Source organism: Chiloscyllium punctatum, chromosome 1 (assembly GCF_047496795.1).
Source record: "Chiloscyllium punctatum isolate Juve2018m chromosome 1, sChiPun1.3, whole genome shotgun sequence".
In the NCBI taxonomy this organism is placed as follows: domain Eukaryota; kingdom Metazoa; phylum Chordata; class Chondrichthyes; order Orectolobiformes; family Hemiscylliidae; genus Chiloscyllium; species Chiloscyllium punctatum.
In genome coordinates this window covers 87214599-87286687 of record NC_092739.1, presented here as the reverse complement: position 1 = coordinate 87286687, position 72089 = coordinate 87214599, and positions in this window count along the sequence as shown.

Sequence of the window (72089 nt, the reverse complement as noted above, 5' to 3'; positions counted from 1 at the left end):
CAGGTGCTCTTTGAAAACCATTGTCACAACCTGGCTTTAAAAGCTCACGCACCACAATGGAAGGTGCCATGAATAAAGCTGTCAGTTATTTTTTTCACAAATCAGTCACTGCTATCATATTGTTGCTCTATTGACACATTTCAGAAGTTCACCTTAACTCTGAGACAGGAAATAATTGCTGTTTTGTTTTTACCCAGTTACACATCTAACATTTGGAGCTCATGGTCCCTTTAATAAATTAGACTTCTCTTTAGATCTATTCAGGTTGATCTTGCTGATATATTTTAATTCTGTTTCAAAATGCATTGCTCACATGCATATCTTCATAATATATTTTCTACTCACAGCCTAGTCTGTTATATACATCATTCAATTTTACACCACCTCATCAGGGCTGTTTTCCCAAGTGTGATTCTCTTGCAATTGTCATATTTAAATCAGTCCTTAAATTGTTCACACTTCCCAAAATTTATGATGGGGTTCTGTTTATGCTTAATCTCATATAAGAAACATCCAGAATGGATGAAGACCGTAAAGAAATTTACACCTACTTTGGGCACAGGAGTATGGGATTGTGATTTCAGCAGGAAAGGTACCTCCTCAGTTTGATGCTCAGTTTGGACTCTATCAGAGCCACTCAGCTCCTAACTTCATCATTACCTTGGTCCAAACTAGACAGAAGAGCTGAGTTCCATGGGTGAGGTATGAGTGACATCAAGATAACATTTGACTGAGTATGACATCAAGGAATTCTAGTAAAACTAGATTCATTGAAAATCAGGGGAAAGCTCTCCACTCATTGGAGGCATACCTGGCGCAAAGAAAGATGGCTGTGGTCATTGGAGGTCAATCACCTCAGGCCCAGAATATCACTTCAGGGATTCTTCAGAGTAATGACTTAGACCGAACAATTTTCAGCTACTTCATCATCTTCCATAAGGCCAGAAGTAACAATGTTTGCTGATGATTGTATAATACTCAGTATTATTTATTTATCCATATAATATTGCAACTGCCATACATTTGCCTACTCACCCAGACTGTCCAAACCACAGTGCAGCATCTCTGAATCCTTCTCAAAGCTCATCTTTCTACCAGCTTTGTGTCATCTGCAAATCTTGGGATATTATATATAATTCTATCATCGAAATCATTAACATATTTGATGAATAGCTGGGGTTCTAGTATCCATGTCAAAAAGTATGGTGCTGGAAAAACACAGCCAGTCAGGCAGTGTCCGAGAAGCAGGAGAGTCGATGTTTTGAGCATGAGTTCTTCATCAGCTCATGTTCAAAGCATCAAGTCTCCTGATCCTCGGATGCTGCTGACTGGCTGTACTTTTCCAGCACCACAGTTTTTGATTCTGATGTCCAGCATCTGCAGTCCTCATTTTGTCCTAGTACCCATCCCTAGTACCCCACTAATCACTTCTTGCCATTCAGAAAAACACCCTTTCCTTCCTACTCTTTGGTTCCTACCTGCTAACCAATTTTCTATCCATTTCAATATACTACCCTACGCCCCATGCACTTTAATTTTACACATTAACCTCTTATGTGGAACTTTGTCGAACCCCTTCCAAATTTGATTTGATTTGATTTGATTTATTGTAGTCACAGGTACCTAAGTACAGTGAAAAGCATTGTTTTGTGAGCAACACAGGCAGATCATAGCAAACAATGACATACAGATCAGAGCATACTTAAACTGAAGGAGGGAGGGATAAAGGTTACAGTGCACGGGAGGTGAGCAAATCAAGATCAACATTATTTGAGGCTCGAGAGTCCATTCATCAGTCTGATTACGGCAGGGAAGAAGCTGTTCTTGAATGCATTAATGCATGTGTTCAAGCCTGAATATCTTCTCCCTGATGGAAGAGGTTGTATGAGAGCATTACTGGGGTGGGAGGAGTCTTTGATGATGTTGGTAGCCTTTCTGTGGCAACAAGAAATCCAAATCCGCATCAACTGACATTCCCTCATTGACTCTAAAAGTTACATCCTTGATGAATTTCACTCAATTTCTCAAGCATGATTTTCTTTTGGTAAATCCATACTGACTCTGTCTGATTCTACTCTGTTTTTCTCAGTGTACTGCCATAAAATACTTGATAATGAACTCTAGTGTCTTCCCAACTACAGACTCACTCATCCATAATTCCTTGTTTTTTCTCAACCTCACTTTATAAATAATGAGGTTACATTAGCGACCCTCAAATCAGTAAAAACCGTTCCAGAGTCTAAAGAATCTTTGAATTATGGCTCCTGCCAATGCATTATTTCTAGGGTCACTTCCTTAAGTACTCTGGGATGTATATTCTCAGGGCCTGGGGATTTATTAGCTCTCAATCCTATCAATTGCTCCAACAGTGTTTCTCTGCTAATGCTTTAGTTCTTGCCTCTCATTAAACCCTGTGTTCCCCATCACTTCTGGTAAGTTATTCATGTCTACCTTTTGGATAATTATGAGGTATTGCAATCTGATAAAACAAATAAGGGCAGGATTTACACAGTAAATGGCTCTGGAAAATATTGCAGAACAGAGAAACATAGGGGTTCAGGTACATTGAAAGTTGTGCCACAGGTAGTCAGAGTGCTAATGAAAGCATTTGATTTTCCTCATACCATTGTGTTTAGGAGCCAGGACATCATGTTGTGGTTGTACAGGACATTGGTGAGGCCACTTTTGGAGTACTGTGTATAGTTCTGGTCACCCTGCTATAGAAAGGATATTAATAAATTGAAGAGGGTGCATTAAAGATTTGCAAGAAGATTTCCAGGATTGGAGGGCTACAGCTATAAGGAGAGGCTAGATTAGCTGGTACTTTTAGCACTGGAGCACAGGAGGTTGAGGAGTGACCTTTCAGAGGGTTATAAAGTATGAGAGACATACATATAGTGAATAGCAATGGTCTTTTCTCAAGGTTGGGGAGTTCAAAACTAGAGGGCATATGTTTAAGGTGAGATGAAAAAGGTTTAAAAAGAACCTGAGGGACAATTACTTCTCACAGAGGGTGATTTGTATGTGGAATGGACTGCTAGAGGAAGTGATAGATGCAAGTGCAGTTACATCAATAAAAGACTTTTGGCAGGCTCCATGAATAGGAAAGGGTTACAAAGATATGTGTCAAATGCAGATGGGGTTAATTTTGGCTTGGGAAACTCAGTCAGTGTGGACATGTTGGACCAAAGGGACTGTTTCCATGCTATATGACTCTATGACTCGACATGTGGACAGGTACATGGATAGGAAAGGTACAGAGGAATATGGGCCAAACACAGGCAAATGGGACTAGTTCAGTTTAGGAAACCAGGCCAATATGGTCGACATTTCCCAAGCCATCATAGCCAATTCATGCCTCATATCATTGTCATGTCTCTTATTAAGATTCAAGACCCTAGTCTCAGAATCAGCCAACTCACTCTCCATCTTGATGAAGAATTCTGACATATTATGGTCACCCATCCCCAAGGAGTCACTCACAACTATGTTACCAATTATTCCTTTCTCACTGCAGAACTTGCAGTCTAAGACGGCCTGTTCTATAATTGGTTCATCAGTGTATTGGTCCAGAAAACCATTCCATATACACGCTAGGAATTCCTCTTCTATGAAGAATTTGTTTTATTTCATTTGCCCAATTTATATGCAGAGCAACCGCAGGAAGTATTCGCTACATTCAATGACCTGACCAAAACATTTGGGTGAGTAAATCATTTGGTGTCTGTCTATTGTGTCCCAGAGATTTAGACATACAAGAGACTTTATCATCGTAGTCTTACAACTGTTTCATGATGGAAGATCTGAAAAAGGTGTGTCCTCTCAATCCGGGTGTCAAGAATGTTCCATAAGATTCCTATGCTGCTTAAAATCTGCCAAACAGTGGCATAACACCTCATCAAAGATCCACTGTCCTCTGGTGTGAATATTAACTACTGGATGGATGGAAAAGTAACTAACCTCAGTTCCATTTATGCCCATCATAGACATCAATAATCTACAATATGGTAATTGGCTGCAGTGACATTGCTCTCTCCACATCTGATTTGCAAGACATTTTTTAATCTCTTCATTTCTGCACACAAGCGACTTAGCCTGAATTTGAACTTTGCCAAAACAAAACTCATACCTCAACCCAGAATTAATCAATCAAAAGACACCTTGGAGTGCAGGTTCATAGCTCTTTAAAAGTGGAGTCGCAGGTAGATAGGAGAGTGAAGAAGGTGTTTGGTGTGCTTTCCTTTATTGGTCAGAGTATTGAGTACAGGAGTTGGGAGGTCATGTTGCAGCTGTACAGGACATTGGTTAGGCCACTGTTGGAATATTGCATGCAATTCTGATCTCTTTCCTATCGGAAAGATGTTGTGAAACTTGAAAGGGTTCAGAAAAGATTTACAAGGATGTTGCCAGGGTTGGAGGATTTGAGCTATAGGGAGAGACTGAATAGACTGGGGCTGTTTTCGCTGGACCGTTGGAGGCTGAGGGGTGACCTTATAGAGGTTTACAAAATTATGAGGGGCATGGATAGGGTAAACAGGCAAAGTCTTTTCCCTGGGTCTGGGGAGTCCAGAACGAGAAGGCATAGCTTTAGGGTGAGGGGGAAAGATATAAAAGAGCCCTAAGGGGCAACTTTTTCATGCAGAGGGTAATACATGTATGGAATGAGGTGTCAGAGGAAGTGGTGGAGGCTGGTACAATTGCAACATTTAAGAGACATCTGGATGGGTATATGAATAGGAAGGGTTTGGAAGGATATGGGTGCTGACAGTTGGGATGAGATTGGGTTGAGATATCTGGTCAGCATGGACGGGTTGGACCGAAGGGTCTGTTTCCATGCTGTACATCTCTATAATTCTAAATATTCTACTTCATATTTATGTTGAAGGGGAGAGACTCTGGAATATGTTGAGCACTTCCCATACCTTTGCAGCCACCTTTTCAAAAAGACCACCGTTGATGAGGAGATCCGGCACCAGCTCAGCCTTCTACATACTATGGCAACATCGCACGGTGGCTCAGTGGTTAGCACTGCTGCTCACAGCTCCGGTGTCCTAGGTTCGATTCCAGCCTTGGGTGACTGTGTGGAGTTTGCACATTCTCCCCGTGTGTGCATGGGTTTCCTCCGGGTGCTCCAGTTTCCTCCCACAGTCCAAGATGTGCAGGTCAGGTGATTTGGCCATGCTAAATTGCCCATAGTGTTCGGTGCGGCAGTGGGAGGGAAATGGGTCTGGGTGGGTTACTCTTCGGAGGGTTAGTGTGGACTTGTTGGACTGAAGAGCCTGTTTCCACACTGTAGGGAGTCTAATCAGTTTGACAACAAAGACCTCCAGAAGTCAATTACAAAGTAGTTGGTGTCACCATACTCTTATGTTGCAGTGAGACCTGAAATGTATCAGTGACATATAAGAAATTCCACTTGAAATTCCTGCACCACATTCTCCTGATTCAATAGAAGGACTACTGAACAAATGTCAATATCCTCTTGAAGCTACCTCTACAAGCATTTAGATAAAACTCCTGCAAACTCAATTATTGTGACCTGAGCATGATGTTTGTGATCTTTATTGCTTTCCATGAATGTGGTGATGAGCATAACATTGTTTGCCCTGCACTGTTGCCCTACATTATACTCTGTGAGGCAGCCTTACAGCATTCCAATGTACAGCAGTGCAAGTGTATAAAAATTTCATCCCATTGTTCTGCATCTGCTCAAACACCCCACCACTTCACACCATCTCTTCTAATGATGATTGACTGATGCCCTTCCTTCAGGAGTTAATGAATAACAGAGACATTGTTGGGAGGTGGCATTTTGAAGCTTTCAGACTTTTTGACCTTAGCTTTGCAATGAGATTTCCCCTTATATGCAAAGTTATTAACTAAATACTCATGTAGTAAGTTTTTCCACTTGATGTTTCAAACTTCAGTTGGATTAGGGCTATGCAGTAATATGGGTGAACATATCTGTGGTCACCATCTGTGATTCATTTTGGAAATACAGTTGCAAATGATCGGTGGTGCAAACTTTTCTTTTTAGGGTTTCACACTCTATTCTATCCCATTACAAATATTATTCCCCATCCCATAACTTTTAATGTTCAATCTCCCCCTTTAACAATTGATCCTTTCACAATCTCCCTGGATATTCACACAATTATTCCCTCCCATTCCATTTCCATTGAAACCACATGCGCAGCCCCCAGTCACACCCACTGTTTTTTTCACCCACCCCAGTACAACTTACACCATTGTATTCACCATCCTTGGTATTCAACTCAACCTTCATTGTTCCATGGCCACCTTGTTAAGACCATACAGGATTGTACACAATGCAATCGAGCCACTGCTCATTTTCCAATTTGGATAATGCACAGTGAGAAAGGAATAATTGGTAATGTGATTGTGTGTGATCCTTTGGGGATGATTGACTGATATGATGGAATTTTTCATCAAGATGGAGAGTCAGGTAGTCGTTCTGAGACTAGGGTCCTGAATCTTAATAAGGGAAGTGACAATGGTATGAAGCATAAGTTATCCAGGTTTACCTCATGAGACAACCCAATTATTCCAGGTATCAATCGAGAAACCTGAACTGTCTCTAAAACATTTACATCTATCTTTAAATAAGGAGTCTAAAACCACCCACCTCATTCAAGATGTGACCTCACCAATACATTGTATAACAGGCAAAGCATCCTTATTTTTATGTTAATTTCACAAAAGATAATATCCCACTTGCAATCTTAATAATATACTGTATCTGCATACTAACCTTCTGTCACTCATGAACTAATGCTTTAAAATTCTGCCTTGGATGGGGAAATTGAGTGTATATATGAATTGGAATGAAGTGAAAAATGACTGCTCACAAAAATCTGTGATCCGACCTCAACTATTCACTATAATTGCTAATGAATTATATAATACAATAGAAAGTTTGTCCAAGACACAAAGACTAATGGCACAGTAAGAAGAGTATAAAGAAGCATAAAATTACAAGCAGGCATTGATAGATTAAGTGAATGGGTAACACTGTAGTTGAAGGATTTTTAAGCATATAAGTGTGGGGTCATCCATTTTATGCCATAAAAAAGATTAGTCTGAATATTTTAAAATGATGGTAAATGAGGAACAATGAGGTAAATGAGAAATCCTAAAAAGAAAAGTTTACACCACCGATCATTTGCAACTATATTTCCAAAATGAATCACAGAGGATGCATGGTGACCACAGACATGTTCACCCATGTTAGTGCATAGCCCTAATCCAACTGAGGTTTGAAACATCAATCCTTGTTGCACCTAAATCCAGCTCCTCAAAAATGGCATCAGGGAACTGGAGCTGGAGCTGAATGAACTTTGGATCATTTGGCAGGTGGAGGAGGTTATTGAAAGGAGTTACAGGGAGGTAGTCACACCTCAGGTACAAAAAGAAGGTAGATAAGTTACCGTCAGGGAACAGAAAGGGAACTGACAAGCAGTGCAGGGATCCCCTGTGGCCGTTCCCCTCAACAAGATGTAAACCGTTTCGGATACAGTTCAGCGGGGGGGGCGGGAGGGGGGCAACTTACCAGAGACAAGCCAGGGGGTACAGGTCACTGACACAGAGCCTGTTAGAGAGGGGAAGAGGAGCAGAGCAGTAGCCACTGGAGACTCTGTAGTTAGGGGGACAGACAGGAGGTCATGGAGGAACGAGAGAGACTCGCGGTTGGTGTGTTGCCTCCTAGGTGTCAGGATTCGTGATGTCTCTGATCATATTTTCAGGATCCTTGAGGGGGAGGGGGAACAGCCGCAAGTCATGTTCCACATCGGCACCAATGACATAGGTAGGAAGAGAGATGGGGATTTACAGGAGAAATTCAGGGAGCCAGGGTGGAAGCTTAGTGCTAGAACAATCAGAGTTGTTATCTTTGGTTTGTTGCCCATGCCATGTGTTCGTGAAGTGAGGAATAGAGAGATAGAGGAGTTGAACACATGGCTACAGGGATGGTGCAGAAGGGAGGGTTTTTGATTGCTGGATAATTGGGGCTCTTTCTGGGGAAGATGGGACCTCTACAAACAGGATGGTCTACACCTAAAACAGAGGAGTACCGATATCCTTGGGGGGGGGGATATTGCTAATGCACTTCAGGAGGGTTTAAGCTAATTCAGCAGGGGATGGGAACCTAAATTGTAGTTTGATTATGTGGGAGGATGAGAGTTGTGAAGTCAGAACTAAGATTTCAAGATCACAAGAAGGCACCAACAGGCAAGAAGTTGGTTTGAAGTGTGTCTACTTCAACACCAGGAGCATCTGGAATAAGGTGGGTGAGCTTGCAGCATGGATTGGTACCTGGGATTTCGATGTTGTGGCTATTTCAGAGGCATGGGTAGAACAGGGACAGGAATAGTTGTTGCAGCTTCCAGGATTTAGATGTTTCAGTAAGAACAGAGAAGATAGTAAAGGGGGTGGGGGGGGGGGGGGGTGGCACTGTTAGTCAATGACAGTATTATGGTAGCGGAAAGGACATTTGAGGACTCCTCTACTGAGGTCGTATCGGTTGAGAATAGAAACAAGAGAGGAGAGGTCACCCTGTCTGGAGTTTTCTATTGACCTCCAAATAGTTCCAGAGATGTAGAGGATAGCATTGCAAAGATGATCTGCAGTAGGAATGAGAGTGACAGAGTAGTTGTTATGGGAGACTTTAACTTTCCAAATATTGACTGGGAACACTATAGTTCAAATACCTCAGATGGATCAGTTTTTGTCCAATGTGTGCAGGAGGGTTTCCTGACATAGTATGTAGACAGGCCAACAAGGGGTGAGGCCACATTAGATTTGGCAGAGTAATGAACCTGGCCGGGTATTAGATTTGGAGATAGATGAGCACTTTGGTAATTGTGACCGCAATTCATAGAACATAGAACATAGAACATAGAACAATACAGCACAGAACAGGCCCTTCGGCCCACGATGTTGTGCCGAACTTCTAACCTAGATTAAGCACCCATCCATGTACCTATCCAAATGCCGCTTAAAGGTCGCCAATGATTCTGACTCTACCACTCCCACGGGCAGCGCATTCCATGCCCCCACTACTCTCTGGGTAAAGAACCCACCCCTGACATCTCCCCTATACCTTCCACCCTTCACCTTAAATTTATGTCCCCTTGTAACACTCTGTTGTACCCGGGGAAAAAGTTTCTGACTGTCTACTCTATCTATTCCTCTGATCATCTTATAAACCTCTATCAAGTCACCCCTCATCCTTCGCCGTTCCAACGAGAAAAGGCCAAGAACTCTCAACCTATCCTCGTACGACCTACTCTCCATTCCAGGCAACATCCTGGTAAATCTTCTCTGCACCCTCTCCAAAGCTTCCACATCTTTCCTAAAGTGAGGCGACCAGAACCGCACACAGTACTCCAACTGTGGCCTAACCAAAGTCCTGTACAGCTGCAACATCACTTCACGACTCTTGAATTCAATCCCTCTGCTAATGAACGATAATACTCCATAGGCCTTCTTACAAACTCTATCCACCTGAGTGGCAACCTTCAAAGATCTATGTACATAGACCCCAAGATCCCTCTGTTCCTCCACCTGACTAAGAACCCTACCATTAACCCTGTATTCCGCATTCTTATTTGTTCTTCCAAAATGGACAACCTCACACTTATGTTTACTTTAATGATAGAAAGGAATAGGTGTATAACTGGGGGGAAGGCAATTATGATGTGATTAGCAAGGTTTAGGATGCACAGGATGGGGAAGGAAACTGTAGGGGATGGACACAATTGAAATGTGGAGCTTATTCAAGGACCAACCAGTGTGGGTCCTTGATTACTATGTACCAGTCAGGCAGGGAGGAGGTTGTCGAGTGCGGAAGCTGTGGTTTACTAAGAAAATTGAATCTCTATTCAAGAGGAAGAAAAAGGCTTATGTTAGGATGAGATGTGATGGCTCAGTAAGTTACAGGTTAGCCAGGAAAGATCTAAAGAAAGAGCCAAGAAGAACCAGGAGGGAACATGAGAAGTCATTGGTGGATAGGTTCAAAGAAAACCCTAAGGTTTTCTATAGCTATATCAGTAATAAAAGAATGACTTGAGTAAGAGTAGGGCCAATCAAGCATAGTAGTGGGAAGTTGTGCATGGAGTCAGAGGAGATAGGGGAAGTGCTAAATGAATGCCTTTCGTCAGTATTCACACTGGAAAAAGACAATATTGTCAAGGGGAATGCTGAGATACAGACTACTAAACTAAATGGGATTGAAGTGCATAAGGAGAAAGTGTTAGCAATTCTGGATAGTGTAAAAATAGATATGTCCCCTGAGCCGAATGTGATTTATCCTAGGATTCTCTGGGAAGCCAAGGAGGAGATTGCTAAGCCTTTGGCTTTGATCTTTATGCTGTCATTGTCAACAGGAATAGTGCCAGAAGAGTAGAGTATAGCAAATGTTGTCCCCTTGTTCAAGAAGGGGAATAGAGACAATCCTGGAAATTAGACACCTGTGAACCTCCTCTCTCTACATACCTCGAAGAAGTTTCCCTCCTCTCTCTCCATTTATTCCTGATGAAGGGCTTTTGCCCAAAACGTCGATTTCGAAGCTACTTGGATGCTGCCTGAACTGCTGTGCTCTTCCAGCACCACTAATCCAGAAAGTGTGAACATTAGTTCAGTTGTGAGTAAAGAGTTGGAAAGGGTGAAACGAGATAGGATTTATAATAATTTAGGATTGATAGAGAAGAATACGTTGATTAGGGATAGTCAACATAGTTTTGTGAAGGGTGAGTCGTGCCTCAAAAACCTTATTAAGTTCTTTGCGAAGGTGAACAAACGGGTGGATGAAGGCAAACTGGTTGATGTGGTGTATATGGATTTCAGTAAGGCATTTGATAAAGTACCCCATGGTAGGTCATTGCACAAAATATGGAGGCATGGGATTGAGGGTGATTATGTGATTTGGATCAGAAATTGGCGAACTGAAAGAAGACAGAGGGTGGTGGTTGATAGGAAATATTCATCCCGGAGTTCAGTTACTAGTGGACTACTGCAAGGATCTGTTTTGGGTCCACTGTTGTTTGTCATTTTTATAAATGACCTGGATGAGGGCATAGAAAGATGGATTAGTAAATTTGCGGATGAAACTAAGGTCAGTAGAATTGTGAATAATGACGAAGGAAGTTGTAGGTTACAGAGGGATATAGATCAGCTGCAGAGCTGGGCTGAGAGGTGGCAAATGGAGTTTAATGCAGAAAAGTGTGAGGTGATTCACTTTGGAATAAGTAACAGGAATGCATAGTACTGTTAGTGTAATGGTAGGATTCTTGTTAGTGTAGATGTACAGAGAGATCTCAGTGTCCATGTACATAGACCCCTGAAAGATGCCACCCAGGATGCGAAGGCTGTTAAGAAGATTTACGGTATGTTAGCTTTTATTGGTAGAGGGACTGAGTTTGGAACCATGAGATCATGCTACAGCTGTACAAAACTCTGGTGCGGCCACATTTGGAGTATTGCGTATAGTTCTGGTCACCACATATAGGAAAAATGTGGAAGCTTTGGAAAGGGTTCAGAGGAGATTTACTAGGATGTTGCCTGGTATGGAGGGAAAGTCTTACGAGAAAAGGCTGAGGGACTTGAGGCTGTTTTTGTTGGAGAGAAGAAGGTTGAGAGGCGACTTAAATGAGACATATAAGATAATCCTGTATCCCTGATGAAGGGCTTTTGCCCGAAACGTCGATTTTACTGCTCCTCGGATGCTGCCTGAACTGCTGTGCTTTTCCAGCACCACTCTAATCTAGACTCTGGTTTCCAGCATCTGCAGTCATTGTTTTTAACCATATAAGATAATCAGAGGGTTAGAGAGGGTGGACAGTGAGAGCCTTTTTCCTCAGATGGCAATGGTTAGCATGAGAGGACATAGCTTTAAATTAAGGGGTGTTAGATATAGGACAGATGCCAGATGTAGTTTCTTTACTCAGAGAGTAGTAGGGGTGTGGAATACACTGCCTGCAACAGTACTAGAGTTGCCAACTTTAAGGGCATTTAAATGCTCATTGGATAATATATGGACGAGAATGGATTAGTGTAGAATAGATGGGCTTCAGATTGGTTCCACAGGTTGGTGCAACATCGAGGGCCAAAGGGCCTGTACTGCACTGTAATGTTCTATTTTCTATGTTCCATGTTCCAAATCCATAAAGATTTGGAACCCTCTGTGGGCAGATCACTGAAGCACAGCAGTCAGGTACAAAATATATTCAATATAACTAATGGATTGTTCGCACAAAACACTACAGTGTTGAAAGAGAAAGGAAAGCAAGTTTTCCTACATATATACCGAGTGAGTTTAGAGCAATCTGGAGGATTGTGTGCAGCTTTAAACATTGCACTATATGAAGGATATATCGGTCTTAGAATAAGGACAGCAGAGAGTTATATTTTTATATTTTCTTGTGGAATACTGCCAGAATTCTAGAAATTAAAACATCAGGAAAGTTGACATGCGTTAGGCTTGAAATGATTTGAAGGGTTTTTTAGGATTTTGAAAATAATGGATCATGCAGGAAGAATGAAAACATGTGTTTTGCTGTTGAGGGGATCCAGGAAAAGGTGATATAAATTAAATAGAGCCAGGTCATTCAGCCAAGTGAGAAGTTCAGAAATATCCCTTCATGCAAAGGTTTGTATACGTGTGGAACTCTCGATCATGAAAAAGCGCAAATGTTAACTCACGTTAATAATTTTAAATGTGAGACAAATAAATGCTTTCCATTTAAAGATATTAAGAGATGCACATGGTTAATTAGAATTGGGATACAGATCAGACATGATCTCACTGAATGGTGGTACATAGTCAAATGGTCCTATGCCCATGTTCACATGAGGTCTATATGAAACTTGAAGGAACTAATGGCATGACCTAAATCTCATGGTATTATTATTTGCCAGTGATAATGCCAGATCTATGTTTTATGTTGATCATGGGATCGTAGCTGATAGGTTTATTGAATTACTTGTGACCTGTTTAATATAATTACAAAGGTGGGAGCGCAACTTGCTTTCAACCTTTGCCAGGTGCTGTGCTAACTCTTGCCTTGATCAGGGTTATGTATGAATACAGGCATTTCAGCTGAGCTGCCTCCTGATCTCCTTGACATGACATATTCCCCTTGTAACACTTCAATCGTGGAAAAATGCAACTGTGCTGTTTTCAAAGCAATCCCTTCATCATTTCCTTTAGCTTGGCTGGCCAACCAGCACAAGAATCTGTAGCAGGCATCATATAGCTCGTGACTCCCTGACCTGAAATGTATACTTCAATTTAGCAGCTTTTTCATATCTGCTGCAAAGTCATTCAGTCCTACTGAAGTCATGGAAATGTATCTATTGCAATTAACATTAGTTGGGGGAACGTGTGGTGGCGTGTGGGAACATCTCTATGCTAGTAAGCCAGAGACCAGGCTAATGTTCTGGTGAAATGTGTCCAAATCCCACATTGGCAAATGGCAGAATTTGAATTCAATAAAATTACAAGTCCAATGATGACCATATGGCAATTGTCAATCATTACAAATGAGTGGCACGGTGGCACAGTGGTTAGCATTGCTGCCTCACAGCGCCAGAGACCTGGGTTCAATTCCTGCCTCAAGCGACTGACTGTGTGGAGTTTGCACATTCTCCTTGTGTCTGCGTGGGTTTCCTCCAGGTGCTCCGGTTTCCTCCCACAATCCAAAAGTATGCAGGTTAGGTGAATTGGCCGTAATTGCCCGTAGAGGTAAATGTAGGGGAATGCGTCAGGGTGGGTTGTGCTTCGGTGGCTCGGTGTGAACTTGGTGGGCTGAAGGGCCTTGTTTCTACACTGTAAGTAATCTAATCTAAGTTTAAAAATGTGCCATCCTTACCTGCTCTGGCCTAAATGTGACTAAAGGCCCCCAATAATGTGGGTGACTTTTAACTGTCCTCTGAGATAGCCTTGTGAGCCAGGGCATCAGTTAAAGGGCAACTAGAGATGAGGTACAACTATCAGACTTGCCAGCAACATCCCTATACCATATAAAAGTAAAGAACAAACATTTGCTTTCCAATAATTTCACAAACTTGGATTTGATTTAAATAGGAATATCTTGATCATGTTCTGATGACAACAATCCAAACTGAAAAACAACTCAAAAGAGGAAAATAGCACAGGGAGACAAGTTTTTTTTTAGAAAAGCAGTGAAAGGTCATTAATAAAAAAACTGTTCCCTTTTATAGACAATAGACAATAGGTGCAGGAGTAGGCCATTCTACCCTTCGAGCCTGCACACCATTCAATAGGATCATGGCTGATCATCCTCAATCAGTATCCTGTTCCTGCCTTATCTCCATAACCCTTGATTCCACTATCCTTGAGAGCTCTATCCAACTCTTTCTTAAACGAATCCAGAGACTGGGCCTCCACTGCCTTCTGGGGCAGAGCATTCCACACACCCACCACTCTCTGGGTGAAGATGTTTCTCCTCATCTCTGTCCTAAATGGCCTACCCCTTATTTTTAAGCTGTGTCCTCTGGTTCGGGACTCCCCCATCAGCGGAAACATGTTTCCTGCCTTCAGAGTGCCCAATCCTTTAATAATCTTATACGTTTCAATCAGATCCCCTCTCAGTCTTTTAAACTCAAGGGTATACAAGTCCAGTCACTCCAATCTTTCAACAAAAGATAGTCCCGCCATTCAAGGAACTGACTTAGTGAACCTACGCTGCACTCCCTCAATAGCCAGAATGTCTTTCCTCAAATTTGGAGACCCTGGGATGTAGACCATCAGGCCCCGGGGACTTGTATATTGGGTGTGGGCGTTTGCACTCCCTTTTTGATTTTCTTAATAACCTCCACCTCTGCTTTTGTGGGCAGCACGGTGGCACAGTGGTTAGCACTGCTGCCTCAATTCCCGCCTCAGGCAACTGACTGTGTGGAGTTTGCACATTCTCCCCGTGTCTGCGTGGGTTTCCTCCGGGTGCTCCGGTTTCCTCCCACAGTCCAAAGATGTGCAGGTCAGGTGAATTGGCCATGCTAAATTGCCCGTAGTGTTAGGTAAGGGGTAGATGTAGGGGTATGGGTGGGTTGCGCTTCGGTGGGGCGGTGTGGACTTGTTGGGCCGAAGGGCCTGTTTCCACACTGTAAGTGATCTAATCTAATCTAATCTAATAAATTCCCTTTAGTTCAGGTCCTTCAGCCACTGTTACCTCAGGGAGATTGCTTGTGTCTTCCCCAGTGAACACAGATCTGAAGTACCAATTCAATCCTTCTGCCATTTCTTTGTTCCCCGTAATATGTTCCCCTGTTTCTGTCTTCAAAGACCCAATTTTAGTCTTAACCATTTTTTTGCCTTTCACATACCTAAAAAAGCTTTTACTATTGTCCTTTATATTTTTGGCCAGTTTACCTTCGTACCTCATTTTTTCTCTGCGTATTTCCTTCTTAGTAATCCTCTGTTGTTCTTCAAAAGCTTCTCAGTCCTCCGTTTTCCCACTTATCTTTGCTATGCTATACCTTTTCTCTTTTGACTTTATATGTTTCTTAACTTCCCTCGTCAGCCACGGTCACCCCTGCCTCCTCATAGGACCTTTCTTCCTTTTTAGAATGAACTGATCCTGTATCTTCTGCATTGTACACAGAAATATCTGCCATTGTTCCTCCACTGTCATCCCTGCTAAGGTATTGCACCATTGAACTTTGGCCAGCTCCTCCCTCATAGCTCCATAGTTCCCTTTATTCAACTGAAATATTGTCACTACCGATTGTACCCGCTCCCTCTCAAATTGCAGATTGAAGCTTATTGTATTTTGGTCACTACTTCCCAATGGCTCCTTCACTTCGAGGTCCCTGATCAATTCTGGTTCGTTGCACAATACCAGATCCAGAATTGCCTTCTCCCTGGTCGGCTCCAGCACCAGCTGTTCTAAGAATCCATTTTGGAGGCACTCCACAAAGCCTCTTTCTTGAGGTCCAATACCATCCTGATTCTCCCAGACTACCTGCATGCTGAAATCCCCCATAACAACTGTAGTAACATCTTTGCGACAGGCCAATTTCAGCTCCTTATTCAACTGACACCCTACATCCATACTACTGTTTGGGGGCCTGTAGATAACTCCCAAGAGGGTCTTTCTACTCTTAGAATTTCTCAGCTTTATCCATACTGACTCTACGTCCCCTGATTCTAGGTCCCCCACACAAGGGACTGAATATCATCCCTTACCAACAGGACCACCCCACCCCCTCTGCCCTTCAGGATTTAGGATCTCCTGAAGGCATAACATGGTGCAGGTCATAGATACTGTCAGCCACTTTGTGTATGTCATGGATATCACCCAATGCTGGGCAAGCCACTAATGCTCACTAGATAGGGACATCCAACTGGGCGGGTGTGAATTGGGGAAACGTTGTCGGCACAACTCCACAAAATGTCTATGTTAATCATTCTCAGCTGAACATGAGCTCAGCGCCACAATGCTCCACCCTGGGTCCACAAGTGCAATTGAAAGAAATAGGTGTCCAACCTACAGGTGAGCAATAGAGAGGTTTGCAGACTTGCTGTGACTTATCTTTGGAGACTGGCTGGTGACCTTGTGTATCCCTCCAATGAAGACAGAGAGTGCTGTTAGCATTACGCACTAAAGGCGTATGTGTGTGCCCAGCTCTGTGGCCAATTGGGTGTTAGAGGGACAGGTAAGAAGGTGGGACAGTGGCAGTTGTGGGATGGGTTGGCTTGGGGATGGCCTTCCTGTCCCATTACAATTGAGGTCATTGGATATGCAATTTACAGAATGATTGAATTCTTATGACACAAAAGGAGGTCTTTCAATCCATTGTGCCTATGCTAGTACCTAGTGCCTATTGCCTATCTCCTGCCTTTTCCCCACATCTGTGCACATTATTTCTATCCAAATAATCATCAATTACCCTCTTAAATGCCTCAAATGCCTCCACCACATTTCCCAGCAGTGCATTCCAACTCCATGGAATGTGTGAGTAAAGGTTTTTTCTCCCATCAACCTTTGCTTCTTTTGCACATCAATGTGAATCTATGCCCACTTGTTCTATTTCTAATTATGGGTGGGAACAGCATCCCCCACCTACTCTCTCCAGCCCACTCATGATTTTAAAAACCTCTATCAGACCTCCTTTCAATCTACCTCTTCCCAACTTCTTCAATCTATCTTCATCACTGAAGCTTCTAATTCCTGGAACCATTTTTATAAAATCTCATCTGTATGCTCTCCAATGCATCTTTCCGATAATGTGGCACGCACAACTGTAAGCAGTACTCCAGCTGACGACTAACAGTGTCTTTTACAAGTTCAACATCACCTCCTTGCTCAGATAATCTATGCCCCTGTTCATAAAGCCGAGAACTCTGCGTGTTTTATTATCTTCTCTCTCCACCTATCTTGCCACCTTCTATGATCTGTGTACATATACAGCCAGGACCCTCTGCTGCTGCACCCCCTTTAGAATTGTACCCCCTGTTTTATATTGTATTTCAGTAATCTTCCAATTAAAGTGCATCACCTCACATTCTAAATTAATGCTCACTTGGGAGCCCCATCAGCCAATGTTGGTATTCACTTAGTGTGTGTGTGTTTCGGGGGGTGGGGGGTGTGTGGTTCACCATACAGGAGGCTCAACACCCAAACTCCTTCAAGGTCACTTGTTAGTTTCTGGCAGGGAGTATGTTAATAACCTCTTTCAAGACACGCAATGCCCGATCAAGGGACCCAGCATTTGGAAAGTACCTCACTCAGAACCACCCCCCAGCCCTTGCTGCTGAACTCCACTTTGCACCCGCTCCTCTACAGCACTCACCCCATTATCCCCTTCACCCCAACCCCCGATATCACATGTGTGGCCCAGGTCCCTGAACGATCCAGCAGTACTTGTTGTTTCCCAATGGTATTGCTCTGACTGATCGGCAGCTTTTTTGCTCTTTCCACTCCCAGGCTCCCTCCTCCTGGGGAAGACCCACCTTTGCCTAATTAATTGTATGATTTATGTTTAACAGGAAAGGCCTTCCTGAAATGAAGCAATGCAGGATGGTAAGCTGTTCTCCAGACAGCAGGTGAGACCGCCATTGCTTACATCAAGCTCCCCTCTGAGATGCAGGAAGAGTGACAGCAGTTGTTGCAGTGCCTCTGGATCTGCGATAAAACCAAGAGAGAAAGAGCATGTGCATGTTCATCTGTGTTCTCTTATGTGCTTCTCCTTCAAAGTCCTCACTCATTTGAAATCTCACCCTCCGGTTTAAATCTGGTATGACTACAACCCCGCCATGCCCAGGCACTCAACATGAGTAGCTCCCAGCTCTAAACTTGCCTAGAAAGGTTGTGAAATTCCAACACCTGAATTGGTGACTTTAAGAGTAAAATGAAGTAACAGTCTATATTGCTCAGTGTTCTGGTGCTGCTCTGCTTCTTCCTCCTAGGTCTGTAGCGACCAGCAGAGATAAGTTTTGGATATCTGAACTGAATTGATCGAATTGAATGATTTATTGTCGCTTGCGTTTTACAGTGGATAATGTAGTAAAATACAGTGAAAAGTTTCAACTGCCACCACAATCTGGAGCCATTTTGAATCGTTTAAGAATAAGAAGATATAGGTAGACCTGGCATAACATGTGTTTCGGCAGTGAGAGTTGGCTATAACATCACTGAAGAATTAGGGAATGGTATTTTGGAGAATGCTTCCCTCCGTCGGCAATAGCACGACTTCAGTGGGAATCAGTTTACATACTTTGTTCTGCACATGCACCAGTATCAGTTGCCAGCAGAGCAGCTTGCTGTGAAAGGTAGAGGTACACAATCTTTTATCCGAAATCCTCGGGGCCGGTTGATTTTCCAGAATTCGGAATTTTTCAGATTTCATAATAGATGACATTTTCACAGTGAAATAAAATAAATTACCTAACACCAGGTGCACATGTGAATAGTACGAGCACTGAGACACAATTATCACCTGCCAGTGCTGGGCCATGCTGAGTGACATGGTTTGAGAAGGTGTGGAGTTGGGTCACCTGTTTTAGATTTCCGGATTTCAGATAAAGAGTTATGTACCTGTACTGTACAGACAGCAGCTTTCTTACATTTTTTAAATGTACTGTGTTAAATTTACTCTTGTTTCATTAAAAAATTTGATTTCAACCCTCATTCCAGCTGTGCTGCACTTTGTGTTAGATTTTTGGGTGATTTTTAAGAGATTGTGAGCGATATTACTTCCAGCTCGGCCCCAACCCCACTTTTCCCATAGGCCCCATTATTTATACCAAGGGGTTTTCTGTTAGGCGAGGTTCCGCTAGAGTGCAATTACGGTGTTATAGAAGAACTGCCTGTATAACTAAAAGAGTCTATCTTCAGTCCACTGCCTCTGCCATGTGTCCTGAGCCAGCTCACCAGCAACACCTGCGCTGTCACCTCTCTTCCACCACCTCGCCTCTGCCTGTGCCAGACCCACTAACGTAAGAGTCTCCACTCTTTGGGCAATGTCTCTTTGCCACTGGGCCCACCTCGCCAATGCTGCCAACTGATGTTGGGTCCCATGCTGGACCCACACTCACACCGCAACCAGGAGACCCCAGCTCCACTGCCTCTACTCTCTCGCCAATAGCCAGGAGTCCCAACGCTGGGCTTGCTGCATCAGGAGTCCCCACTCTGGGCCTGCTGTACCAGGAGTCCCCGCTCCAGGCCTGCTGTACCAGGAGTCCCCGCTCTAGGCCTGCTGCACCTGGAGTCCCCGCTCTGGACCTGCTGCAACCAGAATCAGGAGTCCCCATTCTGGGCTTGCTGCCTGGAGTCCCAACTCTGGGTCTGCTGCACCAGGAGTCCCCACTCTGCCGCCATTGCCACCTCCAACCACCAGAAATCTAGCACCATTCCATGCAAGGCCCTCTCTCACTGCCGTGCCAAAGTTGCTGATTGAGCTGCCTCAAGAAGTTTTAAAGAAAAGAAAAATAAATAAATGAAAAAAAGAAAAAGAACAGAAGTAAAAAGAAAATAATAAGAAAGAAAGTAGAGGGTAGCCCTGGACTCCAGAGCCCACACACTGCCCTGTTACTCTTGAATAGCATTTTGAATGTTCAATAAGGAAGGCCATTTCAAGATTCAAATGAAGGAGTGGGATGGGGCGAGGAAAGGATGTATCAGCTTGGAATGCAAGAGAGCCACAATCCTTCCCTCTGCAGTTTGCACTTCCTGCTGGACAGCAGGCCAAGGGTGAGACTTCAGAAGGGCCTTCAGGCTGCAGTTTACTACAAGTCCCCACTGACTGCAGTTTCTACAGTCTCATCATGAGCAGCACCATCATATTCCTGGGACACAGGAGAGATACAAATTCAGCCCTGCTCCCATCTGTTATGCATAATCTTGAGCTGCCAAAGAAAGGCACTGCCTACACTGTGTACCATCAATGTTTCTATATGAATGCCTGAAGGCACACGAAGGCTGCCAGATGTAAGTTGAGTGTGGCAGCATTGTAAGTGAAGTATCTGAATGTGAGCTGTAAGGTTGATATTGCTGATGGGTGAGTGATAATGATGTGGTTCCTTGAGGAGTGTGAGAGGTTACTGATGCTTTGGGTAATGGATATCATTTGAAGTTTGATTCATTGAATACTGGTGTGACATTGTTAAATTGCTTGTGACATGACTAGCAAATCCTTGAGATCATGTTCTCTTCCTGCTGCCATGCCCTTCAGCGGATGTTCTTCGAGGACCTCCTGGCCTTGGATAACACACAGCACCTCGTCTCTGCTTCATCTCATGAATAAGATCTCCAGTGCCCTATTAATGAAGTACAATGTCATCTCTCTTGCCTGGTGATCAATCACATTGCAATGTTAGTCATCAACAGCAGCCTTCTTTCGTTCAGTACAGCTTTTCTTCGAAAGGTACCGGATGCCTATAAGAGGTGGAGGTTATCTGGAACACATCCTCAGCCTGAACATTGTTCAGCCTTCTGTTGAGTGTCTGTCTGCCAGCCAGCCAGCCAACAGCATAAGCCAAGTTAAGCTGTACACTGAATTAACTGAATTAATTTAAAGGAGGAGGCAGCAGAATGTTTCTGTGCTGTCTGCTTCAATGGGATCAGGCACAGATCGGTGACAAATCAGAACCCTCTTCTGCCAAAAAAATGAAGATGAACAAAGTTTTATCACTTTACCTTCCCTCTGGGTGATTGTTGGATGGGACTGAAAAGGCACCAGAATCCTACCGTAAATTGTAGGAAATACAAACATTTTGGCAACAGTGTTAAATATGACAATTAAGTTTTTCTATGATGTATACAAGGGCAATTTTTAAAAATTTATTCATTTTGTGGGATGTGGGGGTCGTTGGCTGGCCAGCATTTATTGCCTATCTCTAGTTACCCTTGAGAAGGTGGTGGTGAGCTGCCTTCTTGAACCGCTGCCATCCACCTGCTGTGGGTTGACCCACAATGCCAACAGGGAGGAAATTCCAAGATTCTGACGCAGTGACAGTGAAGGAATGTCAATATATTTCCAAGTCAGGATGGTGAGTGGCTTGGAGGGGAACTTGAAGGTGGTGGTGTTCTCATGTATCTGCTCAATAGAAGTGGTTGTGGGTTTGGAAGGTGCTGAGGATTTTGGTGAATTTCTGCAGTGCACCTTATAGATAGCATTACATTGCTGCTACTGAGCTTCAACGGTGGAGGGAATAGATGCTTGAAGGACTTGCCTCTCCCCCAGCAAAACACACTTGAGGGAACAGCCTCAATGAATAAGAGTAAAATTAAACAGTGTAGACGACAGAGTCTATAATTGTTTTTGTGAAGATATATGTGTGAGCTAGATGGTTCAGGCCAGAAATAAAATATAGGTATACAAATAGTCATCTGATAATACCAAACCTGTGAACTGCAGTAGAATATTGTCTTTTTGAGCAATATAATTAAATGAACTAAATAAGAGTGAATAGATCTGAAGGCACATCTAATTTACAAAATTAAACATGGTCCACAAACTGCATTTCAGTTTAGATGAGTAGCCAAAAATGCCTTCTAAATTTGAAATTGAGTACCTAATATGAAGTATTGGCTAAATAAACAATGATCAAACAGGGGACTGGAGCATAGGCCCACATCACCAGAATTCCATCTCCTTTCTTATTGAAAAGGAACTGGAGCATTGCACAAACCCTTTCTCTATACTGATTCATGGCAGCTCTCTACTCAATCAGGCTACAGCTTGTTGCATCTCATTGGCCATCAATATTGTTCTCGACAAGGTATTGTAGCTCACCCAGTATTACCTCCATAAGCTGACAAGTACCTCTTGTAATTTTGATGCCAAACATTTGTGAGAGAGGAAGAGTTACTATCTTTACCTGGGCTATTGACAGTAGTGGAAGATTTCTGTTCCATGTCTACAACCTCTGGAGACCATTAAAAATCATACAAAAATACCCTATTTTCACTGTTCCAAGTACCTTAACCTTCAAGGTAGAAGTGACAAATTTATGAAACAGACATAGACATTTTTTTCAAAGGGCAGATAAGACCTTCATGATCTGAAATATTTTAAAAGACCAGGTCTTGAAAAGTGATGAAAATCAGGTTGAATCTGGTAGAGCTGAAAAGAATACCAACTACTGAACTACTTTGATCAACAGGCCGTCTGGTATTGGTTAGAAGAAATCATTTCATCCGGACCTTCATGTTCATGAACATTAATTTTTTGATATTTCCCAAGGGCTGTTATTACATTGGGAATGTTCAGATCTCCAAAAGTACTTCCCTCAACAGAAGGTGCTGAATTCCTCATTTGATCAAAGAGAATATTAAAGATTTGATGTCATTACTAAACAGAAGATTGTTTTATAACTTGAACACATGAAGAGACTTAAAACTTTGAATGGATATCATGAATGAGATTTTTATCTATGTGAGGGCTCATGAGGGGGCATGGGGACATGACATGGTATGGAGAGAAGGTGGGAAATGAGAATAAGATGAGGGGTGGTTGTAAGAAGTGAGAGTTACTTTTAAACAGCTTCAACACTTCCCTGCCCCTGGCCACCTACAATCTGCTTCCAGGATCGGGAAGGCCCATTCCATCCAGCTCCACCAGAGAGAAAATTGCATACACAGGTAATGGAGCTCTTTAAAGGCAGGCAGAGATGGGAGTTCACCTGACTCAAACTGCTTGCCTGATTGGCAAAAACTTGGGCATTACAAACCAGAGAGTTGAACTGGGAGTGATTGGGATCAAAGTAAATTAATCAAACTAGAACAAGATTAATATTTGGAGCAGTGGAAGAACACGTCAATGATGTTAATTTTTCTGCACCTAGCCAGGAGACAGAATAGACAAAATTAATCACTACTTTTCTGTATGAGGATGAGTAAGATCACTTCCTTCAAATGAATCTATGTATTGTAATTAATTAATCCCTCTGCAGTTCAGATAATTTCATTTGCATGCTGTGACAACTTGCCATTCAAGCATAAAATTAGGCTTTAGGGTTTTTTTAAATTGGAGGAACACACATCAAAATGAAGGTAGCCAACCTGTACCCCACTCTATGTATCAGTAAGTGAGTAGGCAGAATGCAGCAGTTATGTCCCAGCATTTGTATGTATGAAGGCCTTGAGTGGTGTGAATGGTTCGAAGCTTCCATCCCAAAGCTGCAGGTTAAATGTGTGGCAGAATGCATTAGTTGGTTCTGGAGCAGATGGCACTTTGAATTTTGGCCTCTTGGCCCAGGCTGAAGTCACTAGCACTGCACCACAAGAGCTCCTCTACCTCCTGGGTGGTGTACAATAAAGAAACGCTTCTCAAGCTTGTTTGTTTGTGGATCATTTAGGCAAGGTAAAAGACATTATGGATCAGGTTCTGGTACTACTCCAGCCACTTTCACTTGCCATCAGAATTAATGGGGAAAATGGTACTGCGTTTGATGAGACACCAGTGAGGTAATGTCTGGTTTCAAACTGAAGAGCTTGATTCTCATGACAGGCTCCACATTCAGCCGGTTCCTTTTTTTTATTTTCAGCCCCTGAACTGTTAAAAATCTGATCCTGCAGTTGGATGTTATAAAAGTAACATAAATCATGTTTATAAACTACCAGAGCACACACTCATGTTGTAAGTGCAGAAGATGGTCTGGTTAAGTGATGTCACATGAACCATCATGATGCGTCAGTGATGGATATTTTATACTAAGTTATAGGAACAGAATGAGGCTATTCAGCCCATCAAGTCTACTCTACCATTTGATCATGGCTGTTCTGTTTCTCTCCCTATTCTCTTGCCTTTTCCCTATAATTCTTGATGCCTTTACTAATCAAGAACCCATCTATCTCGGTCTTAAATGCACTCAATGATTTGGCTTCCACAACCTTCTGTAGCAATGATTTCCACAGATTAACCATCCTCAGGCTGAAGAAATTCCTCCCTTCGCTCTGAGGCGATGCCCTCAGATCTTAACCTCTCCTCGTAGTGGAAACATCTTCTCCGTGTCCACTCTACCAAGGCCTTTCAGTATTCTGCAAGTTTCAATCAGATCCCCCTCATCTTTCAAAACTTCATTGAGTACAGATGCAGAGCCCTCAACTGCTCCTTATATGACAAGCCCTTCATCCCCAGGACCATTCTTGTAAACTTCCTCTGGACCCCCTCCAACTGCAGCACATTCTTCCTTGGATACAGGGGCCCAAACTTATTCATGATATTCCAAATGTAGTTCAACCAGAGCCTTATAGAACCTCAGCAGTACATAGAGTCATAGAGTTGTACAGCTCAGAAACAGACCCTACGGTCCAACCAGTCCGCGCCAAACATAATCCCAAACTAAACTGGTCCCACCTGCCTACTCCCATATTCTTCCAAACCTTTCCTATTCATATGCTTATCTAAATATCTTTTAAACATTGTAATTATACCAACATCCACCACTTCCTCAGGGAGTTTACTCAACACACAAGCCATCTGCTGTGTAAAAAAATTGCTACTTGACAGTTAACTACATTATCATTGAACCCCCTCACTATTACATTCTGGTAGTTACCATTGAATAGAAACTGAACTGGTCTAACAATTATGGGCAGCAAGGTGGCTCAGTGGTTAGCTCTGTTGCCTCACAGCACCAGGGACCTGGGTTTGATTCCACCCTCAGGTGACTGTGTGTGTGGAATTTGCACAATCTGCCTGTGCCTGCATAGGTTTCCTTTGGGTGCTCTGGTTTCCTCCCACAGTCCAAAGATGTGCAGGTTAGGTGGATTGTCCATACTGATTTGCACATAGTGTCCAGGATGTATAAATTGGGGGGATTAGCCATAGGAAACAGGGATAGGGATGAGTCAGGATGGAATGCTCATTTAAGGGTCAGTATGGATTTGATTGGCCAAATGGCCTGCTTTCACACTGTAGGAATTCTACCTATGACCTAAGTACAGTGGCTACAAGAGCAGATCAGAGGCTATGAATACTACAATGGATAATTCACCTTGTGACATCCATAATCCGTCCATCATCTACAAGGTGTAATGGAATACTCCCAACTTGTTTTGATGGGTGCAGCTCCAACAATACTCAAGAAGCTTGACACCATCCAGAACAAAACAGCCTGCTTAACTGACACCATATCCACAAGCATCCAATCTCTCCAATACTGACACATAGGAGCAGCAGTGAGTACCATTTATAAGATATTTGCCAAACATCCTTAGATATCACCTTAGATATGACCAGTCCCATCTAGAAAGACAAGGGTAGCAATTACATAGGAACACCACCACCTGCAAGTCCCCTCAAACCACTGACTAACTTGACTTGAAAATATATCATTATTCCTTATGTATTGTTGGGACAAAATCCTGGAATTCCATCCCTCATGGTATTGTGGATCTACTTACAGCACATGGACTGCAGCAGTTCAAGAAGGCAGCTCACCACCAGGCTCATCACTACTAGGGCAGTTAGAGAAGGACAAAAAGTGCTGGGAGAAACTGAGGACTGCAGATGCTGGTGAGTCAGAGTCGAAAAGGGTGACGCTGGAAAAGCACAGCAGGCCGGCAGCATCCAAGAAGCAGGACAGTCAACATTTCAGGCATAAGCCCTTCGTCAGGAATGTGGAGGGGGAGCAGGATGGAAGAGAAAAATCTGGCCAGCCAGTGATGCCTCATGAATTAAATTTTTAAAAATTTGCCCAGAGAAACCCAAAATGCGACACAATTTTCCATGGCAGCATGTGAAGAAGGTACAAACAAGGAACAAAGAAGTTTCCAAAGGTCCATTCGGGGGTTACAAACATTTCCAACAATTCCAAGAGGTAACTGCAGGTTAAAGCTTGCGGATCTGAAACATGCCCCATATGTAGTCAACTTGACACATCACATTGGCAGTGTCAGGAAAGCTCTACCTTTAGGTCCATTTCATCATTGAATGATACACCAGCCCTCTCCAAGAATGTAATTTTCAAAGGGAAGTATATTGTAATTCTGTAATTTCGACATGGAGTCACAATAGGCTTTATGCATGTAGGTCACATGAATGCAGAAAAAAAAGGCATTGGCCCATGAATCTACCAATTGTCCAATATTAATAAGAGTTTGATCAACTAATCAGGTTGTGTCAATTTCACCAACTTCAATAAAACCTCTCCTTTCACACGAGCTCCTTTCTGAGTTGTAGTGCAAGATCACTACTGACATAATTACATTCTGGTCACTGACTATTTCACCAAATTCTGTTTCATGACATAAATTAAAGTGCAACTGTTATTGAAAATCAACTGCTGTATTCAGAATGTTTTGTGTCCTTCAACTGGGAGGTGATGGCTTAGTGTTAGAATCACTGGGCGATTAATCCAGAGAGGTAAAAACAATGACTGCAGATGCTGGAAACCAGATTCTGGATTAGTGGTGCTGGAAGAGCACAGCAGTTCAGGCAGCATCCAAGGAGCAGTCAAATCGACGTTTCGGGCAAAAGCCCTTCATCAGGAATAAAGGCAGAGAGCCTGAAGGGTGGAGGAGGGTGGGGGTGGGGAGAAAGTAGCAGAGAGTACAATAGAGGAGTGGGGAGGGGATAAAGGTGAAAGGGCAGGAGGAAGGTAGAGTGGATAGGTGGAAAAGAAGGTAGGCAGGTAGGACAAGTCATGGGGACGGTGCTAAGATGGAAGTTTGGAACTAGGGTGAGGTGGGGAAAGGGGAAATGAGGAAACTGTTGGAGTCCACATTGATGCCCTAGGGTTGAAGTGTTCCGAGGCAGAAGAGGAGGCATTCTTCCTCCAAGCGTCTGGTGGTGAGGGAGCGGCAGTGAAGGAGGCCCAGGACCTCCATGTCCTCAGCAGAGTGGGAGGGGGAGTTGAAATTTTGGGCCACATGGCAGTGTGGTTGATTGGTGCGAGTGTCCTGAAGATGTTCCCTAAAGCGCTCTGCTAGAAGGCAACCAGTCTCCCCAGTGTAGAGGAGACCGCATCGGGAGCAACGGATACAACAAATGATATTGGTGGATGTGCAGGTAAAACTTTGATGGATGTGGAAGGCTCCTTTAGGGCCTTGGATGGAGGTGAGGGAGGAGGTGTGGGCACAGGTTTTACAGTTCCTGCGGTGGCAGGGGAAGGTGCCAGGATGGGAGGGTGGGTTGTAGGGGGGTGCGTGGACCTAATTAGGTAGTCATGGAGGGAACGTTCTTTGCGGAAGTGCGGAAATGGGTGGGGAGGGAAATATATCCCTGGTGGTGGAGTCTGTTTGGAGGTGGCGGAAATGTCGGCAAATGATTTGGTTTATGTGAAGGTTGGTAGGTGAGCACCAGGGGCGTTCTGTCCTTGTTACTGTTGGAGGGTGGGGTCTGAGGGCGGAGGTGTGGGATGTGGATGAGATGCATTGGAGGGCATCTTTAACCACGTGGGAAGGGAAATTGCGGTCTCTAAAGAAGGAGGCCATCTGGTGTGTTCTGTGGTGGAACTGGTCCTCCTGGGACCAGATACGGCAGAGGCGGAGGAATTGGGCATATGGGATGGCATTTTTGCAAGAGGCAGGGTAGGAAGAGGTGTAATCCAGGTAGCTGTGGGAGTCGGTGGGTTTGCAAACCTGGATTACACCTCTTCCCACCCAATCTCTTGCAAAAATGCCATCCCATATTCCCAATTCCTCCTCCTCCGCCGGATCTGCTCCCAGGAGGACCAGTTCCACCACAGAACACACCAGATGGCCTCCTTCTTTAGAGACCGCAATTTCCCTTCCCACATGGTTAAAGGTGCCCTCCAACGCATCTCGTCCACATCCCGCACCTCCGCCCTCAGACCCCACCCCTCCAACCGTAACAAGGACAGAACACCCCTGGTGCTCACCTTCCACCCTACCAACCTTCACATAAACCAAATCATCCGCCGACATTTCCGCCACCTCCAAAAAGACCTCACCGTCAAGGATATATTTCCCTCCCCACCCCTTTCCGCCTTCCGCAAAGACCGTTCCCTCCGTGACTACCTGGTCAGGTCCACACCCCCTTACAACCCACCCTCCCATCCTGGAACCTTCCCCTGCCACCGGAGGAATTGCAAAACCTGCGCCCACACCTCCTCCCTCACCTCCATCAAAGGCCCTAAAGGAGACTTCCACATCCATCAAAGTTTTACCTGCACATCCACCAATATCATTTATTGTATCCGTTGCTCCCGATGCAGTCTCTTCTACACTGGGGAGACTGGACGCCTCCTAGCAGAGTGCTTTAGGGAACTTCTCCGGGACACCCGCACCAATCAACCACACTGCCCTGTGGCCCAACATTTCAACTCTCCCTTCCACTCTGCCGAGGACATGGAGGTCCTGGGCCTCCTTCACTGCTGCTCCCTCACCACCAGACGCCTGGAGGAAGAACGCCTCCTCTTCTGCCTCGGAACACTTCAACCCCAGGGCATCAATGTGGACTCCAACAGTTTCCTCATTTCCCCTTTCCCCACCTCACCCTATTCCAAACTTCCAGCTCAGCACTGTCCCCATGACTTGTCCTACCTGCCTACCTTCTTTTCCACCTATCCACTCCACCCTCTCCTCCCTGACCTATCACCTTCCTCCCCTCCCCCACTCAGTTATTGTACTCTATGCTACTTTCTCCCCACCCCCACCCTCCTCTAGCTTGTCTCTCCACCCTTCAGACTCTCTGCCTTTATTCCTGATGAAGGGCTTTTGCCTGAAACGTTGATTTGACTGCTCCTTGGATGCTGCCTGAACTGCTGTGCTCTTCCAACACCACTAAACCAGAATATTAATCCAGAGACCCAGGTAATGTCAGGGTGGTACAATGGCTCACAGTGCCATCATCCCAGGTTCGATTCCAGTCTCAGGCCTATGTGGAGTTTGCACATTCTCCCCATGTCTGTATGGATTTTCTCTGGGTGCTCTGGTTTCCTTCCATATTCCAAAGATGTGCAGGTCAGGTGAATTTGCCATGCTAAATTGTCCATAGTGTTAGGTGCATTAGTCAGAGGGGGCTGGGTTACTCTTCAGAGGGTCAATGTGGATTTGTTGGGCCGAAGCACCTGTTTCCACACTGTAGGTAATCTAATCTAAATAAATCACATTTGACAAAAGCCTGCAGTACGCTAGTTGGAAGTGTACCCTTCCAACACATGCATAAGAAATGGTATTATCAATTTTTTACTCACTACCTGCACTGAAATGGTCTCATAGTATGCACTGGATGTACTATAAAATCCATCATTAAAAGTCAAGCAATTTGACAAGTTATTCTACAGATATGCTACTGCTGTGCAGCTGTCATGTTTGGGAGATAGTTCTATATAGGTCTTCCTTTCTGCACTCTCAACATTCAGCCACATGTGCACAATGCATTATTAGCAAGAATGGAGAAAATGGTACATGAGCAGATCAAGTCACATGCAGATACTTGTCCTAACATGAACCAGGTCAAAGGATATGAGTTTGAGGTATTCATGCAAACACATGATTCATGGGGAAAAAATGAGCAGAATACTATTGGGGCCTGAGTGCCATGACCATTGGTGACATTTGTGGCAGAATTATGTCAGAAGACCCATGAGGACTATCTTCACATCATGAGCAACTTGCTGCACCTTCAATCTATTTGTTGAGCAGCAAATTGACAATTAAGATGGTTAAATATCTCATTAGTGCCGCAATAAGAGGTCATGTCTGGAATTGTCCAACTCTTTGTGATCTTTCCCTACTAGGCAATGACAAGTTGCAGGTCTGCAGTGGACATTGAAAATAGAATGGTGGTGACTTAGATGTTCAGATAGGATGTAACGTGATGGTTAAGCTGTGATTAGATTGAGAAAATGAGGTTGTATGTGCTAGTAAGAGCAGCGTGACTGTGCCATCTTGGTAGGTTTCCATGATGTTTTGAATAATAAATATTTCATTGGTCATTGATCATGTTTGATTGATTGTGCATTAAACACTCAGTTGGTACCAGTATAAACATTCATAGTACTCTATAATTCTTGGCAATACTAAAGGTTAAATTCCCTCCCATTCTTGTTTTGGAGAATTGCAATTACAATTGTCAGGGTTTGATGCAGGAGGATTATTGTAATCCATTGGTAATGAATTAATGGTGGAACTATTAAGAACTTGATATTTCTCACGACCTGGCTGAGCTAATTGCAAGGTCGCATATGAGTTGGAAGGAACACAAAATCAAAAAGCTGCTCACTGAAATATTAATAATCACATTCATGCAGCACTCTTTTGAACTCTATTCTCATGAAGACATCATATTGAACAAAAGAACACGTGTTCTCAACATTTGTCTGCTAGTCTCACAAGCAGCAATTCCGGACTGCAATTTTAATTGAACACAAAGCTTAAAACAATCAATTGCTTGCAATGTGGCAAAGATCCACAAAATCTATTGTTTTTAAAGAAAAGTTAACTCATGCTGGACATTCTACCATTATCTATACATCTATTCAAATTAACTCACTGTCTAGAGCATATTATTAAATAACTGTTCTGTTGTTCCATCTTAAGCACAGTTTTACAGGGATAAGTAATCACATCATTGCAAGAAGTCCCACTTTTTCAATTATAATGGGATAATAAAAGGCATGGCAAAACAAATATTTAACAAAGGTGTCAAATGTTTTGTAATTTGATTTATTGCAGTTCAATTTCTAATTTTCTATTTGAAATATTCCACAATTAGACATTATGAATTTGATCATCAAGAAGAGCATTATAGATGTTACTCTGCAACTTTTAGAATCTCCTTGTACTTGGAAAAGAGCATTCATTCTGAGGTAAATTTGGACACTTTCATCACATTCAACTTTATTTCCGCAAAAATGAACAAAGGTTAATCATACACAATCAGCTACAGCAGTGTTGGCAATCAAGTTAGTTCAAGACTTTGATGAGCATGAAATTTTGGTATTGCCAACAAATATCAAAACATTCTTGCCTACAGAATATGCACTAATTTCCCAGCTAACAAACAATGCAGCCTTGTTTGCAATAGTAGTCAATTAGTTGGATTTTATAATCTGTTTTCAATGATGCCTAAACAACTCTTATTTCTTCTGTTGCCTCATATACATTTGTGGAGCTTAGGCTTTGCAGTTATTCAATGAGTGCAAGAGCAGAACTGGTGACAAATATAACATTTAATAAGTATGTAATCTGGTTTTTGACCCATTGGGTACTCAATGTATTATTGTGTTTATGCACTAGCAATATATCAGAGCGTGGTGGATTTGTGGAATTCTTTATTGCAGAGCCCTTTTGAGGTTGGGTCATTAACCACATTCAATACTGAGATAGATTTTTAATCAGTATTGGGAAAAGGCAGGAAAGTATATTTAAGGATTATCAGATCAGCCATGATCTCTTTGAATGGCAGAACAAATTTGACAGACTGAATGGCCTCCCTCTGCTTCTATATCTTATGGTCTTATGTTGATCCTATCTAAAGTTTGCTGGCCAGAATTGGATGCACTATCCTAGTTATGTATAAACCAAACCTTTGACAGGATTTTCTATGTGGAAGGGGAATAGGTGCCAACAGCCATAGTGCAAACAGCCGCAGAAAGAGCTTGCAGACAGACACAGAGAGAGCCGAGTGCTAAGGCAGACTGTTTAAGATGTCATCCCAGTTATAATAAATACAATAAGGCCCTCTAACAGCACCGTTTCAATAGCAGCTAGAGCGGGGCAATAAATGTTAGCCAGCCAGTGACGCCCATATCCTATAAGTGAATAAAGAAAATCCCTCAATCCACACACCCAGTCAGCCCCACACATTTCCCATGCCCCATCAATGCCAGTGAATTACACCCACAACCTTCCCATGACTTCTCATATCCTCTGTGCCAAACCATGCCACCCAATCATAGTCCATGGCCCCTTTACACTTTACGCCTTCTATGAGTCATAGAGTTATACAGCATTGGAACAGACCCTTCAGTACAACTAGTCCATGTCGATCATGTTCCTAAACTAAACATGCCCCACTTTCCCGCATTTGGTCCATATCCCTCTAAACCTTTCCCATTCGTATACTTATCCAAACATCTTTTAAATGTTTTAACTACACCTGCAGCCACCACTTTCTCTGGCAGTTCATTCCACACACAAACCACTCTCTGTAAAGTTGCCGCACATGTCCTTCTTAAAACTTTCTCCTGTCACCCTAAAAATATGCCCCTTAGTTTTGAATTCCCCCATCTTAGGGAAAAGATGCCTGCCATCCACACTATCCATGCCCCTCATGATTTTATAAACCTCAATAAGGTCACCCTCAATCTCCTACACTCCAGCATTCATTTCTTGTACTAATTGTACAGAATCAATGGTTCTATTAGCACTAGGATGTGCTTAAAAAATGTTTTGACTCCAGCCCAAAAGAAGTGTAATTTTCTAGACCCTCCAAAGCGTCAGTGCCATAATCTGCAAGTGCATGAAACTTCTTTATCTTGTGATGATAAACATTGTGCATTTCATAAAACATATCAGACTGTAAAGACTGTCAATCAAACAATGTTTTCCTACCAGGATAAAGCTGAATCAATAGTCTAATGATTGTGTGGGTTTGCAGCCAAGAATACATCATGAAGCCTGAGGCTTGCAACCTGAGCCAAGCTGCATTCTCAATCCGAAAAATTTAAAGAACTATGGATGCTGGAAATCTGAAACAAAACCAGGAATTGCTGGAGAAATTCAGCAGGTATGGCAGCGTCTTCAGAACTTTAAAGAAGGGTCACTGAACCCAAAATATTAAGTTTGTTTTCTCGCCACAGATGCTGCCAGACATGCTGAGCTTCTCCAGCAATTCCTGTTCTAGTACACTTTAACCCACATCGGTGAATTTTTGACGCAGTGGGAATGGGGTCAGGAATCCAAGATCTTGTCCGAGCTCCCATTTTCACCCCATCATGGAGTCTGTCCACTTCCATAAAAATCCTACTCAATACATCCAGCAGGATCTTGGTAAATTTCTGCAGTGCATTTTGTAGATAGTATATACTGCTTCTTCTGAATGACAGTGGTGGAGGGAGTGAATGGCTGTGGATGTGGTGCCAACCAAGTGGGCTGTTTGTCCTGGATGGTGTCAAGCTTCTTGAGTGTTCTTGGAGCTGCACCAATCCAGGCAAGTGGGGAGTATTCCATCACACTCCTGACTTGTGCCTTGTAGATGGTGTACATGCTTTGGTGAATCAGCAGATGAGTTACTCATGTGCTGTATTCCTAGCCTCTGATCTGCTCTTGTAACCACTGTGTTTATGTAGTGAGCTCACTTAAGTTTCTGGCCAATAGTAACCCCAAGGATGTTGATAGTAGGGTACTCAGTGATGGAAACACCATTGAATGTCAAGCGATGGTAGTTGGATTGTCTCTAATTGGAGATGGTCATTTCCAGGCGTTTGTGTGGCATGAATGTTACTTGCCACTGGATATTGTCCAGATTTTGTTGCATTTGAACATGGATTGTTTCAGTGTTTGAGGAGTCGTGAATGGTGCTGAATATTGTGCAATTATCAGCGAACATCCCTAATTCTGACCTTATGATGGAGGGGGGGTCATTGATGAAGCAGCTGAAGATGGTTGGGCCTAGGCCACTGCACTGAGGAATTCCTGCAGAGATGGCCTGAAGCTCAGATGACTGATCTCTAACAACCACAGCCATCTTTTTTTGTGTGTGGGTACAACTCCAACAAGTACAGAAAAGAAAATAATAGTTACACTAAACTATTTCTCAATTCAGACTATCAAAAAAGTCTTTTTTAAAATAAATCTGCATCAGTCTTGCTTTCTCACATGGTGTATTCCTTTGTCATTCCATATCTCAATGCATATATTTCTTATGCAATTTTCCTCCTGTGAATAGGACTATAATTAATGGTGCTGTATATTATCAGCATAATATGCAACAGCCACAAATAATTTTAAAATCCACTGAATATCTTTTGCTCCCTCAGTGAAGGTACATGTATATGGTGTGTTATCATAAAGGATTATTTCTTTAGATTTCTCGACTCTTATCAGGAGCTCACAGATGTATTAAACATAATAATCTGAGTGCTGAAAAGTGGGACTATATTACCTCTTTCTGAGTCCAAACATATTTCACTGATAGGTAGCAAGATTGTTTATTATATTTTCTCTGCTCACCTTTACTGTCACTACTTTCAACAGAGGCAATGAGCCCTTATCAAGGAAATTGTCACTGTCCTTGCTGAACAGCAGATACTGTACATGCACTGAATCTATTGGTAAGCCACATTACTCAAATTTGACAAGTGCAAGAAAGAGGGCCCATATTTTTCTTCAGGTCAGATGACTCCTCCCCAAATAGTTTATATAGGGACTGAAGAAATGCAATCCGGTCCTCTGGAAAGGTTAATACGTCAGCTATGCAAGGAAATCAATCAAAATAACAAATGCTTCTGACTACTTTTGAATAGATCTCAGTGCTTAAGTGAATATGAACTTTTGGAAAGAATAATGCTGGAGGATACAAAGCTTAAAAGCTGTAAATCTGTGAGAACAATTCTGTTCAATCACAATTGTAAAGTAATGAGTAATGTCTTCAATGATGCTGCAGGGATATGTGCATTTATCATTCTATTTTAATCTAATGTACCAGCACATTCATGTGAGACTGTGCACTTAACTGGTTTAAAGCAGAGTTTAGCCTTTGAGTTATTCATGTTTCAATTTCTTCAGTGAGTAACCATAACAATAAAGGGCTGGATTTTCAGTTTGCAAATATCCAGTGCATGGTTCATCTGTTTTTAAAATATAATTTTTCAATCGAGAAAGTAAAGTTTGACAATAGAAAACAGGTAAAAAAACACCAGCTCAGATTCTCTTATACTTTATAACATTGGGGCCATGTTGACACAAGATGTTAACGGCTTAAAATATAAGATGATAAAACAGGAACTGGGTTTAAGAACTGGAGACAAGATATCTGCAGTCCTTGAAGTCAGGGCGATCCAGAGAGTTTTTTTTTATTTTGGGAGTCATAAATAAATTAGTTTATGTATTCATTAAATCCTGAAGAGCAACATCCATTTCTCATCAGATATAATAGAAACTTTAAATGAGGTATCATTAGGCTTAGCAACAATCAGTATGAATACATCTTTGTAGAGGCTATTTCACCATGGAAGTATGTGGAGCTTAGGAAGGCTGTCTGGTTTTAATTTATCTGGAAGTTTGCTAAGATAGTTAACTACAATTGGGATCTGGTATGTGCAATTCATAGCTCACTGAGAGATAGCCAAAGTAAATGACAGTTGTTTAAGCCTGCACTGTAAGCAGAGAAGAAAAACATACTTAAATCATTTAGATTAGATTCCCTACAGTGTGGAAACAGGCCTTCGGTCCAACAAGTCCACACCGACCCTCCGAAGAGCAACCCACCCAGACCCATTCCCTTACATTTACCCCTGACTAATGCACCTAACACTACAGGCAATTTAGCATGGCTAATTCACCTGACTTGCACATCTTTGGACTGCGGGAGGAAACCCACGCAGACATGGGGAGAATGTGCAAACTCCACACAGACAGTTGCCCGAGGTGCGAATTGAACCCGGGTCCCTGGCACTGTGAGGTAGCAGTGCCACTGAGCCACTGAGCCACCGTGCCAGTTTTACAATGTAAACTATGGGGGCGGACTAGTCTTGGCTTGAATTTTGTGAGGAAAGAGAAGTTGGAAGATTGTCTAGTTTCAAACATGAGAGAAAATCTACAGCAGTCCTCATAGGGTCTTGTAATAAAAGGAAACAATCAGAAATTAGTATTGCAAAGTATTCAAACCAAGGTACCGAGCCATCCACAGTCAACAGCCACTGTAATTTTATTGGTTAAAACAAGGTGTTTTTGGTTTTCTTTAAATGTTAAAAGATTCTATCCAGATAAGAGCAATGTAAGAGAAATCTGACTTATCCCACCATTGCAATGCGCATCTGTCACTAAGTTGCCAGGGAATAGAACGATCTACAGCCATGGTCTTAATTGCATTGAGACAGGCCTGATTCTGTGGAATTGTAATCAGCATTGCAGGATATTGCAGTTTCCAGTTCAGCACAGGCTGAAGTGACAGTGAAAGCTGAAGTGGAAGACAGAAGTTCTACACATGTTGCCATGCAATCACAGCTTGTTACTGTGCAGACTCAGACAGCTATTATCATGATTGTGATTAACGATATTCAAAGGGACTGTAAGCCTATACTCGCTAGTGTTTAGAAGAATGAGAGAAGATTCAGTTGAATTATAAGATGTTAAAAGTGATCAACAAAATAGACATAAAACAGATGTTTGCCTTTGTGGGGCAATCTAGAATCACAGGGCCTAGTTTGAAGACAAGAGGAGCAGATTTAACGCAGAGATGAGGAGAAATTACTTCTCTCAAAGGGTCGTGAATCTGTGGAATTCACTACCCCAGGGGATGGCAAGTGCTGGGACACTGAGAACATTTAAGGAGGAGATAGGCAGATTTGTAATTAGTTGAAGGGTTATGGAAAGCGGGCAGGAAAGTGGAGTTGAAGTTAAGAGGAGATCAGCCATGATAATATTAAATTGCAGAGCAGAGTCGAGGGGCTGAATTATCCACTCCTGCTCCTAGTCCTTATGTTCATATGTTCTTGGACTGACAGGCTTCCAAAGTAGTTCAGCAGTGCCAGCAGTAGTGTCAGTACACCAGTAACCAGAGTTAAGTTGTTAAACAAGTGCTAAAAACATTCTATATATCTACAACTTACAGCATCTAATTTTTAATAACTGGAATATTTTATGGATTAACATCATTTTAAATAAAGGAGAAACACCGATTTAAGACACCACAGTACTCGCCTGATCCAATTCTTTTCATTCACTTGTGGGACATGGGGATTGCTGGCTGGCCAGCATTTATTGCCCATCTCTAGTTGCCCTTGAGAAAGTGATGGTGAGCTGCCTTCTGCAGTTCACATGTTGTAGGTTGACCCACAATGCTCACAAGAAGGGAATTCCAGGATTTTGACCCAGTGACACTGAACGATTGGCAATATAGCACCATAAGACATGGGAACAGAAGCAGGCTATTCAGTCCATTGAGTCTACTTTGTCATTCGATATGACCATGGCCAATCTGATCATGTTCAATCCACTTTCCTGCCTTTTCCCCATAACTCTTCATCTCAAGAGCAAAGGAACAGGCTCTTCAGCCCACCATGTCTGTGCTGAAAATAATGTTATTCTAAATTAATCCCATCTACTTGCACCTGGTCCATATCCCTCTAATCCCTGCCTGTTTAAGTGCCTCTTAAACACCGCTATCACATCTGTTACCACCTCCATGGCAGCACGTTCCAGATGTCTTCAACCCTCAGGGTAAAAAACTTTCCTTGCTTTAAACTTTTTCCCTCTCACTTCCAACCCGTGCCCCCTAGTATTGAATATGTCTAGCCTGGGGAAAAAGGTTCAAACCCTTATCAGTGCCTTTCATTATTTTATATACCTCTGTCAGGTCGTCCCTTGGCCTCTGACTCTCTACCAAAAACAATCCAAGTTTATCCAATTTCTGTTTATAACTAGTACACTCCAGTCCAGGCAACATCCTGGTACACCTCTTAGGCACCAACTTCAAAGCCTCTACATCCTCCCTATAGTGTGGTGACCAGAAACCGCGCACAATACTCAAAATGTGACGTAACTAAAGTTTTATACAGTTGCAACATGACGTACCAAGCTTGACTGATGAAGGTAAGCATGTCATACGTCTTTTGTACCACCTTCTCCACTAGCGTTGTCACTTTCAGGAAGCTATGGACTTGCACCCTTCGATTCCTCTGCATATTAATCCTCCTATATTAATCCTGCCATTTACTGTATACTTTCCTCTTGCATTTGACTTTCTAAAATGCATCTGTCCAGATTAAACCCCATCTGCCATTTCCCATCCAACTTTCCAACTGTTCGATATCTTGTTCTATCCTTTGTCAACCTTCATCACTATCCACAGCTCCACCAATTTTTGTATTGTTTGCAAACTTGCTAATCATACCACCTATATTTTCATTCAACTCAGTTACTTAAATGACCAATAATAGAGGTCACAGCACTGACCTTGTGGAACATCACTGATCACAGACCTCCAGTCAGAAAAACATCTCTCCACAACTAACCTGTTTTTTTTTATGACCAAGCCAATTTTTATCCAACTTATCATCTCATATGGATCCCATGTGATTTAACCTTCTGGAACAGGCCACCATGAAGGACCCAGTCAATTTTTTTTTTCTGATTAAAGATCTACTATCTCAGCATTGAATAAACATAATGACACAACCTCAGCAACCTTCTATGGACAATTAAACAACTCGCTGGAGGAGGAGGTTCCACAAATATTCCCCTCCTCAATAATAAGGCCAGGACAAGATAAAGCTAAAGTATTCACAACAATCTTAAGCCAGAAGCGTTAGGTGGGTGATCCAACTTAGCTTCCTCCAGAGGCCCCCAGCATCAAAGATGCCAGTCTTCAGTCAATTCGATTCATACTATTAAGAAATGGCTGGAGCCTCTGGATACTGCAAAGGCTGTAGGCCCTGACAATACTTCAACAATAGTAGAAGACATCTCCTCCAGAACTAGCCCTGCTCCTAGCCAAGCTGTTTCAGTACAGCTACAACATTAGTATTTGCCCAACAATAAGGAAAGTTTCCTGGGTATGTCCTGTACACAAAAGCAGGATAAATCGGATCCAGCCAATTACCTCCCATCAGTCTACTCTCGATCATCAGTAAAACGTCATCAATAGTACTATTGCGCAGCACCTGCTTAGCAATAACCTGCTGAATAAACTTCGCAGTGTCGGCAGTGTGTACTATCTGCAAGATGCACTGTAGTAACTGAGCAAAGCTCTTCCAGCAGCACTGGAAGAATAAGGGTAGAAATTTCCCCTTGCAGCTGCACACAATCATGAATTGGAACTGAAGCACCATTCTTTATCTGTCACTGGATCTAAATCCTGGAGATCCCTCCTAACAGCATTGTGGTGTCTCTCTGTCCCAATGATTACAATGATTCAAGAAGCTGCTTAACCACCACCTTCGAGGGCATGTAAGGGATGGACAATAAATTCTGGCTGAACCAGCGATGCCCACATGCTTTAAAAAAATTAAGAATAAGTAACATATCTGTTAACAGATTATTGGGAATGTTCAGGTTCTAGCCCTGGAAGTGTGGGTGGCTCCATGCCACACTGTCTCAGAATGGTGACCTTCATCCTCCCAGCATGGCCACTCCACCAATCCTTTTGCTGTTGCCTTTCTTTGCGTCTGTGCTGAGGGCTTGCAGTCCAAAGCCCAGTCATCAAGACCCAGCACTACTTGAGGTCATCCTCAAAGAAACTCTGCAATCTCACTTTCACAAGACAAAGGACGAATGGTTCAATTTTGCATGGTTTATTGGAAATCATATTTTCCTTGGTGTCTTTTTGCTTCAGGATTTTGAACGAGAATGCTATAATGGTCCATGGCAGACAGAGTGAACAGTGCAGGACTGTGGATTTGGGGCAACATTTGAGTTGACCATATAGTTACAGTACAAAATAAGTCCAAATGCTTTCCCACTTTCCCACTTCCTCAACTTCCTCCTCCTCTCCTTCCCAAGGTCATATCCACATAAGACCTGCTGATAAGGCCTGCATCCTCATCACTGCAAGTTTATGGTTGACCAGAAACTAAATTGGACCAGCCATAAAAACATAGCAGCTATAAGAGCAAATCAGAGGCTAGAAATACTGTGATGAGTAACTCACCTCCTGACTCCTTAATGTCTGTCCGCCATCTACAAGGCACAAGCCAGGAGTTTGATGGAATACTCACAACTTGCCTGGATGGGTGCAGCTCTAACAACACTCAAGAAGTTTGACACCATCCAGGACACCATCCGCTTGATTAGCACCACATCCACAAACATCCATTCCCTCCACCACTGATGCTCAGCTGCAGCATGTGTACCATCTACAAGTTGCACAGCAGAAATTCAACAAAAATCCACTGACAGCACCGTCCAAACCCATGACCACTTCCATCTAGAAGGACAAGGGCAGCAATTATACGGGAACACCACCAGCATGTTCCCCTCCAAGCCACTTACCAATGACTTGAAAATATATCACTGTTCCTTCATTCTTGCAGAGTCAAAATCCTTGAACTTACTGCCTCCCCCCTCGCCCCCACCACCCCAGGTTAATCTCCAGCACATGGACTGCAGCAGTTCAGGAAGACAGCTGACCCTCTCAAAGGCAACTAGGGATAGGCAATAAATGTTTCTTCCCAGCAATGCCCATGTCCCGTGAGCAGGTTTAAAAAGAAAAGTTGCTTCTAGAAGGATTATTTTTATTAGAATTAACTTTATCATCATGTGCGCTCAAATGAGTGAGTGAAAAGTTTGCAATGTCGCCGCTTATGGCCCCATCTTAGATATAGGACAACGAGATACAGATACTTAAGTTTGAAATTGAAAAAATGATAAATAAAAATCCAGCATAAGAATAAAAGGGAAAACAAAAATATTCATATTACAGTCCTTTTCAATTAAGTCCATGCCGGCACCTAACCTCCACACTGCACTGGGCCAAGTAGCCAGACCATGCTAGGCTTCAAAACTCAAGGCCTCGCCTCCCCACAGCAGCCTCCATCTGGGACCTGCCTCTGGAACTCAGCTCCTCACACTGGCCTTCGGTCTCACCTCAGGGACTCTTGCCTCCTGCACTGGCCCAGTCTGGGATTCGCCTGCAACAGCCTCTGGTCAGGGAGACACCTTCTCCATTCCCCTCCCAGTAAGTTTGAAGTTAGGAGCTTGGAAAGAAAAGAGGAAACAAAAAAGACCATCCTACTCTACCACCATCTTGGATGGGCTTCTTTGAAGTCAGTGAGAAGACAACGCAAAATCTCTTCATTCCACTCTGGCCTCTGTCATCTTCTTGACATTGCGATAACTGGCAAACTGTGAAGTGAAGTGTTACTAATCTCACCTACTCCAGCCTGAATGGATCTCTGATCTAAAACTGTAGGTCCCCTATGACAGTGAGATCGTCATACTGTTGTGGTAATTATAAGTCAGGTTGCCCAAGGTGATGCAGTTCACTGCACTCAGCAATGGAAGCAGGGAGGAAGCTCGTAAAGACTCTCAGTGGTTACAGCCTTCTATTGGGCACTCTCCTGTTCTTCCTCCCTCTGGGCAGTTTCTTGTCTCTGCTGTCTTTGTTGCTACAGCCTGAGACCCAGTGCAGCTGCAGCTCCCATCACCGAAGCAGGTTTCCTTATAGCAGGCATTCCAATTCCTCTAAACTCCAAGCCTCTCTCCTCTGTAAAACCAAAAGGTTTTTTAAATTCCTCTGAGAACACTCAACATAGCACTCCCAGCAACTTTGCTCCAACAAAAGAAAGCAAGGCCACACAACATAAATGATGCATGACTATCAATTTAAATAAAGCTTGTGTGAGCTCCCCCATGCAACAAAACACATGCTTAAGAAAGGGCATTAATAGGAGATGGACAGTTTGTGAACAAATCAGCATTTGAGACTGACATCATGATACATGGACTCTAAATACATCTTGCACATGCTGTGCATGTATGTCTCGGCATCTGTATGTTTAGACATATCAAAAAGGAATACCAGAGAGACTGCAAGGGTTCTGAACAAAATTTATTGAAATTCAGGCTTCTGTTACATTGGCACCAGCTGTGCTATGGAGCTGAATTTCACAATCCAGATTTAAAACAAAATATGGCTTAAATGGATGCCATAGAAATCATCACATTTTACAGCACAGATGGTAGTTATTGCATTTGTGCTAGCTTTCTGAAAGATTTATCGAGCTTTTATTTGTTTGCAGTTTCTGATGTGAGCTGTATCTCGGTGGTTGCCACTTCAGTGTCGCTGAGTCAGAAGGATGTAGGTTCATATATCACTCCAGAATCTTAAACACAAAATCCAAACTGACACTTTAGTATAGAGCTGAAGGAATTCCCTACAGGTGGTGCCGCCATCATTTTATAGAACCATTACAGCATTCAGTTTCTGAATTGTTAAGCAGAGGACTGCCTGATATAAATAATCTCCTTGGCCAATATTTATCCTTGTAATATTTCCTGCCCAATATTTATCCTTCAACCAAACCATAAGGTCAAATTACCTGATCATTTGTGCATTGCTGTTTGTGCGTCCTTGTCACATCTCCTATAATCCTTGTCACGTGTCCTATAATCCTTTGAAGTATTTTGTTGATCCTAAAGTTCTTAGCACATCCTGAAGTCACAAACAATATAACCTTGTAAATACAAGTGCTTTCTTTCTTCTCCTGTGTTATTCATCTATTTCCACATCCCACAATTTGATACTATTCAGACCAGTTTTGATTCTCTTTTTGTCAAAAGGTTACACTTGAATAAAGGAAACTCTCCAGGTGCGGGGTGTAATAAATAGCATGTAGAAAGTGTACCTTGGTAATATTTACAATATATCATTACTGCGGTGTTTTATTCTGCAAGACATTTTATCCATGGATGTCATTCTTCTATGAGTCAGGGCTGTAATAGAAGATTAGAAGGTACAGTAGTTCCACCCCGCCCCAGCCCATACCCACAGGGGATATGTACAACGACCTGCCACAAAAGCGCAAACCATGGATAGGAGCGAACCCATTCATTTCAAATTTACCTTCCCGATAGCCCCCGGTCCCTGGTTCCGGAAGGTTCCCTATAATGTGTTTGGGCCATAGTAAACCACAGATAACTGAAAGTATGGAAAATGATTCTACAGCTATGGGGGTTACCCTATAATTAACAAATTCTGGATTAGTAGTGCTGGAAGAGCACAGCAGTTCAAGCAGCATCCAAGGAGCAGTAAAATCGATGTTTCGGGCAAAAGCCCTTCATCAGGAATACAGGCAGAGAGCCTGAAGGGTGGAGAGATAAGTGAGAGGAGGGTGGGGATGGGGAGAAAGTAGCATAGAGTACAATAGGTGAGTGGGGGAGGGGAGGAAGGTGATAAGTCGTAGGGGGAAGGGTGGAGTGGATAGGTGGAAAAGAAGATAGGCAGGTAGGACAAGTCATGGGGACAGTGCTGAGCTGGAAGTTTGGAACTGTGGTGAGGTGGGGGAAGGGGAAATGAGGAAACTGTTGAAGTTCACATTGATGCCCTGGGATTGAAGTGTTCCAAGGCGTAAGATGAGGCATTCCTCCTGGTGGTGAGGGAGCTGTGGTGAAGGAGGCCCAGGACCTCCATGTCCTCGGCAGAGCGGGAGGGAGAGTTTAAATTTTGGGCCACAAGGCAGTGTGGTTGATTGGTGCGGGTGGCCCGGAGATGTTCCCGAAAGTGCTCTGCTAGGGGGCGTCCAGTCTCCCCAAAGTAGAGGAGACCGCATCGGGAGCAACGTATACAATAAATGATATTGGTGGATGTGCAGGTAAAACTTTGATGGATGTGGAAGGCTCCTTTAGGGCCTTGGATGGAGGTGAGGGAGGAGGTGTGGGCGCAGGTTTTGCAATTCCTGCGGTGGCAGGGGAAGGTGCCAAGATGGGAGAGTGGATCGTTGGGTGGCGTGGACCTGACCAGGTTGTCACGGAGGGAATGGTCTTTGCGGAAGGCAAAAAGGGGTGGGGAGGGAAATATATCACTGGTGGTGGGGTCTTTTTGGAGGTGGCGGAAATGTCGGCGGATGATTTGGTTTATGCGAAGGTTGGTAGGGTGGAAGGTGAGCACCAGGGGCGTTCTGTCCTTGTTACGGTTGGAGGGGTGGGGTCTGAGGGCGGAGGTGCGGGATGTGGACGAGATGCGTCGGTGGAACTGGTCCATCCCGTATTCCCAATTCCTCCGCCTCCGCCGTATCTGCTCCCAAGAGGACCAGTTCCAACACAGAACACACCAGATGGCCTCCTTCTTTAGAGACCGCAATTTCCCTTCCCACGTGGTTAAAGATGCCCTCCAACGCACTCTCGTCCACATCCCGCACCTCCGCCCTCAGACCCCACCCCTCCAACAGTAACAAGGACAGAACACCCCTGGTGCTCATCTTCCACCATACCAACCTTTGCATAAACCAAATCATCCGCCGACATTTCCGCCACCTCCAAACAGACCCCACCACCAGGGACATATTTCCCTCCCCACCCCTTTCCACCTTGCGCAAAGACCGTTCCATCCATGACTACCTGGTTAGGTCCACGCCCCCACCCCCTCCCCCCACCCTCCAACCCACCCTCCCATCCTGGCACCTTCCCCTGCCACCGGAGGTACTACAAAACCTGCGCCCACACCTCCTCCCTCACCTCTATCCAAGGCCCTAAAGGAGCCTTCCACATCCATCAAAGTTTTATCTGCACATCCACCAATATCATTTATTGCATCCGTTGCTCCCGATGTGGTCTCCTCTACATTGGGGAGACTGGGCACCTCCTAGCAGAGCGCTTTAGGGAACATCTCCAGGACACCCTCACCAATCAACCACACTGCCCTGTGGCCCAACATTTCAACTCCCCCTCCCACTCCTCCGAGGACATGGAGGTCCTGGGCCTCCTTCACCGCCGCTCCCTCACTACCAGACACCTGGAGGAAGAATGCCTCATCTTCCGCCTCAGAACACTTCAACCCCAGGGCATCAATGTGAACTTCAACAGTTTCATCATTTCCCCTTCCCCCACCTCACCCCAGTTCCAAACTTCCAGCTCAGCACTGTCCCCACGACTTGTCCTACCTACCTATCTTCTTTTCCACCTATCCACTCCACCCACCCCCCCAACCTATTACCTTCATCCCCTCCCCCCCCACCTATTGTACTCTATGCTACTTTTTCCCCACCCCACCCTCCTCTCACTTATCTCTCCACCCTTCAGGCTCTCTGCCTTTATTCCTGATGAAGGGCTTTTGCCTGAAACGTCGATTTTACTGCTCCTTGGATGCTGCCTGAACTGCTGTGCTCTTCCAGCACCACTAATTCCAGCACCTGCAATCATTGTTTTTACCTATAATTAACAAAGTTGCCTCATGCCCATTTACTACTACAATGCCGATCTCAAGATTTTTATGAATGAGATTGGTTCAGAAAAAATTTGTTGCTCATCAAATTGCTCTTGCATTGACTATAATTTCCTGGTGGCAATGTGATTATCCCAAATTCACCCAATCCACTTCTAGGCCAATGTGATGGACTTAGGGTGAGTGGAGAAGTCTTAAAGTAGCAGGATAAGAGCAAGGCAGGTACGATATCATACAAAGAAAAAATCAACTTATGTGACCTATCTTTCAAAGTCACTATGGTCAGTTTAACATCTCCCACTTAGCCCAGCGGATTTCAGTGTGCTTGATCTCCCATTCGTCCTCCAGTCGTGGGAACCCATTCACATGCTGCTCTTTAATTCCCTGGGTATTGAATATTGTAGTGAGTGCCTTAAGCACATGGTACAGGTTCAGGACTGAAATCCAACCACAGTTTCCAGTCCTGCATTGAAAATGCAGCCCCATCTTTTCGAATTTGTTAAATTGGGAAGACATGTTTAAACCTTTTATTGTAATTTTGTTTTTCAAGCACCTGGAATAAAATCTTTCTATATGATTTTTTTACAAGGTAAAATAAAAATTACTCAAGATATCAGCAGACTCTAGGCAATTGTATCGTTTTCAGAAGTGGAGTAACCTAATTATCTACAGCAAAAAGACATAGACTAATTTTGTAAAGTGGGAATAACATAACCAGTGGTTGGAAATATTGCCATTCTCCACAATTCTAACGATAGCACATTTCTGACTGGCAATACAACATCAGTTACAATTCACACATACATCAACAAGAGATTTGGTAACCTTCCCAAGTTATTGAAATGTATCCATGTCATCAAATCCAGTGAAGTCAGCTCCTCATCCCAGAAAGTTCGTCCACACTCAAGTTTATAGCATTCTTAAGACTATTTTATCCAAGATCACAGAGTTTCCCTCTGCTGTGGATAAGCAAAATAAATCTTTAAAAAATGCACAAAACCTGTGATAGACATTTAAGGCTTAAGCAGACTGGTTGTGTATAAGAAAGTAAACTTTTAAGTTTGCAAATATTGTTATATGGTATCATTGACAAAATTACTATGTAGTCATCAGTTTTGAAGATGAGTGATAGAATTCTATCACCTTCAATTATGCCACTTATATTTATAAAACGTATTTATGTTGCTGCACAACAGAAGCCCATTTCTCAAACTAGATCTAATTTGTAAGACAAAAAATTGATATTATTTTAAAACTGAAATGATATAAAATACAAGACCAAGATGGCTTGTAGTTGACACTGTCTAAAGTGCTGTACCATTCAGTGAGTTTCTATCATTCTTACCCTCGTGTTGAGGCCCAGGGCAATAGGACAGGCCACATTGAAACAGCTGGGCCCTTGCAACCATATTTATTGGGGGTCCATATGGACACAGTGACACTACTATAACAACAAAATACTTCTGGAGAAGACTGGCATTCTCGATCTATGTTTCAATAACCCTGCTGTCCTGTGCTACACTAACTCAGTGGTTTGCATTGTCTGTCTCTCTTCGCATTGTGTCCTTTCTGCATAATACAGTCAAGCAGATTAGGTAAAAACAATAACTGCAGATGCTGGAAACCAAATACTGGATTAGTGGTGCTGGAAGAGCACAGCAGTTCAGGCAGCATCCAACGAGCAGCGAAATCGACGTTTCGGGCAAAAGCCCTCAGGAGCAGGAATAGGCCACTTGGTCCTTCAAGTTTGCTCCTCCATTCAGTAAGATCATAGTTGATCCTCCAGATGAGACAAGCAGGAGGCTGGAAGAACGCAGCAAGCCAGGCAGCATCAGGAGGTGGAGAAGTCAACGTTTCGGGTATAACCCTTGTTCAGGACCGGGGGTGGGGGTAGGGGGAGATGCAGATAAAGCGGAAGTGGGGGAAGGTTTTGGGTTGGGAGAGGAACAGAGTGGTGAGGTAGTGATAGGTGAACACAGATCCTTCAAATTGTCAGATTGGACACCCTGCATTAACATCTCAGGGCACACTCCACGGACAGGGGCCACATGCACCCACAACCATGGACCTTTGCCATCTGATAGATGCCAGTCTCTCTAACTATCATGGCTCACCTCTGATCCACTAATAGTACACTGCCATGCTGCACATGGATCTGTGGAACACTTTACTACAAAGGGCAGTAGTGGTTGGGTATATTAAGGGATGAGATGGACAGATTTTTAATTAATAAGGGAGTCAGTGGTTATGCAGAAAAGCAGGAAAGTGGAGTTGAGAATTCTTAGAGCAGGCATGATCTCATTGAATAGTAGAGCACACACGATAAGCTGAACGGCCTATTTCTGCTTCTGTGTCTTATGATCTTACCTTGGCGTGCAGTACCTTTCATTGGAAAGCTGCTACAAGGGCGCTGTATGCTCAGAGAGATTAAAAAAAACTCTCCACAGAAAGCAGAGAGTGGGGATAAAAGGGGCCATCTCAGGATGGCAGCCAGTGACTATCAGAGTTTCACAAGGGTCAGTGTTGGGACCACAACTTTTCACTTTATACATTAATGATCTAGATGAAGGAACTAAGGGAATTCTGGCTAAGTTTGTAGCTGATACAAAGATAGGTGGAGGGGCAGGTAGTATTGAGGAGGCAGGGAAGCTGCAGAAGGAGTTGAACTGGTTAGGAGAGTGGGCAAAGAAGTTAAAAGTGCAAAGGGACTTGGACGTTCTGGTCCAGGATTCTCTTAAGATAAACTTGCAAGTTGTGTTGGTAGTTAGGAAGACAAATACAATGTTGGCTTTTATTTTGAGAAGACTAGAATATAAAAGCAGGGATGTACTTCTGAGGCTTTATGACCCTCTGGTCAGGCTATAAATGTGAATATTGTGAATAAATTTGGGCCCCATACCTCTGGAAGGATGTACTGGCCCTGGAACGGGTCCAGAGGAGGTTCGCAAAAATGATCCCAGGAATAAAAGGCTTAACATATGAGGAACATTTGAGGACTCTGGGTCTATGGCATTTAGAAGGATGAGAAGGGAAATCTAATTGAAACTTACAGAATACTGAATGGCCTGGACAGAGTAGATGTTAGGAAGATGCTCCCATTCGTAGGAGAGACTTGGACCCAACGGCACAGCCTTAGAGTAAAGAGAAGACTCTTTAGAACGGAAATAAGGAGAAATTTCTTCAGCCAGAGAGTGGTGAATCATTTAGAATTCATTGCCACAGAAGGCTATGGAGGCCAGGTCATTGAGAATATTTAAGACAGAGATAGATAGGGTTCTTGATCGTCAAGGGGATCAAAGGTTACAGGGATAAAGTGGGAGATTGAGGTTGAGAAACTTATCAGCCATGATTGAATGACAGAGCAGACTCAATGGGCCAAATGTTCTGCTCCTATGTCATATAGTCTTATGGTCTATGACCCAAGAATATAAGAACTAGGATCGGAGTAGGTAATTTAGTCCCTCGAGCCTGCTCCACCATTGGATACAATTATGCTTGATCTCATCTTGGCCTCAACTCCAATTTCCTGCCCACTCTCCATAACCCTTCAACCCATTAGACAGGCATCCAGTTCGTGGAGCAGATCAGGCTAAATATCAGGGCTACGATAAGACAAAGAACTATGGATGTTAGAAATCTGACTCAAAAACAGAAATTGCTGGAGAAACTCAGCAGGTCTGGCAGCATCTGTGGTGGGAAAGCAGAGTTAGCATTTTGAGACTAATATCCTTTCTGGCAACTAGCCCATAGCCTTCCCATCCACTCCTGACATATCCTCCAGATCACAGCCTGCAGGTAAAGCTGCCGACCCACCTTTAGGCATAACGAAGCTCTTAATTTTCTAAACAATGGCCACCCAAGAACCTCATTCTGCATCCACCATTAAAATACACAAAGCCAGGGAAGAGGAAGGTTTCATTGCATGGGCTAAAATTTGGCAAGAAGGGGCTTACTCCTTTGGGGCAGATCTCCTGTGCCCATTGGGACCATCCACATAAGATGGTAACACATTTTGTGCCTCCCTCACTCGCCTCTAACACCTGAATCCATGCCTCACTTGGTCTCCAATCCCCATCTGATCAAAATGCCTGAAACTATGTTAGGTCCATGAGACATCTTCATGGGATCTTGTGTAGTCCCAGCATTGGTGCTGCAGAAACGACAGAGCTACCATCCAATCAGATTGACCAAAATCTCTTGAGGGTGAGATCTCCTGACCCTGCTCATAAATCCTACTCTCAAGTGAGGGCAGTTGTACTTAAAGTCAGTGTGCTGGCAAATGGCTGTTTGACTAGTAGAGACAAGGAATACATTCCCCTCTGTAATGTTCACCTCGAACATGAATCAATTTCTTTTCCATATTGTAGTAAAGTGAAATGTATGTTTATGAGGTTAACTTTGAGATTACATGCAATTAGATTAAGATACTTAAAACCTTTCCATCATGCATTAACATTTAATAGCTTCAGAATAAATAGACATCCTTCACTATCAAAAGTAAGTATTGGCTTCCAATGGGTTAAACTTTGTCTCATTATTTTTACACCATTTCAAGGTAACAAAGCCTTGTTTTACGCAGATTCTATCTTTATGTTGTTCATGTTTTGCTCTAACATCTCCAGCATATGCACTTCCTTTACAAAAACTCACTGTATTTCTGAAACAAGAATCTTACTGATTCACTGCAGTGACAAGGATCAGGTATTTTGCCACATTAATCTTTAGCCAAGGATGTTATATTATTCATTAGATTTTTTTATCAGCATCTTTGATCCCACACATTGATTCTCAGTTGACAGCTCATTTGAAGGTGCAGTTCAAGCAAGCTTTGGTTGCACAAAGCAATAGATTTCTTCGACTGAATAATATGTTTTAGGGTGTCATTCCATTATGACTTGAAGCTATTATATCTTAGTCTGCTAAGCAACAAACATTTGTTCATCATGATAGAGCAGCATGTTCAACACCAACTTAAAATGAAACATTTTAGAAACTCTCAACAATAATATATGAGAATAAAGTACAAAGTACTTGTTGTGACTTTCCGAACACTGAATTTTCAAACTTCATACTTTCCAGTTGACCTCATAGAAAGCAGAACATTAGTGGGGCAGTGCGGAGGAATCTTCTTGATATCACTGGTTAAGCGATGGGTCTGGCAGGACTTCCTTATTCCTGAATGATTCCACTGGAGTCTGAAGACTGTTGAGGATTCATTGTTGTAGGGAATTATTTCAACAAGAATTCCACTCCTGATCGAGCCCTCGTTACTTATGGCAACCTGCAGCATTCCTAAGTTGTAGTTGAAATGGCTACAAGAGTAAGATAAACAATGTGAAGATAAGGGTCTCCAATTTAAGATGGACGTGAGGCGGAAGTTTCCTCCCAGAAGGTCACTAGTCTTTGGAATTCTCTTCCGCAGATAGCAATGAAGGCTGATTATATTGAATATGTTGTTAGATGTTCCATTGACAAGAAAGTCAAAGGTTAGAAGGAACAAAAGAAATTGGCATTAAGGCCACAATCAGATCAACTTTGATCTTATGGAATGGTTTGCGTGGTTAATTAGCTGAATTCAAACTCCCCATTCCTTATGATCTTATGATCAAAGGATAAACATTAAGCCCTACTCTGCCATTCAATAGATCAGGGTTGATCATCCTATTCAATACCCTGTCCAGCTTTCTCCCCATAGCCCATAATTCCTTTAGTCCTAAGAACCATTTCTAACTCCTTCCTGAAAACACTCAATCTTTTGGCCTCAACTGCTTTTGATGGCAGAAAATTTCACAGGTTCACCACTCCCAGGTTCACCACTCCTCATCTTAGTCCTAAATTGCCTACCCTATAGACTGTGACCCTTGGTTCTGGGCTCATTGAAAACATCCTTCCTATGTTCACCCTGTCTATTTATATTAGAATTTTGTAAGTTTCTATGAGATTCCCCCCTCATTCTTCTAAACTCTAATGAATGTAGTCCCAACTGATCCAGTCTGTCTTCTAACCTTGCTACTTTCTAACCATGCAGTTTTAATGGGGATCTTTGCCTACTGACAGGACAATCAGAAATTCTGGAACATGCTATGTACTACTTTCAAATCACTTAAAATTATAATTCAATCAATTGATGAGGAAGAGATTGTGGCGAATGTTTTTCTTGTCATTGGAAAGATTAATGGCCAGAATACTCCAACATTCTCCCATTCATTATCATCCATCACATCAATAGGAATTTCAATGGATGGGCCAGAATGTTGAGTTTGATTTAATTCTTCTTTCAAGAGCCAGGGGCTCAGTGTTCCATCTACTTACATATATCTGAAAGCTGAAGTACACATCTGGATAAAATCTAAGATTTGGCTTTGTACTCATACGGTTTCTAGTTTCATTGTAAGGATCACATATCGCACAAAGGTATAAAATGCAATGAAATGATATGTGTTGGTTTGCAATCCCATACAAAGTTATAATCTTCCTAGCACATTCCTTCAGTGAGTAAAATCTTGCGGGTTGCTCTGCCAGAGCATCAAATATATGTGGCAACACAAGAAATACACCTGAAAGGCCATTGATATCAGTTACTTTCCAAGTCGCTGAGATCCCCCAGTTCTGAATAGAAACCACATTTTCAAGCCTGAAAGTATGCATGCTTCAAAAAAGAAACTTTTTTTTTACCAGTATCAGATGGGGTTTCTCTAAGACATTAAATCATTATTATTGAAACTGTTCTACAAGGCAATTTCTGTTTCATACTTGTCCAGTACAACTTTCAGGAGTTCAGAAAAACAAGCTGCACCAACATTGTGCCACTCTTTGAGCATTAAGCGCAGAATTTATATGCTCCTAATAAACTCACTTTGAGGCCTTTCATCTGTGTATTGCTGTATTGGATTTTCCAACATGCTTGCAGTATAATTCTTGACTTGGCCTATTGGATCAGATACTAGCAAAGTATAGTATCCTCTCCAGAATTAATAGATGCACTCCAATGTCTCAAACTTACAATGGGAGCAATTTAAACATCAATCATATTTGGTTGATTGGGAGGGAAGTTATAGTCTACTGGTATTATCACTAGATAATTAATGAAGAAACTTAACTCATGCTCTGGGGATCTGGGTTCAAATCCAGCCATGTATAAGGTGGAATTTGAATTCAATAAAAAGTATCTGGAATTAAGATTCTAATGAATGTAATGGATCGATTGCAGGAAAAATCCATCGGACTCAGTAATGTCTTTCAGGGAAGGAAATCATCCTCACCTGGTCTGGTCTACATGTGACTCCAGATGCACAGCAATGCATTTGACTCTCAAATACCCTCTGAAAATGGCCTAGCAAGCCACTCAGTTGTTCCAATCTCTACTAGGGACAGGCAATAAATGCTGGCCAACCATTGACATCTATGTCCCACAAGTGAATTTAAAATAAATCATAAGTGCCACTCACCAGAAATCTATGCTGAAATTAAACTTCTAGAAGTCCAGTTACCAAATCAAATTTTAAGACACTAAGCTGCTTGAATGGTGAGGTGAGTCACTAATTTAACTCTTTAAAAGCTTACCTCAAGCGTCAGAGGCCTCCATATCCGTTTTCAGCAGCAGGAAGACCAGGAGCTTGGGCCAGGGGCCTGTTGGAAAAGGTGAGTCACGAATTTAAATCTTTAAAAGTTTACCTTTAGCGCGGCAGCAGCAGCACCTCGGAGAGAAGAGAATTCTGGGAAAGAAGGGACTTTTCTTTTCCCCTCAGCTATACAGTGAGTGTTTTCTAAACCTGAGACCTTACCCTTGTAGGGCTTCCCAGCCATCCACCTCCCTTTAATCTTAAACACCAGGGACACATCAGGTAAGCTTCTCTTCTTTTTTTAACTTTCTGATAAAGGCACTAGCAGGGATGGCAGTGTAGGGAGAGGAATGTTCCTCCTGCATGATGTTTGAGGTGAGGAATACCATTAGTGTCCAATCCAAGTACATTTGCAGGAAGTGCACCCATCTCGTGCTGCTCCAAGACTGCGTTAGGGAACTGGAGCAGGAGCTGGATGAACTTCGGATCATTCAGGAGGCAGAGTCTGTGATTGATAAAAGTTACAGGGAAGTAGTTACTCCTAGGCACGAAGAAAGCTGGGTAACTCTTATAAGGAGGAAAAAAACAGTCAGTGCAGGGATCCCCTGTGGTCATTCCCCTGAAAAGCAAGTATACCATTTTGGATACTGCTGTGGGGGGAACCGACTTACCAGGGGCATGCATTGTGGTGCAGGTCTCTGGCACAGAGTCTGTCCCTGTTGCACAGAAGGAAGGAGGAGAAAGGAGGAGAGCATTAGTCATTGGGGACTCAATAATTAGAGGGTCAGATAGAAGGTTTGTTTGGAACAAAAGTAATTCACGGTTGGAGTGTTGCCTCCCAGGTGCCAGGGTCTGTGATGTCTCAGATCGTATCTTTGGGGTCCTGAAGGGAGAGGGTGACCAGCCCAAATCGTGGTCCACATACATACCCATGACATAGGCAGAAAGAGGGATAGGGATGTAAGGCAGGATTTCAGGGAGCTAGGGTGGAATCTGAGGGCTAGAACAAAGAGTTATTATCTCTGGTTTGTTACCTGTGCCACGTAATAGTGAGGCAAAGAACAAGGAGAGATATCAGCTGAACACGTGGCTGCAGGGATGTTGCAAGAGGGAGTGTTTCAGGTATATGAAAAATTTGGGCTCATTCTGGGGAAGGTAGGACCTCTGCAAACAGGACGGTCTTCACTTGAACCAGAGGGGCACAAATATCCAGGAAATTTGCTGGTGCTATTCGGGTGGGTTTAGACTAGTTCAGCAAGGGGGTGGGAGCCTGAGGTGTAGTTGAGTGCACAGGAGGATGAGAATAGGGAGGACCTGGACAGGATTTCACAGTCACAGGAATGTGCTGGCAGACAGCCCAGGAGTATCTGGAATAGCGGAGGTGAGCTTGCACCTGGGCTTTCGATGTTGTGGCCATTTTGGAGACATGGATAGAGCAGGCTGAGGAATGGATCTGTAGGTTTCAGGGTTTAGATCTTTCATTAAGTTCAGGAAAGGGAGTGAAAGAGGGGGAGGTGTGGCTTTGTTAGTCAAAGACAGTATAAAGGTGACTGAAAGAACTTTTGATGAGGACTTGTCTGCTGAGTTGATATGGGCTGAGGTTAGAAACAGGAGAGGAGAGGTCACATTTCTGGGAGTTTCTTATAGGCCTCCACAAATTTCCAGGGATGTGGTGGAGAGGATTGGCCAAACAATTCTGGGCAGGAGTGAAAGGAACAGGATGGTCATTATGGAGGACTTTAACTTCCCCAACACTGACTGGAAATGCTATAACTCTAGTACATTGGATGGATCAGATTTTGTCCAATGTGTACAGGAGGGTTTCCTGACACAATATATCGAAGGGCCGACAAGAGGGGAGGCAACACTGGATCTGGTGCTTGGTAATGAACCAGGCCAGGTGTTTGATTTAGTGGTAGGTGAGCACTTTGGAGTGCATTCCACGCCCTTACCACTATCTGAATGTGCTGTACTTGCAACAATATTTCTTTAAACCCACATGCCATGCCATTCTATCCTTCCATCCCATCCCTATGGATGGAATGCTCATCTCAATTCTTTAATTCCTTTCAATCATCCCAATCTCATCTCCTTTCTACCTTTTTTGCCAAGACAACCTCCATCCCACACTCCTTCCTTTTTATGTATTTCCTTTTTTAAAAAATTCTATCCACTCAGATCATCCCGAGTTGCTACTCTATCCTTCCCATAAAAAAGGAGGTGGTGTTGCAATTTTGATCAAAGTGTCGAATACTGCAATAAAGAGAGATATGTTGGAAGGCTCCGCAATTCAGACCATATGGGTAGAGCTAAAAAACAAAAAAAGAGTAACCACATTGTACTAAAGACCAAATAGTCAGGTAGCAGGCAGAGATTAGCAAATTTCAAAGTGTAAAAATAGCCATTTAATAATAGTAAAGATTTAATCTTCCCTAACATTAACTGGGATAGACAAATTATGAAAGGCATACAAGGGGTGGAATTGTTAAATATATCAAGAGCTGCTTTCCACACCAGCATGTAGAAATCCTACAAAAGACGGGGAAGTGTTGGATATTATTTTAGGGAATAAAGCCAGGCAGGTGGTAGAAGTGTCAGTGGCAGATCATTTTTGTAATAGTGACCATAACTCAGTAAGATTTAAGGTAGTCATGGAAAAGGACAAAGATGGGCCAATAAAGTTTTAGAAGTGGAGAAGACCAATTTTAAAATGATAAGACTGGGCCTGGCCAACATAGACTGCTAGAATACTGGATTAGTGGTGCTGGAAGAGCACAGCAGTTCAGGCAGCATCCAACGAGCAGCGAAATCAACGTTTCGGGCAAAAGCCCTTCATCAGGAATAAAGGCAGTGAGCCTGAAGCATGGAGAGATAAGCTAGAGGAGCTAGAAGTTACTTATAAGAAAATCTACATTGGAGCAGTCGGAATCTTTCAGAATGGAAATAGTGAAAGTGCAAGGCCAGCATCTTCCTGTAAAGGTGAAGAGAGGGACCATTAATTCCAGAGAATCCTAGATTTTAATGAATGTACAGGATCGAATAATGAAAAAACGCTTATGATAGATCTGAAAATCAGAAGTCCTATAGGCATACAGAAAGTATGGGGGCTGTTTAAAAAAGAAATTAGGAAAGTGAAAACGGAACATGAGAAACCCATTGGTGCGCCAATAAGAAAAATTCAAAGACATGTTATAATTGTATTAAGGGCAAGAGGATAATCGATAATAGAATGGCAAACTTTGGGTGGATCCAGAAAGCATAGGTGAAAGTTTAAATTAATACTTTACATTTATATTCATGTTAGAGAACAACAATGTAGCTATAGAAATCAGGGAGAAAACAGTGATATATCTGACTAAATGACAATTGAGAGGGAGTAGGTACTGGCAGGTTCAGTGGCTTAAAATTAGATGAGTCCTCAGGCCCAGGTGAGATATACCCCAGGTGCATTCTAACACGAGAGATCGGTTGTATTATGGCATAGATTCCAGAATAGACAGGCCTGTACCTTTAAGAGAACACCATGGCCTGATGATATGTGACATTCCAACGTAAAGGTACCTGCCTTGTCTGCAGTCACATTCTCTGCATAATGGAGTCAGCATAGTGTGTTCAGTCAGTCAGCTACATGTATGTGATGTACAGTAACATCTGTAAGCACAGATGCAGATCACATGTGTAAGACTGCAATATTGTAACATATAAATTGATAATATTCTTAATTAACTTCAAGACAACAGTCTCAGTGAGAACCCAACCCTTATAACTCATAGATGAATTAAAGCACAGAAGAAGGCCATTCAATTCAAATTTGTCTGTACTTTCTCTCCAAATGAGCATCATGATTTAGTGCCATTCTCCTGCTTTTTCTCCACATCCTTGTACATTATTTCCCTTTTGAAAATTATCCAATGCCCTCCTGAGGGTCTCAATTGAACCTACCTCCCACACTTCCAGGCATGGCATTCCTGACCTGACTACCTGCTTCTTTTACTTTAAGACTGTTCTCTCTTTTCTGTTTGAGTAGAAACAGTCTCTCCCTATCTAATCTATCCTGTCCTCTCATTACTTTGAAAATTTCAATCACATCTCCTCCTGGCCTTCTTCTCTCCAAGGTGAACAGCACTAACCTCTTCACTTTTACTGAAGTATCACATCCCTGGAACTACTCTTGTGAATCTCATCTGCACTCTCTCCATCCTTCCCTCTTTGTGGTTTATGTTACACGGACTGACATAGTAGAAAACTACAAGTTATGTGACATTGTAAGCCTTGTGTCGATATTCTTCTGCCTTCAATTTTTAATCAACTGACAAACTAACATATATTTTAATTATACCAATTGAGAAGTGCCTTCTCTACAGCTTTTTCTATTTCTCAACTGGTGTCCAGCTAGCCAAATAAAAGAAAGGAAGGAAGGGATAACAGATGTAACCATTTCATGTGTAGGCTATTTATGATTTGAATAGTTAAAGAAATAATTTCATGTTCACTTTTTAGATGGCAAACTGAAGCAAAACCCATAAAATAACTTTTGGGAGCATTTGGTCACAAATTCCTTTGAGTGAAAATATACCTATTAACCTTCAAAAATGAGGACTCTAGCCCTTTATGATGGCATCATACCACCATCATTTTCTTGTTGCAGCAGCAATAATCATACTGAATGAAAGTAATCTGTGGCAAGAAACATACATACTTGCCCATTATACAGTGAGGCCATCAAATGAAAGGCCATCCTGGAAAAAAACTGTTGTGCCAAGTATCTGTCTTTAGGGTAGTTGTTACAAAGGCACAAAACACATTGGGCTGAATATATTTCACATACGTGGAACCTGATAATGACTTACTATCAGCAAATGCAATTCTAAAATTAATGTGAATGTCTTGAATATTAAAGTGCAGTGTGCAATATTCGGCTGTTAGAATCAATGTGCCTATTAAAATAAATAATGCTGATAGTATGTTATATGGACAGCTTGGTAGTTTGAATCCCAATATTCAATCAGATGTAATACAAAATGGCAATTTAATGTTACTATATCTTTTGATGATGCCATTAATGTAGATCTATCTGGATGCAACATTATGCAATTATTCTTAGACATTACCATCTTTCAATTGTTTCACAGTCTCTTTCCTACCAATATATGCACAATTGTTATCAAAGTATATGAAGACTTTCAATATTTCAACATGAACCTCTTTGAATATAACAGTCTATCTATGACATTGAACTTTGCTACTCAGAATTACGTCTAATTGTTCAATGCCTAAGTCAAATGATTAGGCTATTAGAAACAGGACATTTCGTAACATTAATTTAAAAATCAATAATTTAGAATCTCAAATCTCCTTCAAAATGTATAATTAATTTAAATACTTATAATTTCAAAAAATTCAATGCCAGTAACATTTATTCTGAAGCTATCAAAAGATTACAAAATTCCAAATTGTTCTCTTACAAATAAATTATACCACAAAATGTCAGAAGTGGAGAAATTTGCTCATTATTGGAGTCTTCAACAGATAGTGAAGTCGTTCCATTCCACACTGCAACAACACCTCCTCAACATTTACATTTAGGCTGATGTGTAGTAAGAACAATTTGTGCCACACAAGTGCCACACAAGTGCCTACCAATGTTCATCTCCAACCTTTTTCTTACAGCCACCATTTCCAAAAAGCGAGCATCTGACCATTTCAACTTGACTTCCAATTTCTTTGCCATTGCTGAATAGGCCACCACCAACATTTCAAAATCATATTTGAAGTGAACCTTAATTGGACCAGTCACAAAAATATTGTGACTTCCAGAGCATGCCAGACTGTGTACTGTGCTGTGAATAATGTACCTCCGGCCTGCTGAAAGTTTGTCCATGAGTTAAAAAGCAGAAATCAGGAATGGGATGGAATTCTTTCAACTACCTGGATGAGTGCAGCTCGAACAACATTGAATTGCTGAGGGGCAGATCCACTGGAGTCCAAAAGGAGTTAAATTCAGACATCTTTATTATCAGCAGGTCAGGTTTTTAATTCTGAAGTCTATTGAAAATTAATTATAGTAACAGTCTTTCATATATAATTTTAAGAGAAGATCACCATCCAGTCGCCTTGTCCATGTCATCCCATTTTCTTATGTAAAATACTTTTTTCAACATTAATACAGACATACAAAGCATATAGAATCCTTGAACCAGATCAGACATCTCAAAGTTGTTCAGTAGAGCAACTCTATTTACAGCAGTACTTTTAACAGCTTCATTCTCCACATCACCATCAAAGAAAAAGCAGCCTGCTTAATTGGCACTCCATTCATTTAATTCAATATTATGTCCCTCTCCACAGCAACAGTAGTGTAGCACTGCAGCAAATTACCAAGACTCCTTCAGTAGCATCTTTCAAGTACGTGACCTCCATCAGCTAGAAGAATGATGGCATCGAGTGCACAATAATCGAATAACTTCCAAGTTCCCCTTCAAACACAATCCTGACTTAGAACTGTACTGCTGTTCCATCAGTGTCACTGAATGAAAGTTCTGAAATTCTCTCTCTCTTCACAGCACCATGGGTGTCTCTATACCACATAATGTGCAACAGTTCAAGGAGGTGTCTCTCCGCCATCTTATCAAGTTCAATTAGGAATGGGTAATAACTTGTGGTCCTTGCCAGCTATACCCTCATCCTATAAATAAATAAATAAATAATGGATGGCATGTGAGTTATGTATGAGTTATTCTAAATTTGATTCAGAATTTGACTTTGTGTAATTCAATGTACAAGTAATAATACCATAGGAGATAGAAACATTCTATCTATCAAGTCTGTGTATGTATTCAACAAGATCATTGGTAACCTTCTACCTCAATTGCACCATCCAACAGTATCATCATATTCCCTGCTGACCTAGAGATCCACAAATATACTGATCTCTACCTTGACAATACTCTTCTTTCTCAGCTTGCCATGGATGAAGATTTTAGGAAGCTTGGACCCAAGCCCACTGACGGTTAGTCAGATCAGCAAACTAGATTCATAGTCATTGAGAAGTACAGCAAAGAAACAGACTCAGTCCAACTCGTCCATGCTGACCATATATCCTAAATTAATCTAGTCCCATTTGCCAGCATTTGGCCCATATCACTCTAAGTTCTTTTTATTCATATACCCAACCAGATGCCTATTAAATGTTGTAATTGTACCAGCCTCCACCACCTACTCTGGCAACTCATTCCATATACGGACTACCCTCAATGTGAAAAGGTTGCCCCTTATGTCCCTTTTAAATTTTTTCCCTCTCACCCTAAACCTATGCCCTCTAGTTCTCTTATAAACCTCTTTAAAGTCACCCTCTAACTCTCCAGGGAAAACAGCACTAGCATATTCAGCATTTCCTTTCAGCTCAAATCCTCCAACCCTGGTAACATCCTTGTAAGTCTTTTCTGAACCATTTCAAGTTTCACAACATCTTTCCAATAGGAGGGAGACCAGAATTGCACACAATATTCTAAAAGTGTTCTAACCAATGTCTTGTTTAACTGCAAACTGACCTCTCCTTCTGGAGCAGGTGAAGGTGTAGTTGCAATTGGTGACAACTAGATCTAACCATTTCCCCCACTCTCTCTATCATGCTGGGTATTTACTGTCTCAAATGCCTCTGTGTCACGCAAGCTCTGGCATTATTAGCCATCATGATTTATGACTTGTGCTTCCCACTAACAGTGGTTGATATGACACATAAAGAGAACTTTCCTCAGGGAGTCCTTATACATGAAGCATGTCTATTCTATTTACAAGTGATCAGTTCTCCATCCACTTCTGGACAGGTGGCTGTTGCCCATCTGGGCAATGTAACTCACACAACATAGTGGGCTTTGCAGGAAAATGGCCTCAATAGCAGCAATATTGGTGAAGTCCAGAACTTCAATGTTGTGATATGGCTCTGCCAATGGATCTTGGCGATGCTGTGGAAGCAACATTAACGGAATTACTCTGGAATGTGCACATGTTGGCAGTACAGAACACTTGAGTCTGTTCCATACAGAAAGGTGGTGAGACCCATACACCAACACTCTGAAACACTGTGGTTGCTCCACACTCATTTGTGGTCAGGCAAATGTGTTGTTTGTTTCAGAAAGCCTGTTTCCACTTCCTTTTCTGGCATCAAATGACATGATGCTTCCCTGAAAGGTAAATTATTATGCCAATGCTTGATGATCTATATTCTACTTGTGGTGCAGGATAATGGAATACTTCTGTTTTATTTAAACTGATTGTTAGTCTGAAGAGTTGGTACCATCTCAGGAAAAACATTTGGCAGACTAATTCTGGAGAGGATAATCCAGTGTTTAAATATCCCATTCAAACTCTGAAATGATCCACCCAGCTTCCATTGGCTAATGAACCAGATAACGGTAGGTTTATCCAATTCCATAGTGTACTTTGAGGATCTTCTCGAGCACAACAACACCTGGAAATATGCTAAGAGCAAGTGGAAGACCTTATCCAGAAAATATTGCACTGAGCCGGTGTGCAGTCTCTCAAAGAGCAAGCAATAGTGGCCTAACTGGGACATGTAGTGAGTACTGTCTAGTGATGCAAAGATACAAGCAATGATACTGCAACTCAATCCCACAAGAAATAGGAAAGCAATGTACGCATTCTATGTTCCTGAACTTCCTCACAGTAGCTGTGCTGCTGACAGACTTACCATAGAGAAAAAGCAAAGGTAGTGTGGACTGAGAAATGCCAAACTGTTTTTGAAAAGCTGAAGATTATTATCACAAGTGAGCATCTTTATGCCAAGCATTTAAAGTAGCCATCAATGAAGGTGACATTGGAAAGATGAATTCAGAAGTGAGACATTGATTAGATACTTTTACCAAAAGCAAGACCAGCAAGAGACACCAGCAAAAACATTGGTTTATCACTGACTCTCAAATATTTGAGATATATGTTTAAAATGGGTACTGAGAGACTACAGATTATACTAACAACAATCCATTAACTTCTGTGAGAGGTTTGAGACCCAGAACATTAGGTTAACTTGGGGAACCTTGCCTGGAGTCTTATAATATAAGGCACTTAAACCTCCAGTTCTAAATATCTGAAAAGTTAAAGAAAACTGATTTTGTTTTATTGCTCACTGTATGTTCACATTAGCAGCTCCATTATTGGACTGGTGTTGCATTACTTAATTCACAAGGAACCATGATCATGGGCGTGCCTTCCTTTTCATAATTTGATTGACAGCTGTAAATGGTTTTGATTCAACGTGGGGCTATGAATTCCAATGTTTGTTGGACTCAAATGAAATGTATGATTTTATTGAGTTAAATGAATTTGTATCATATGTGCTGTTATGATGCAAGTGATTTTTCTCAATATAAAAAAACCTGCAGTAGCCTTAATTTATATAATACTTTTTTTTATATTTGTGCATGATTTTAGAACTCTCTCTGAGAGCTGGACCAATGTTTTATGTGTCAATCTTTTTTTTAAATCTCAAGCACTCTGCTAAAGCCTCCAAATGGGCTCTTCTTTTACCATGATTCCACACTGGCAGCTCCCTTCTTTGGGATCACCCATTCAAATTGCCAAACCAACTCATTCCCCACACCAAAAATATTAATTTTGGGTGGAGTGTGCACCAGAAATTCTTCCCTCTCTACTTATGAACTGGGATCAAAAATCAGAGCTCATATCTGATGAAGCACATACTGTCAAGTACTTACCTTTACAACATAACACAAGATGTATTTAACTCAATGTTATTCGGAAGACTTTGCAAACATAAAATTGTTGATCATTTACCTATTTAACAACATCAAAAATAACTAATTAGTTGAAATGCTTTGACCTATCTCCGTGTGATGAGCATAATATGAATTTTAGCAATATTACCTTGCAAATTTATTAAAAGCTTTCACTACACATAGGTTGCTCACTAATGGAATGCCCATAGCATTGTAAGGAAAGCAATGATGAGTACTGTGATAATGGCTGAGAAAGGATTTCATTTTATAGAAGAATATTGATAATGGCCAATGTTAATGTCTTCTTGTGAACTTCATTTTAAATTTTGTGGACAGAATTATACTGAAGCAGAACAAAGGTTTTCCAGGTTTACACTGGGTGATGGGCAAATCTCAAGAGTTGGTGATTATTTAAATTTATAATCTCAGATCATCATTTCTAATAAGCTTCTTCACTTGTTGCAAAATTAGACGACAATGAAAAATTAAAGTTATAGAATGTTGATGTTTTCTCATGCTGGCAGTAATCTCTTTGCTTTGATTTTCAGTGAGAAATTACAGTAATACATCAGAGAAACAGACCCTTTGGTCCAACCAGTCCATGCCAACCATAATCCCAAACTAAACTAGTCCCACCTGCCTGCACTTGGCCAATATCCCTCCAAACATTCTTATTCATGTACTTATCTGAATGCCTTTTAAACATTGTAACTGTACCCGCATTCATCACTTCCTCTGAAAGTTCAGTCCATACAGGAACCATTCTCTGTGTAAATATATTGCCTCTCCCCTCATTTTTTTAAAATCTTTCTCCTTTCACCTTAAAAATATGACCCCTAATTTTGAAATGCCCACCCCCCCGGGAATAGACACTATGTAGTTTATTCACACTAAAACTGAATTAAAACCTCATTTTTAACACAATGTTTATGAAGAATGCCCAATATGTTCTATGAATCCTAAAAGGTTTGAAAAGTATGTACTGTTTGATGAAACAGACTCAATCCTGAGTAATGTGGAAATTTATTTTTACGAAGTACAATCTCTTTGCTTTGTGCTTCTAACAGTCTGCTGAAACTTCTTTTACTCAGTCTTTGACTATGAAACAAATTCTTTCAAACTCGAGATTATATTTAGTGTAATTTCAAAGTAAAAGCTGGATTCAGTAAATGGATTACTATTCAGCAAATGTATTATGAAGTCAATATCTTTGTACTTGCCAAGATACTTAACTCAAAGCCTAGCAGAAAGCTGATGATAACTGACTTACATGAAGGGAATTAGTGATTTCTATTGATTTCAGTAGAGGCTGAACTAGATAACTTTCAACTTATTTTGCCATGGGTAACAGATAAGTAACTTAAAATTCGTAGAAAACATCGAAATTGTTTAATAAATAGGATACTCCACCCCAAATTTCTGTTTTTCTCTACATTTCAGAGTCTCTATGAGAAAATGGTACAAACTTCCAGAAAATAAGGTCATGGGAGTTGATGAGGTAGTGCGATGTTATAGTGTATAATCCTGCAATCCTGGCAATGTTCAGTTGAACAAGGTTTGAATCTATTATGGCAGATGGTGGGATTTAAATTTTTTATAAGTTTGGAATGAAAAGTCTCATGATAAACGTAAAACCATTATTGATTGTTATAAAAACCCATCTGATTCACAAATACCCTTTGGGGCTGCAAAACTGCTATCTTTCCCAAATCTGGCCGGCATCTGACTCCAAACCCACAACAAGATTGACTTGGAACTGTGCTCTGAGGTGACTGAGCAAGTCACTCAGTTTTATCAAGTCTCAATAAAGTAATAAAACTGGACTGATCATAAACACTAGAAACAATAAGAGCAAACTCACCCCTGTTAGCCTTGGAAAACACACCTTACAAACAAGTGTGGTTTAGTGCCAAAATTGGGAGAGTTATCTGAAAAGCAAGCAACAGTCATACCTAGCATGCAACATCTCAGCTCTGTCAGCATCCCCAGGTTTGCCCTGTCCCACTGGCAGGACAGACCCAGCAGAGGCAGCAATATCTTGGCACACAGTTGGGAGAGAATTCCTCTGGGAGTCCTCAGTATTGACTCCAGACTACATGATATCTCATGTCATCTGGACAAACATGGACAAGGAAAATTTCTGCTAATTACCATAACTGACCACATTGTTCTCCCACCCTAACCCCACCCATCTGATGTCAGTATTTTTCCATACAGAACAGCACTGGGAGGAAGCACTGAAGGTGACAAGAGCACAGAATCTGCACTGTCAGGGATTGGGGAGCAACTTCATGAAGGTCATCACAAAGATTGGCTCAACTGCTGGTCAACTCTAACAGAACAAAGTGACTGGACTGGATCTTCAGCAGGTGATGAAGAGGCCAACAAGAGGGAAAACACACTTGTTTTAATTCTCACCTCGGTGCATCTATCTATGTCAGTATTAGTAGAAGTGACAACTGCAGAGTCTCATCTTCATCTTAAGGGCACTACCACTGTGCTAAATGAGGTAGACTTCAAATAGACCTGGCAACTCAAAGCTGGGCATCCATGAACTGCAGAGGGCCATTAGCAGCAGCACGTTTGTATTCAAATACAATCTGCTACCTCATGAACAAACAGATTCCCCACTCTAACATATCATCAAGGCCCAGGATCAATTCTGGTCCACTGAAGTGTGTAGGAGAACATGCCAGGAACAGCATCAGCCAAACTTAAAAATGAGATAACAGCTTAGTGAAGCTGCTTCACAGCTCCATGTACATGCCAACAGCATAAGTAGCAAATGATTGACAGAGCAAAGCAATTCCAAAACCAAGGGATCAGATCCAAGCACTGTAGTCCTTCAACATCCAGTTGGCAATGATGGTGGATAATTAAACAACTCACTGGAGAAGGAGGCTCCACAAATATCCCCATCCTCAATAATGGGGAAAACAGAATATCAATGCAAAGGATCAAATTTTTTCAAAAGTCAGGAGTGACAAATGGATAATTTAATTTGAGTTAGTCCAGATATCCCCGATCACATTCAGATCAGATGGAGCTAACTTGATTTTCAGTTCCAATAATGGCTCCTCAGATACTGAAGCAGGCATGTTGCTTGTTGCCATTCATAATATCTACTGCTGGCAAAGCTATTCACCCAGAATCTTTTCATGCATCAGGGCAAACTGCCTGTGGAGGTACAACTACTGCTAACAATATCCATATTTTATAGTTAAAGTCCAAATTCCAATTTTGCACTAACTTTGGAATTCTTAGTTTAGGTGATTGTCTGACCACTGATGAGTTTTTTTCCTCATCAAGTTAAAAATGGGAGTATTGTTTGAGATGGTTAAGCAAGAGTTAACTTTGTAAGTGTGTTCTGCTTTTAATATGTCCCTATATGTGCCAATCACAGAAAACCTCATCCAACTATAGGAATATATTTTTTAATCTTTGATATTTTAATAATAATCTAATTTGAAGACCTTCCCATTTTAGAATCTATGAGATTTTCTTTCCAATGATTTTGGAAGTAATATTGGACAAGTTCAAAAACTTATAGGCAATTCACTGTAACAATGGAGCAAGTCAAAAAGAAATGTACCATTACATTTACACCAAAATGTAAATACATTAATTGACTTGACTGATAAAAAAACCACAAATATTCTGTTCAAGAGCAAAGAACACATAACTGTGAGTTTTGTTGCAGCTATCTTTCCTTTAACATGGTAAATTTTCCAGACGTGCGGCAGAAACTCAGTTAACATATGTAAGCAAATTTTCCTCAGAGATTTCACCTAATATTTGGCAACAGAACAAGGGCATCTTTGAGGAAGTCCTGGACCAGTATTTTCAGCTTAATTTTTAAGAAAGGTAATGATATGAATTTGTGTTAGTAGGGGGTTGCAAAACAAGGTGCCAGTACGTCATTGTTAATTTCATGCGCAATATTTACCACCAGTCCAGGGTATACAGACTTTGCTGAGGAAACACCGATAAAAAAGAGAATTATTCAGAATCAGACATGCTTCAGATTGAGCTTTCCAGTATTTGCATAAAATCAGAAAGCAATATTCTGTTTCAATCAGAACAGCATCCTTGACACTGGAGTTCAATGTGATAACAGCAGATTAATAATATCTTCTTTGTGCACAATAGATCATTATAATCATTAATCATACTGTATTTATGGCATGAAAATAAATTTTAATTAACCAAACGACAGGGAAAAGAGAAAGATGTGTTGCTGAAGGTAATATCAAGGCTGCTCGGTCATATGGAAACTGTTCAAGTGAACAATGATTTTTATATGCACTCAGGGCCAGGGGATGGCAGGCAGTTTACATTACCCTTTGCACATCCACACACGAAATTGTAGACTGTAAGACGTTATTACCATTTGGACATTTCCTAAATTAAATTCGACAGTATTTATCAATTTTGTGCACTCTTCACTTTTAAACTGGATACGTCAGACTTACAACAAGCAAGACACAGTTCCAAAATATTGAGGTAACTAGATTAAAGAAAGGGACGTTCACCTCTCTGATTGTTTTAGATTTTTTTCTTTAATTTTATTTTCATCTTAAACAGAACTTATGATTAATTAAAACCACATAGGATGATATGAAAATATACAATGAGAAAAGATCATTTGATCCATCAAATCTGTTCTTTGCACAGGTACAATAAACACTCCTATTACAGACTCTACTGAGACCAATTAATCTCCTGTGGAAAGGTTCTGCTATTTTTCCAACTCTCGTCTCCCTTCCAAATCTGGAATATCTGCTCAATAGTTACCATATACCCATGACCACTGGCCTCTTTTTCCCTTGGATGCAGGAATTTATAATCCATCACGGTCTGCTTGGCATTTCATCATTCCCACTTGGCTTAACCTCATAACATGCAGTTGCAAAGCCAACCAGAGATTTGTTCAGTGTGAACTGTGTTATCTCAGAATCCATTTTATGTATTCATAACACTTTGCTTTAGATTGCAACTTCTGTGCCTCACTGCTATTCACTTGCCATGAATCCTGTTGGAATAAAGCTACAATATAATTTTGATGTGCAACCTGGGCAGCCTCTTCATGAGATTTTCCTTCCCCTAGATAGTAGTTTGAAAAGAAAGATGATTTTTGATGGGTTTTAAAAGGCACAGGGTGAGATGACTTAGACACATTGTTTAATAGTTAATGGTCCAGGTATTGAATATTAGTTTTAATTTATGGAATACTGAAGCTCACCATCTATTTCAAACTCAGACAATTCCAGATCAATTAGCAGGATATATCTCCTTTAAATCTGCACTCCAAATAGGAAGGATGGTTTCAAGTTCATTGATGGGATTATAGGTAAATAGACAGACAAGTACAGGCAACCAGCCAGCAGGAAACACAGGCATCTCAATCCCATTTCCCATTAGGTTCTAAGACATAAGTGAATCTACGACTTGGGATAAAATGACTCATTTAGTTTTTATTTCTTCGATTTGGACGTAGTTTCGGAGGATAGTTATTTGAAGCAGAGATGTGTTTGCATCTCCTACTGAATATGTTAACTTTCTGTCTATAAAATATTGCAACTTGATCATTTGTATCTGGTCAAACTCTTCCAATCTACCTTCAGAAAGTCTCTAGCTTGTAAACAAATGGGTTTCGATGTTAAATTAAGTTGGGTAGGAGATATAATGTAAAGAAAGGAACTCAACAGGTCAGGCAGCTTTTGTGGAGAGAGAAACAGAGCTAACGTTTCACGTCCAATGACTCTTCTTCAAGAGCAGACAGTTGGGCTTGGTACAAAGAATAAAATGTGTGGAATGTAACCTCAACTCTCTTATTTTAACAGTGAAGATGATGGAGAATCCAAGTGTCCCTTCAGTGAGAGGAAGGGGATAGTTAATATATTTAGATTGGGCTTCAACAGTTCAGTTGGGAGACTTTTTTAAAGCCACAGCTGCCACATAGATTTCTTAGGCAGCAAAGCTGTGGCAGTATATTCCAAAATTCCTTTTGATTGAGTATTCTCAGACACTTAAGGAAGTCTTGAGGGCTCCCCTAATTCTAATCACTAATCCCAATCCCAATGCCCAGTCCCAATCACAGGTGTTCCCATACCCAGCCCCATTTGCTGACTGCATCGGCCTCCCAGTATTGAAAGACCATTCCAGAGGCCAGACCTTATCCACTGTGAAAACTGCACATTTGGATAGCTGCCAAATAGGAGAGAGAGTTACAAATGTTAATGATGTCCTGTCAATAGGTTTGATAGGACTTCAGTGTCCCAGCTGTGAAAGAGGGTAGAGGACAAGAAAAACTAAAAGGAATCTCTGTGGATAAGAGGGAAGCTTAAGTATCCAGAGATTTCCTAATGTACAAGCCATACAGAGTGGTACTGGATATAATAAAGAAACAACCTTCATGCTCAAATGAGGCATGAATGCCTGTATAAAAACCATCTGAATGCAACATGAAGAGATAAAGAAAGAAACAAGAAGATGAACAAACCAGCAAAGGAAAGAATACATAGAACAAGATGGAGACAGAGGCTATGTTCTGAATTAGTTGAACATAATGTCCAGAAGGCTGTACAGAGTCAAGATGAAAAGATAAGATGCTGTTCCTCGAGCTCATGCTGAGTTTCACAGAAACACGAGAGCAGGTCATAGACAGAAAGGTTAGCTTGGGAGCAAGATAGAGAATTATGATGACAAGCAAGTGAAAGTCTAGGTCATGCTTGTAGACAGAATGGAGATGTTCTGCAAAATGGTTTCTCAACAGGTGTTTAGTCTCTAATGTAGGGCAGAGCACATTGTGAGCAGCAAATTACTCCATTGAAAGAAGTACAGATTGCTGTTTCATATGAAAGAACTGTTCTGGGCAATGGGCAATAAGGGGGAGGTGAAAGAGGGGGAGGTGTATCTCCTCTGGTAAAGGAAGGAGCCTTAGGGAATCAATAGAGGGTTAAAGGTGACTGAAGACTAGACGAGGGTGTCACAGAGGGAACAGTCTTTTCAGAATGCTGAAGGGGGAGGGCAGTGAGAGGTGTATTTGGTGATGGCATCACATGAGAGTTGGTGAAATGTGGTGTTAAATTGAGAGACTGGTGGGGTGAAAAGTGAGGACAACGGAATCCTGTCATGGTACTAGTGGGGAAGGGGAAGAGATAAGGACATAAGTATATGAAATGGATTGAAGAAGGTGGAGGATTCTGTCAACCACACTGGGAAGCAATCCCTGCTTGAGGACAAAGGAAAAAATGTCAAAGACATTGATGTAGAATGCTTCACCATTAAAACAATTCTGATTGAGACAGAGAAACCCGGAGATTGAAGTGACGCTCTTAACAGAAGCAGGTTATGAGGAAGAACAAGTGAAACAATCTGACCTGAAACTCTTGTCTCTAAATGTACATTAATTCTTTCGTAGGGTTTTTGAAGCATTTTAAGTAAATAACATACAGTAAAATGCTATCAAGGTACCTTTGCCTTTACTAATAAAGAATAATTGATCTGTCATTTCCAAATCTATTTGCACTCCCTTATGAATAACGTGCTATTCTGTGGTGCTCAGCTGCAACATCTACATTTCAAGAGTTCCTGAAAATGCTTCCAGGAGATTTAAGAGTAGTATTGATGACTGGTCCAAGTGGTTTCTGCAGAATTAGAAGCAAATAGTGCAATAATTGGCACAAACACAATAGGGGTTGATTTCTGAAGTGACAAACATGAATCCAGGATGGCTTGTTACCTCCCTGGTACCAGAGACAAGGATATCACTGCAGTGCACTCTGAATGGGGAGGGTGAACAGTCAGAGGTCACAGTTCATACTGGTACCAACAACAGGTAGATAAAAGCATGAAATCATGCAACCAGATTTAAGAGAGCTAGATCATAGTCTCAGAATATGGAATAGGCCATTTATGAGATTATGTGAAACTTATTCACTCAGTAGGTGAACCTATTGAATTCTTTACCACATAAGGACATGAAGCCTAGTCACTGAATATATCTAAGAAAGAAATAGATTTCTAGATACTAAAGGCATCAAGGAACATGGGAGAGCACAGAAGTGTAGTGTCAAGGTAGATTAACAGCAATGACCAGGTGAAATGGTGGACAGAGCTTAATGGACTGAATGATCAACAGCTGCTCTACTTTTCTATATTTCTATGTTCCTAGAAAGGAGACTAAGAAGCAAGACCTCAATGTTAATCATCTCTGGATCATTCCCAATGCCGTCGTAATGAGTACAGAAATAACGCTTGCAAGCAGATGAATATGTGGCTGGATAGCTAATGTCATAGGGAGTGCCTTTGATTGCTGGGATTTTGGGATTAGTTTTGGGAAAGATGGGACCTTAATAGGCAGGACAGGATGCACCTGAACAGTGTCAGGTATTGGCAGAAGGCTTAAAATTAACTTGGCCAGAATATAGGAATCAAGATATTGTGATCTTTCTCTTCTTCATGTCGAGTCCTCAGTAGATAAACAAACCCCAGTGATTTCATGATAGCACGTTAGAGCCAACCAAAAAGACAGATTCCAAAAATTAAACCATCTGAGCTCACCAGCCTCAACAAAATAATATCAGGAAGGACAATAAAAACAGAAAGTGCTGGAGAATTCATCAAATCTGGCCATATATTGTTCAGAGAGAAACAGAGTTAACGTTTCAATGAAACTTCACCCAACAGCTCTTCTTCACACAGTAAAATCGAAAATGAACTCTTATTCTTCTGCCATTTCATCTGCCAAGCGATTTCCCTTTAAGGAAGAGCAGTAAATACTAGCATGTCATTACTTTTTATTAATTTATGGGATGTGGGCATCACTATCTAGGCCAGCATTTATTGCCCAGAGGGCAGCTAAGACTCAACCACATTGCAGCCACATATAGACCAGACCAGATAAGGGCAGAGATTTCCTTCCCTCATTAATTAACTAGGTAGGTTTTTCCTGACTATCAGCAATGGTTTAGTGGTCATCATTAAACTCTTATTTCCAGATTATTATTAAACTTAAGCTCCACTATGGCAGGATTTGAACCCAAGCCCCTAGAACATTACCTGGATCTCTAAATTAACAGTTTAGCAATAATGCCACTAGGCCATCACCTACCCACTTTATAGGCTAGTTGTTATTTCATGTGCTACACACTCCTGCAAAGCACCAACAATGAATACATAATCTAACCTCACCGTTTCTGCCAAGGTCAACTCAGCAAACTGCAACCAGATGCAGTATTCAAACAACAGGTATGACAAGACTCAAGCACATTAAAGC